Genomic DNA, 72,089 nt, shown 5'->3' with positions numbered 1-72,089 from the left:
GCTGCCGGAATAGCCTGCAGCGCAGCGACGCTTATATGCGTTTCCTACATATATATATTGTCGCCGAGCGACGGTGCTGGAGGAGGGGTGCTATAGGCACACATATTAGCGGTCAGCGCTTGGCCAGCGCGAGTACTGCTGATCATGCAAAATAGGTACGTTGCCCTTAACATACGCTTGGGCTGAACTGTTTATGTACACATTGCAACAGAGTGATACAATGTGATTGTGTATTATGAATACAGTGGTTAACCGATATGTGTGCATACTACATCTCCCTCCTTTTGAAAATAACGTAATATTATGAAGTTATTTTAAAGGTAGTTTATACATTATTAAAAATTGTGTTATGATTGTTTTTAAGTACATTTATGTAGTGAGAATTTTTAAGTAAAACCTCAAAAAGAAAAATATATTTTTTTTATTATTATTATTATTTTTATTTTTATGCCTATTTTAATCTGTCTTTATGAACAGTTTGCTTTTTATTTTATTATTAGTTATTATAATGTTATTATTTTCTCCTATTTCCGTTACTTTATACGGACCTGTATATTTGGAGTCTAACTTATGACCTGTTTCGTTCTTTAATAGAACTTTATCTCCTACTAATATATCTAAGTTCCTTGCTTCCTGATCATAAAGTTTCTTATTTTTCTCTTTATGTTCATCTATCATAATTCTAGCTCTTTTATAGGCTACTTCTAATCTATATTTACTTTCCTTAGCATAATCATCTACATTATATATGGGTTCTATACTAGTTATGCTATTAAATTGATTTGGCAAGTTACTAGTTTTACCAAAGACAAGTTCGTATGGACAATAGTTATGTGCTATTGATGGGGTCGTGTTAAAACAGTATACGAAATATTTAAGCCATACGTCCCAATCAGTTTTATCAACCGATATGTATGAACGTATATATTCATTGAAAGTTCGGTGACTTCTTTCGACTGTTCCAACTGTCTGGTGATGGTGTGCAGTTGATGTTATATTTTTTATTTTTAGATATTTGCACAAGTCATTTATAACTGAATTCTTATATTCTGTTCCCATGTCCGTAATGAACGTCTTCATTGGACCGTACTTTAGAATAAAAGATTCATAAATTGCTTTAGTGACAGTATTTGCGTTTTTGTTTGCAACTGGTATGGCAACTAGATATTTCGTTAAATCACATATTAGTGTGATTGCATATTCATTGCCATTTCCTGATTTTGGTAGCGGACCTATAGTGTCACTTTTGATTTTTGGCATTTCTGACATTTTTTAATGTACTCAGTTATATCTTTAGACATACCTTTCCAGTAATAGTATCTTTTGACCTTGGCCAAGGTTTTTGTGATGCCTGCGTGACCTCCTTGTACATACGTTGGGCTTTGAAGCTTTTTCTATAGATTGCTTAGGCAATTCTATTTCTTTATCTCCTGCGCAGGATTTTTGTCTACTTTGATATCTTGTAGTGACTTTCTTTATATTTCTAGTCATTTCTTTTGGTTCTTTGATGGTTATTCTTGATAACGCATCAGCTACATAGTTGTCTTTTCCCTTAAGATACTCAACTGTAAAATTATACTCCTCTAATTCAAGTCTCATACGAGTTAGTTTAGAGCTCGGATTTATCATAGAGAACAGGTATGTAAGTGGTCTGTGGTCTGTTTTGACAGTGAAATGTCTACCATAAATATATGGTCTGAAATGAGTTATTGCCCAATGAATTGCTGCCAATTCTTGTTCTGTTGTGCTTTTATTACTTTCACCCTTTGTAAACGCTCTTGATGCATATGCCACTGGAAGTTGGAGACCTTTTTTGCATTGAGTTAACACTGCTCCACAAGCTTGCTTACTTGCATCCGTTATTATGCAAAACTCTTTGCTGAAATTTGGGTATTGTAATAAGTTGGGATTAATTAATGCCGATTTGAGATGTTCGAAGGCATGCTGGCATTCAGCTGTCCATTCGAATTTTACATCTTTTTTACATAATCTTGTTATGTGACAAGAATATTCGGCAAAATTTTGGATAAAACGTCTATAGTAATTGCAAAATGCAATAAATCGTCTAGCACTGTCCGCATCGTGTGGGACTGGATAATTTTTGATGACGTCATACTTTTTGTCATCTGGAAAGATTCCTTTATCTGTGCATTTGTGTCCCAAAAATGTGACTTCATGCATGAAAAATGAACATTTTTCTGGATGTAGCTTTAGGTTGTATATCCTGCATTTCTCAAAAACATTAGTCAAGTTTTTAAACATATGTTTTTCGGAACAACCAATAACTATTAAATCATCCATATACAGGAATGCTTGAGAAGGTTCAAGTCCAGAGAAAGCTATAGTCATCATTCTCTGAAAAGAATTTGGTGCTATTTTTAGACCGAATGGTAATCGCGTGAAGCGATATGAGCCATTGCTCGTTGAAAAAGACGTTACATCTCTTGAACTTTCTTCGAGTTCAATTTGATGAAAACCTGACATTAAGTCTAGGCATGAAAAATATTTTGCTCTACCCAGTTGATCTAAAATATCATCAATTCTAGGTAGTGGGAATTTATCGGACAACAATTTTTTTTTAATTTGACGATAGTCAATTACTAATCTCCATTTTTTCTTGTCAGAACCAGGAAGAGATTTCTTTGGAACTAACAAAAGTGGGCTGTTATATGGGGACACAGACGGTTCGACTATCTTGTTATTAATTAATTTTTCTACCTGTACTTGAATTTCGTCAAGTTGACTATGAGGATTTCTATAATTTTTAATATATACTGTTTCATCATCTGTCAATCTTAGCTTTTGTTTGTAGAAATTATTTGTTGTGATCTATTCGGTTTCGAGTCCGAATACATCGCTATACTTGGTGCATAAATCTGTTAGTGTAGATTTGAATTGTGGTGGAAAATTTTGTGTTAATTGAGACATGACAGTTTTTTCTCTTGCTTCAGGATTGGTTTGAACTATGTCATAGTTCGAAAGTGATTCATATTGTAGATCTTTTATATTTACTATTTGATCTTTATTATTTGTATTTAGCAATCGGACAAATGCATTTTTGGTTGTTGCAACTGTGTTTGCAACATAAATGCCTTTTTGAATTTCCTGGTTTTTTATTAAAACACTATCTTCATTTGAGGGTAGTTGTATTTTTCGGACAACTTGGGATCTTGCTGGTAGAAGTATTGAGTTATTACCAGAGCTGTATGTTATTGGAACGTATATTGGGAAATTCAAATTAGTTGGTCTCATCTTGAGCCAATCTTCTATTTGATTAAAATCTAATTGACAATTGAATTTCTTTATGAAATCAATTCCTATAGAATCACATTCTTGTCCTATTCCTTGAATATTAATTTTATTGTTGCCTTTTATATCATTAAAGATATCAGAATTTTCTTTTAGAAGAGAAATATCTGCACCTGTGTCTATTAAAAAGACAAGTTTTTTATTTGTTTCTACATTGACAAAATTAACAAATATGTTTTGGCTAAGATTAATTGTGTGAACCTTGTATCTATTTATTGATGGGCAGCTAAAGGGTGTTCGGAGTTTCCCGAGTTATTTTGGGCTACTCTTACATATCCCTGATTATTGTTGTTTTGGCCTCGGTTCGAGTTGCCACGGCCTCTTAAGTTTCCTCTATTATTATTATTATTGGTATTGTTATAACGATGACCGCCTCTGTAATAAGGGCGGCCCCTTGTGTTATAACGACCGCGGTATGTGCCGCGCTGAGTCTGATTCTGGTAGAACAGAACAGCGTTGGAATGTCCAGTTGCTTCTGTGCAACTGTCTATAAATTTAGATATGGTATCGTTCATGCTGTTGAACGTGCCTGCTTGCATGATAACCTTTACTTTATCAATCGAGCAATTCCTCGTCATTGCTTTGACGGCTTGTGTCGTGCTATATTTGTTTGCAAGTTCTGGTTTCAAACCATCACTAATATAAGCACCTTCTAGAGCTTTTGTTAATTGCTCCACCTCTTGCGTGTAATGGTTGGCTCAGAGCGTCTTTGAAACTCTGTAGGTTTTCTGCTTTGCCGTCGTACTCAAATAATAAAGACGAGGCTGTTTTTAGGAAATCTACTACTGATTGTGCCATCTTGTTTACTATTTTACTTTCTATTGGCTTATTTCTTTCCTCAGCAATTACGTCTAGTAATAGTTCAGCTGGGAAATTTAGTGTATTTGGAACAAGTACTTGTAACTTGTGCCTTTGTGACACATATAATATGTTCTCTTTTAATCGAGATATTATATCTTTTACTTGTGTCTGTTGTAACGAAGAAAATTTCGTATTGTGGTCAAGTATTATGACACGAACCTCGTTATATTTTCCTAATAGTGTCTCTAAATGTTTTATCTTTGTATCGTTACTTATTGGTGCACTCTTATTGAGGCACTTAAACGGTCTATCAAAGTCTTCCCGCAGTTTCTTGATTTTAGCTATTATATTTAGCTAATCCATCAAGTTAGGAACTGGGGTGTTAATAAAAAGATTTATTTAATAAATTTAATAAAAAGATTTATTTAATTATATTTTATATTTCATTTTATATTTTCATATTTATTTATATGTTCATAGCTAGGCTTGTTTTTTTTTTTCTTTCCTTTTTGAAGCTTTTGACATGGCAGTTTTATTCTTGCTTACTTGGGTTAAATTTGTTTCTTTTTTTTTCTTTATTTATTTCCTTTCAGCTATCAAACCCTGTCCAAGTCATTAGCTCTGCTTACATATCTTTTCTTAAGGCATTTACTATGCATTTTGTATATTTTATAACATGTATTTATTAACATAATTATTGTTATAATAATTAAACAAATTATTATGTAATCCAGGTTTAAAGGAACAACTTCGACCTTGTTGATTACATTGGCAGTGGAGTCCACTGTTAAATAAGTTAGATTTTAATCAAATAGAAGATTGGCTCAAGATGAGACCAACTAATTTGAATTTCCCAATATACGTTCCAATAACATACAGCTCTGGTAATAACTCAATACTTCTACCAGCAAGATCCCAAGTTGTCCGAAAAATACAACTACCCTCAAATGAAGATAGTGTTTTAATAAAAAACCAGGAAATTCAAAAAGGCATTTATGTTGCAAACACAGTTGCAACAACCAAAAATGCATTTGTCCGATTGCTAAATACAAATAATAAAGATCAAATAGTAAATATAAAAGATCTACAATATGAATCACTTTCGAACTATGACATAGTTCAAACCAATCCTGAAGCAAGAGAAAAAACTGTCATGTCTCAATTAACACAAAATTTTCCACCACAATTCAAATCTACACTAACAGATTTATGCACCAAGTATAGCGATGTATTCGGACTCGAAACCGAATAAATCACAACAAATAATTTCTACAAACAAAAGCTAAGATTGACAGATGATGAAACAGTATATATTAAAAATTATAGAAATCCTCATAGTCAACTTGACGAAATTCAAGTACAGGTAGAAAAATTAATTAATAACATGATAGTCGAACCGTCTGTGTCCCCATATAACAGCCCACTTTTGTTAGTTCCAAAGAAATCTCTTCCTGGTTCTGACAAGAAAAAATGGCGATTAGTAATTGACTATCGTCAAATTAAAAAAAAATTGTTGTCCGATAAATTCCCACTACCTAGAATTGATGATATTTTAGATCAACTGGGTAGAGCAAAATATTTTTCATGCCTAGACTTAATGTCAGGTTTTCATCAAATTGAACTCGAAGAAAGTTCAAGAGATGTAACGTCTTTTTCAACGAGCAATGGCTCATATCGCTTCACGCGATTACCATTCGGTCTAAAAATAGCACCAAATTCTTTTCAGAGAATGATGACTATAGCTTTCTCTGGACTTGAACCTTCTCAAGCATTCCTGTATATGGATGATTTAATAGTTATTGGTTGTTCCGAAAAACATATGTTTAAAAACTTGACTAATGTTTTTGAGAAATGCAGGATATACAACCTAAAGCTACATCCAGAAAAATGTTCATTTTTCATGCATGAAGTCACATTTTTGGGACACAAATGCACAGATAAAGGAATCTTTCCAGATGACAAAAAGTATGACGTCATCAAAAATTATCCAGTCCCACACGATGCGGACAGTGCTAGACGATTTATTGCATTTTGCAATTACTATAGACGTTTTATCCAAAATTTTGCCGAATATTCTCGTCACATAACAAGATTATGTAAAAAAGATGTAAAATTCGAATGGACAGCTGAATGCCAGCATGCCTTCGAACATCTCAAATCGGCATTAATTAATCCCAACTTATTACAATACCCAAATTTCAGCAAAGAGTTTTGCATAATAACGGATGCAAGTAAGCAAGCTTGTGGAGCAGTGTTAACTCAATGCAAAAAAGGTCTCCAACTTCCAGTGGCATATGCATCAAGAGCGTTTACAAAGGGTGAAAGTAATAAAAGCACAACAGAACAAGAATTGGCAGCAATTCATTGGGCAATAACTCATTTCAGACCATATATTTATGGTAGACATTTCACTGTCAAAACAGACCACAGACCACTTACATACCTGTTCTCTATGATAAATCCGAGCTCTAAACTAACTCGTATGAGACTTGAATTAGAGGAGTATAATTTTACAGTTGAATATCTTAAGGGAAAAGACAACTATGTAGCTGATGCGTTATCAAGAATAACCATCAAAGAACCAAAAGAAATGACTAGAAATATAAAGAAAGTCACTACAAGATATCAAAGTAGACAAAAATCCTGCGCAGGAGATAAAGAAATAGAATTGCCTAAGCAATCTATAGAAAAAGCTTCAAAGCCCAACGTATGTACAAGGAGGTCACGCAGGCATCACAAAAACCTTGGCCAAGGTCAAAAGATACTATTACTGGAAAGGTATGTCTAAAGATATAACTGAGTACATTAAAAAATGTCAGAAATGCCAAAAATCAAAAGTGACACTATAGGTCCGCTACCAAAATCAGGAAATGGCAATGAATATGCAATCACACTAATATGTGATTTAACGAAATATCTAGTTGCCATACCAGTTGCAAACAAAAACGCAAATACTGTCACTAAAGCAATTTATGAATCTTTTATTCTAAAGTACGGTCCAATGAAGACGTTCATTACGGACATGGGAACAGAATATAAGAATTCAGTTATAAATGACTTGTGCAAATATCTAAAAATAAAAAATATAACATCAACTGCACACCATCACCAGACAGTTGGAACAGTCGAAAGAAGTCACCGAACTTTCAATGAATATATACGTTCATACATATCGGTTGATAAAACTGATTGGGACGTATGGCTTAAATATTTCGTATACTGTTTTAACACGACCCCATCAATAGCACATAACTATTGTCCATACGAACTTGTCTTTGGTAAAACTAGTAACTTGCCAAATCAATTTAATAGCATAACTAGTATAGAACCCATATATAATGTAGATGATTATGCTAAGGAAAGTAAATATAGATTAGAAGTAGCCTATAAAAGAGCTAGAATTATGATAGATGAACATAAAGAGAAAAATAAGAAACTTTATGATCAGAAAGCAAGGAACTTAGATATATTAGTAGGAGATAAAGTTCTATTAAAGAACGAAACAGGTCATAAGTTAGACTCCAAATATACAGGTCCGTATAAAGTAACGGAAATAGGAGAAAATAATAACATTATAATAACTAATAATAAAAATAAAAAGCAAACTGTTCATAAAGACAGATTAAAATAGGCATAAAAATAAAAATAATAATAATAATAAAAAAAAAATATATTTTTCTTTTTGAGGTTTTACTTAAAAATTCTCACTACATAAATGTACTTAAAAACAATCATAACACAATTTTTAATAATGTATAAACTACCTTTAAAATAACTTCATAATATTACGTTATTTTTCAAAAGGAGGGAGATGTAGTATGCACACATATCGGTTAACCACTGTATTCATAATACACAATCACATTGTATCACTCTGTTGCAATGTGTACATAAACAGTTCAGCCCAAGCGTATGTTAAGGGCAACGTACCTATTTTGCATGATCAGCAGTACTCGCGCTGGCCAAGCGCTGACCGCTAATATGTGTGCCTATAGCACCCCTCCTCCAGCACCGTCGCTCGGCGACAATATATATATGTAGGAAACGCATATAAGCGTCGCTGCGCTGCAGGCTATTCCGGCAGCGCTGCTCCTCGACTTAGGCTAAGAAACCATTGTATGTAGATCGCCAAGACATTGACGAATTAACTTCGAACGGAGCGGGACCTTCCCTGCTCCGCCAAATTAAATAATTAATAAAATATAACATCAACATTAAACAAATCTTTTCTACGTGGGGCGTAACTACGCTGGGATTTAATTACAGTAGAGAGCAAGCCGGAGCGCCCTGGTCGGGATGCCATCGGGTCCGGGGGCCTTGCCGTCCTTCAGCAGTTTTGCCAGCTCCAGGATCTCATCACTGCTGACCGTGGCGTCGGATTCGACGTGGTCCCCTGTGGCTGGGTCGGCTGGGCGTAACCCATCCATCACAGGGAACAGATGTTCCGCTACACTGCGGAGCATCGCTGGGTCCAGTAGCTTAGGAGTCCTTGTGTACGCCTTCTTGACCACCACCTTGTAGGCACTTCCCCATGGGTCGCTGTCGGCAGAATCGCATAGGTCGAGGAAGCATTTGCGCTTGCTCTCCCTTATGGCTATCTTAAGCGTTTTTCTGCGGGCTCTGTACTCGGATTGACGTTCGGCAAAGGACTCCGCACCTCTCGCGCGTTGGTAGCGACGTCTGGCGGAGAGGCACTCTCGACGAGCCGTCTCTATCTCCTGGTTCCACCAGTAGACAAAGAGTAGACTCTTTGTCGGCTATGCGACCTGCTCGATTGCATGCTGGCGTCGCACGCGGCCTTCAGCCGCCTCATCAGCTCCACTGCCGTCAGCTCGGCTCCTTGTCTGCTCGCCATGGGTAGGAACTGCTCTCGAAACACCTGCGTGTCCAGAGAGTCCGTCTTGTATTTAATCCTGGCCTGGGCTGGTGTCTGGGCTTGGGATGAGGGTGGGCATCCCAGGTCACAGATGATGGCCAAGTGGTCACTGGCAGTGTAGTCCTCGCTGAGTCTCCACCTCGCTAGCCTGTACGACGAGCCGCTAGTGAAGGTGAGGTCCACCACAGAGCCCAGTCCGGCGCGCCTGAACGTGTGCCGGTTTCCATGGTTAAGAAGAGCCAGGTCCAGCGTCGCGAATCCTGCACCATCCTGCCCCTCGCGTTGGTGGTAGAGCTGCCCCAGCTCTCTGACCATGCGTTGAAGTCGCCCGCTATGAGAACCTGAGTGCGGCCTCTAGCATCCGCTGCCAGTCTGTCCAGTGCCCGGCTGAATGCGATTAGGGTCAGGCTGGGAGCTAGGTATACGCTGTACACCCACCATCTGCCTACCCTAGCCCTAACAAATCCGGTGTCCGAAAGAACATCGGTTATTTGCTGGGTTTCTCTGCTGCACCTCCAGATCGCTGCTTTCTTGGTGCGGTCGAAAGCCCAGTTTGGGCTATCCGCCGTTCGGTAGGGCTCGCTAAGTAGCGCGAGCTCCACTCTGCGTTCACGCACCGTCTGCACCAGCAGGTCTTGGGCTGCCGTGCAGTGATTCAGATTTAGCTGAATCAGCCGCATCATTGTAGTGCCTTTGGAGCTCCTTTACCCGCCAATGGGCACTTCCGGGTGCCTATTTGGTGGTTGGTCGCTTGGCTTCCTCTGCTTGCGCACAAGAAGCACTTAGCTTCGTTAGGGCACTCGGCGGCTTTGTGTCCCGCGGTCCCGCATCTGAAGCAGCACTGGCTTCTGTCAACGGTGCTTCTACAGTGGGCCGCTATGTGGCCTTCTTCCAGGCATCTGAAGCATCTATGGCGTGGCTCCAGCTCCTTGATCAAGCATTGGGACCATCCTACCCTCAGCTTGCCACGCTTGATCAGCGGGTCCGTCAGGTTGGCTGGAACTGCTATTACCGCAGTCTTCCCTCCGTACTGCGTTTGCCGGAGGCTCTTGATAGCCACCACTGCTGCAGGGATCTCTGCCTGGGCCTCCAAGGCACTCTTCAACTCGTCTTCCGAAGTGAGCTCGTCGAGGTCGCGAATCACGAATACCTTGGATTGTGTTAACACGCGAAGGCTGGCGCGGTCTCCTAACACCGCTCCCATGTCCATCTTGAGCTTCTGCGTCTGGTCTTGGGCTGATGCACGTAGCTCGAGGAGCAGTTCGCCTTTGGCCGTCCTCTTCACCCTTGCTACGTTCTCCCCTATTGCCCTGAGCCTAGCGTCCTGCCCTCTTGTGACCAGGGACAGCACTTCGCTGTAAGGTAAGCCAGCTGAGGGGGTGATAACCAGCGCATCTGGTCTCTCCCTCGGCGGTCTCTTCTTGCGCGGTCCGGGCGGTTGCTGCAAGCTTGGTTGCGGCTTCTTTCCCGCTACAGTGGCTTGGGGCGGAGCCCTTGGTAGGCGCTTGGGTCCCACAGCCTTCTGGTGGTCGGGTCGCTGGGCTCTCTTCGCAGACAGCGCTGTGCGATCCTTTGGCTTAGGGCTGCCTTTAGCGTTGCACGGTTCTTCGAGGTCGGATGGGAGCTTGGGGGTGGTCTGTTGACTAGCATCTGCTTTTGCCGTACGTCCGACCTGCGTTTTCTCCGCTTCCGGCAGCTTAGTGCGCAGCTTTAATTGGAGCTCCTTCAATCTGGCGAATGAGTTCTTCATTGCCAGATTAATGCTCCTCACCCCGTTATGGTTGACCTTCGTCAGACCTTCCCATCTCCTCGATTTCTAGCTGGGGGGTCTTGACCCGCTTTGCTAGTTGAGCTCTGGTAGGGGGTGATGTCACTTCCAATGGTCTCTTGGGGGTGCCATCGCTCAGGTTTTGGGGTGGGGTCCTTAGTACCTTTGACCTTTTACCAAACGCCAGGCTTTCTTCCTCTTTGCTTGCACTTGTTGCATTGCTTGGTCCGACAGCCAAGTGTGCCGCCGTCGGGGCGGGGATGGGGGGAATGTTGGGTAGGGCCTCCAGAATCCGTGCCCTAGCCTCGGGATTAGCCGAGGGTGGATTTCCACATATGTGGCTGCCACCTGGAGTAATAAAGTTATTTCCAGACATTCTTTTTACTTGTTGCATTTTATTCCTACTGCCAGGTTTGCGGCTTTATACCTATCGCCAGGTTTTAGATTCACTGCCGGCCGATGCGGCGCAGACGCAGACCATTCTGCCGGCCAACTTGGCTCAGACGCAGAATGGGTTTTAGCTGTGCTGATGCCCGGCTGACGAGAGTACAGGCACAGGCCACGTAGCCGCCCATTTTGGGTCAGACGCGGCGTGGGCTTTGGGTGGGGGGTGGGGGGCTGTGGTGTTGTGAGCAGGGCAAAAAAAAAAGTTGCTGCGGTGGGAGATATACCGCTCCAGCTCGGTCGCCAGAGCCCCGAGTTTATAGTGTGCCGCCTACGCGGGTGGGGTTGGCTATTGGTCTGCTCCTTGACTTTTTACACTCATCTACTGCCTCTCCTGCTCGTTTCATGGGTCTGTCTCCGGGATTCCATGGGGTATTGCCAATGATAACCGTTGGCGGCCCATATATGTATGCTACGCCCGGAGGACAGATCGTTTGGTGACTTCCGTAGCTGCTAGCTTTAGTCAGTGTGTGCCCTGAATAGAAAGCGCCACCTATGCCAGGGGGCTCGTGCAGCCGACCAGCGCTGCCAGACCTGGGAGCTTTTGCCGTTTACCAGCACTGCTATCCCAGCTGACTGCGTGATCAGCTGGCGTGACTGGCACTTGGCAGCCACCACAACAACACGGAAGGAAGACAAAATAGTGAAGAGAAAGTTGTTTCCTGCTCTCACCCTGACCTGCCCCATGGCCCTGAAGATCGTCGACGGCGGGCGATCCCTGGACCCTTGGAGCTGAGCCTACTGCTGGTGAGTACGGCCCAACCTTCATGCGTTGGGGACAGCCGCTCCTGTCACTGACGGGCCGGCGCGACCCGGAAAATTTCGAGATTTTCCAGGAGCGCCAATTCAATGCACTTCGCGCGCGCACAGCTTTACCCACTCCTCCGTGTATGTGTTTATATATGTGTGTATGTATATGCGTTTTTCAAATAAATGTGTATGTGGGTATAACTATATTCGTATAGTATTTATTTTATTTGTGTGTATTATAGTATGTTGTTTGGATTGAATAGTGTATGTGTTTAGTGTACTATGCTTAATATAATATTTGTATCTATATATGTGCGTTAAATTTATATGTATGTATGTGTATACATGTGGATATATATATATGAGTATATTTAGGGATTTATATATATGGGATTATATATATATATATATAGTGATGTATTTGGGTGGTCCAAACCAGCCACTTCTATTATTTCAAAGAAATCAGTAATGCACTCTAGTAATTTTCCATAATGTATCCCAGCTGCGCAGCATTCGTTTATCTTTGGCAGCGCAGCTGTTCTTGTAAACATCCTAAAGCCTGACCTAAGCAGATTTGACTGCCCTCTTTCAACGCTACCTAATCTTAAAAACCCAAGAGCGAGGCTCTCCCGAAATACAAATATTGTTCAAATACTGAGGCTTCTCCTCAATCCAATTTGCATTTGATTTTTAGTCTTAAGCTGAGATCCAAAGAATAAAGTCGTGAAACTATTTCTCCTAAAAACTATTTTTTATTTCTTGGCGTTGCCCTTAGTCAACTGACGGGACATTAGTTCGACTCAAAAATAAAACAACAATTTTACTGGCGCAGTCGGTAAGATACAAAAGTATCCGAAAAAAGAACCTTCGAGTGGAAAATAAGTTAAATTTTAAGTCCGGTGCTCGAAACATCTCCCAAAATAAATTCGTGAAAACTCTTCAACTTGGATTATAATTCCAATTCGGTTATCCAATAATAAGTGGAAGTGAAATACGAAACAAAAACATTAAGTCCAAAGGCAACTAAGTTTTAAAACCAAAATATAAAAATAAAAAATAAAAACAATATAGAATTTTAATAATACGACACAAAAATTTACAAAAAAAAAAAAAACAAGTGAAACTAGAAAGCTTAAAAATAATAATAACATTGAATCCGAAACAAAACAAAAAAATAAAACACAAAATTTAAAAATTTTACAATAAAAATGTCACAACCAATTATTGCCGCACCCCAAATTGTTGCGCTGAGCGACATCAACCTTGCCGAAGCCCGTCGGCAGCTTAAAGACATTATGCCATTCAAGGGTGATCCAGAAACCCTTCACACCTTTATCAGCAGAGTGGATTACGTAATTTCGCTCTACCAAACAAATGATGTCCGACAACAGAGGATTCTACTGGGAGCCATCGAAAGGAACTTGGACGGACAGATTACACGATCTTTGGGACTTCCGAACATCGAAGATTAGCCTACCCTTAAAGCAAGACTCATCGCGGAATTTAAAATTCAAACACCAAACTACAAACTTCTGGAGAACTTCAGGGAGACACCATACAGAGGAAGCCTAAGAGCATTCTGCGAAGAAGCGGAAAGACGACTGTTGAGCTATTGAGCTTTTTCAATAGCTGTTGCGAATAATAAAAAACCGAAGAACGTTTGTTTTAGTACGACAGTTTTATTTTGTGAAATAGCGATAATTTACGATAGCGACAATAAGTAGGTAAGCTTGGTCTCTTCCGAAGCACGACGAAAAGGCAATTGGTGGGCAGGCAGCCGAAATGCAGCGCCCAAGCTTAGCGTAGGTAGCTAACAACAACAAAGGAATGAGCGCCGTCCAGATAAATGCGCGCGAGAGCAGCGCAGCTTGTTCACTGCCCGTCTTATTACTCCAGACGCGGTCCTCAATTCTGCAACTCCAGCGACGCCGTCTCTGCCAGGAATCAACTGCATGACTCTCGCCAAAGGCCATCTCATTGGGGGTAGATTCTCGTCCTTAACAAGAACGACGTTGTCCACGGCTACGCCAGGCTTTGGGGTGCGCCACTTGGAGCGCTGCAGAAGTGAATCAAGATCAACATCAATGCTGTTTCCCTTGCTGGCTGACCTACTTATACCTACTTATTGTCGCTATCGTAAATTATCGCTATTTCACAAAATAAAACTGTCGTACTAAAACAAACGTTCTTCGGTTTTTTATTATTCGCAACAGCTATTGAAAAAGCTCAATAGCTCAACATTTGGTGACCCCGACGTGATCGTGTTAAGTTGCATGCAGTAATTAATGCACTTATCCCGTTCATAAATAAATATAAATACATTAAATCCCAATCGGTTGGACAAGTGAGTGGAGATTTCAGTGATAGTGGCTGTGTTTAAGCGAGCTAGCATTGCATATATACATACATTGCTACATATATCGTTGCGTGCATTGACCCCGCTTGCATTTTCGGCATCTATTTTGTGCTTATCTTCCCGCTGAACCGAATCAAATGCGATTTGTTGCGATGCCCGCTGAAGGTGAAAAAAACAGGGTGACCTTTTTGAAGCGCAAAGCCAATGCGCTGTTCAGCAGGTTGCAGAGGCTACAAACGTCGCTGTCTAATGAGACGCTAAGCGTATACGACGAAGCTAAGCTTCCCCTTGAGGACTCTGTTGGAACACAAGCTTCCAACGGGGGGAGGATGTTTGGTCATGCAGCCGCCAAAACTGTGCAGTAGACTAATTTCATACTTGTTAATATTTAAGCCAAATTAGCAGTAGCATGCCCATAGTGCAAACCGCTGCTCTCGCGCGCATTTATCTGGACGGCGCTCATTCCTTTGTTGTTTTTAGCTACCTACGCTAAGCTTGGGCGCTGCATTTCGGCTGCCTGCCCACCAATTGCCTTTTCGTCGTGCTTCGGAAGAGACCAAGCTTACCTACTTATTGTCGCTATCGTAAATTATCGCTATTTCACAAAATAAAACTGTCGTACTAAAACAAACGTTCTTCGGTTTTTTATTATTCGCAACAGCTATTGAAAAAGCTCAATAGCTCAACAGTCGTCTTTCCGCTTCTTCGCAGAATGCTCTTAGGCTTCCTCTGTATGGTGTCTCCCTGAAGTTCTCCAGAAGTTTGTAGTTTGGTGTTTGAATTTTAAATTCCGCGATGAGTCTTGCTTTAAGGGTAGGCCAATCTTCGATGTTCGGAAGTCCCAAAGATCGTGTAATCTGTCCGTCCAAGTTCCTTTCGATGGCTCCCAGTAGAATCCTCTGTTGTCGGACATCATTTGTTTGGTAGAGCGAAATTACGTAATCCACTCTGCTGATAAAGGTGTGAAGGGTTTCTGGATCACCCTTGAATGGCATAATGTCTTTAAGCTGCCGACGGGCTTCGGCAAGGTTGATGTCGCTCAGCGCAACAATTTGGGGTGCGGCAATAATTGGTTGTGACATTTTTATTGTAAAATTTTTAAATTTTGTGTTTTATTTTTTTGTTTTGTTTCGGATTCAATGTTATTATTATTTTTAAGCTTTCTAGTTTCACTTGTTTTTTTTTTTTTTTTTGTAAATTTTTGTGTCGTATTATTAAAATTCTATATTGTTTTTATTTTTTATTTTTATATGTTGGTTTTAAAACTTAGTTGCCTTTGGACTTAATGTTTTTGTTTCGTATTTCACTTCCACTTATTATTGGATAACCGAATTGGAATTATAATCCAAGTTGAAGAGTTTTCACGAATTTATTTTGGGAGATGTTTCGAGCACCGGACTTAAAATTTAACTTATTTTCCACTCGAAGGTTCTTTTTTCGGATACTTTTGTATCTTACCGACTGCGCCAGTAAAATTGTTGTTTTATTTTTGAGTCGAACTAATGTCCCGTCAGTTGACTAAGGGCAACGCCAAGAAATAAAAAATAGTTTTTAGGAGAAATAGTTTCACGACTTTATTCTTTGGATCTCAGCTTAAGACTAAAAATCAAATGCAAATTGGATTGAGGAGAAGCCTCAGTATTTGAACAATATTTGTATTTCGGGAGAGCCTCGCTCTTGGGTTTTTAAGATTAGGTAGCGTTGAAAGAGGGCAGTCAAATCTGCTTAGGTCAGGCTTTAGGATGTTTACAAGAACAGCTGCGCTGACAAAGATAAACGAATGCTGCGCAGCTGGGATACATTATGGAAAATTACTAGAGTGCATTACTGATTTCTTTGAAATAATAGAAGTGGCTGGTTTGGACCACCCAAATACGTCACTATATATATATATATATAATCCCATATATATAAATCCCTAAATATACTCATATATATATATCCACATGTATACACATACATACATATAAATTTAACGCACATATATAGATACAAATATTATATTAAGCATAGTACACTAAACACATACACTATTCAATCCAAACAACATACTATAATACACACAAATAAAATAAATACTATACGAATATAGTTATACCCACATACACATTTATTTGAAAAACGCATATACATACACACATATATAAACACATACACAGAGGAGTGGGTAAAGCTGTGCGCGCGCGAAGTGCATTGAATTGGCGCTCCTGGAAAATCTCGAAATTTTCCGGGTCGCGCCGGCCCGTCAGTGACAGGAGCGGCTGTCCCCAACGCATGAAGGTTGGGCCGTACTCACCAGCAGTAGGCTCAGCTCCAAGGGTCCAGGGATCGCCCGCCGTCGACGATCTTCAGGGCCATGGGGCAGGTCAGGGTGAGAGCAGGAAACAACTTTCTCTTCACTATTTTGTCTTCCTTCCGTGTTGTTGTGGTGGCTGCCAAGTGCCAGTCACGCCAGCTGATCACGCAGTCAGCTGGGATAGCAGTGCTGGTAAACGGCAAAAGCTTCCAGGCGGCCAACGGTTATCATTGGCAATACCCCATGGAATCCCGGAGACAGACCCATGAAACGAGCAGGAGAGGCAGTAGATGAGTGTAAAAAGTCAAGGAGCAGACCAATAGCCAACCCCACCCGCGTAGGCGGCACACTATAAACTCGGGGCTCTGGCGACCGAGCTGGAGCGGTATATCTCCCACCGCAGCAACTTTTTTTTTTGCCCTGCTCACAACACCACAGCCCCCCACCCCCCACCCAAAGCCCACGGCGCGTCTGACCCAAAATGGGCGGCTACGTGGCCTGTGCCTGTACTCTCGTCAGCCGGGCATCAGCACAGCTAAAACCCATTCTGCGTCTGAGCCAAGTTGGCCGGCAGAATGGTCTGCGTCTGCGCCGCATCGGCCGGCAGTGAATCTAAAACCTGGCGATAGGTATAAAGCCGCAAACCTGGCAGTAGGAATAAAATGCAACAAGTAAAAAGAATGTCTGGAAATAACTTTATTACTCCAGGTGGCAGCCACATATGTGGAAATCCACCCTCGGCTAATCCCGAGGCTAGGGCACGGATTCTGGAGGCCCTACCCAACATTCCCCCCATCCCCGCCCCGACGGCGGCACACTTGGCTGTCGGACCAAGCAATGCAACAAGTGCAAGCAAAGAGGAAGAAAGCCTGGCGTTTGGGAAAAGGTCAAAGGTACTAAGGACCCCACCCCAAAACCTGAGCGATGGCACCCCCAAGAGACCATTGGAAGTGACATCACCCCCTACCAGAGCTCAACTAGCAAAGCGGGTCAAGACCCCCCAGCTAGAAATCGAGGAGATGGGAAGGTCTGACGAAGGTCAACACTAACGGGGTGAGGAGCATTAATCTGGCAATGAAGAACTCATTCGCCAGATTGAAGGAGCTCCAATTAAAGCTGCGCACTAAGCTGCCGGAAGCGGAGAAAACGCAGGTCGGACGTACGGCAAAAGCAGATGCTAGTCAACAGACCACCCCCAAGCTCCCATCCGACCTCGAAGAACCGTGCAACGCTAAAGGCAGCCCTAAGCCAAAGGATCGCACAGCGCTGTCTGCGAAGAGAGCCCAGCGACCCGACCACCAGAAGGCTGTGGGACCCAAGCGCCTACCAAGGGCTCCGCCCCAAGCCACTGTAGCGGGAAAGAAGCCGCAACCAAGCTTGCAGCAACCGCCCGGACCGCGCAAGAAGAGACCGCCGAGGGAGAGACCAGATGCGCTGGTTATCACCCCCTCAGCTGGCTTACCTTACAGCGAAGTGCTGTCCCTGGTCACAAGAGGGCAGGACGCTAGGCTCAGGGCAATAGGGGAGAACGTAGCAAGGGTGAAGAGGACGGCCAAAGGCGAACTGCTCCTCGAGCTACGTGCATCAGCCCAAGACCAGACGCAGAAGCTCAAGATGGACATGGGAGCGGTGCTAGGAGACCGCGCCAGCCTTCGCGTGTTAACACAATCCAAGGTATTCGTGATTCGCGACCTCGACGAGCTCACTTCGGAAGACGAGTTGAAGAGTGCCTTGGAGGCCCAGGCAGAGATCCCTGCAGCAGTGGTGGCTATCAAGAGCCTCCGGCAAACGCAGTACGGAGGGAAGACTGCGGTAATAGCAGTTCCAGCCAACCTGACGGACCCGCTGATCAAGCGTGGCAAGCTGAGGGTAGGATGGTCCCAATGCTTGATCAAGGAGCTGGAGCCACGCCATATATGCTTCAGATGCCTGGAAGAAGGCCACATAGCGGCCCACTGTAGAAGCACCGTTGACAGAAGCCAGTGCTGCTTCAGATGCGGGACCGCGGGACACAAAGCCGCCGAGTGCCCTAACGAAGCTAAGTGCTTCTTGTGCGCAAGCAGAGGTTCTCATAGCGGGCGACTTCAACGCATGGTCAGAGAGCTGGGGCAGCTCTACCACCAACGCGAGGGGCAGGATGGTGCAGGATTCGCGACGCTGGACCTGGCTCTTCTTAACCATGGAAACCGGCACACGTTCAGGCGCGCCGCACTGGGCTCTGTGGTGGACCTCACCTTCACTAGCGGCTCGTCGTACAGGCTAGCGAGGTGGAGACTCAGCGAGGACTACACTGCCAGTGACCACTTGGCCATCATCTGTGACCTGGGATGCCCACCCTCGTCCCAAGCGCAGACACCAGCCCAGGCCAGGATTAAATACAAGACGGACTCTCTGGACACGCAGGTGTTTCGAGAGCAGTTCCTACCCATGGCGAGCAGACAAGGAGCCGAGCTGACGGCAGTGGAGCTGATGAGGCGGCTGAAGGCCGCGTGCGACGCCAGCATGCAATCGAGCAGGTCGCATAGCCGACAAAGAGTCTACTCTTTGTCTACTGGTGGAACCAGGAGATAGAGACGGCTCGTCGAGAGTGCCTCTCCGCCAGACGTCGCTACCAACGCGCGAGAGGTGCGGAGTCCTTTGCCGAACGTGAATCCGAGTACAGAGCCCGCAGAAAAACGCTTAAGATAGCCATAAGGGAGAGCAAGCGCAAATGCTTCCTCGACCTATGCGATTCTGCCGACAGCGACCCATGGGGAAGTGCCTACAAGGTGGTGGTCAAGAAGGCGTACACAAGGACTCCTAAGCTACTGGACCCAGCGATGCTCCGCAGTGTAGCGGAACATCTGTTCCCTGTGATGGATGGGTTACGCCCAGCCGACCCAGCCACAGGGGACCACGTCGAATCCGACGCCACGGTCAGCAGTGATGAGATCCTGGAGCTGGCAAAACTGCTGAAGGACGGCAAGGCCCCCGGACCCGATGGCATCCCGACCAGGGCGCTCCGGCTTGCTCTCTACTGTAATTAAATCCCAGCGTAGTTACGCCCCACGTAGAAAAGATTTGTTTAATGTTGATGTTATATTTTATTAATTATTTAATTTGGCGGAGCAGGGAAGGTCCCGCTCCGTTCGAAGTTAATTCGTCAATGTCTTGGCGATCTACATACAATGGTTTCTTAGCCTAAGTCGAGGAGCAGCGCTGCCGGAATAGCCTGCAGCGCAGCGACGCTTATATGCGTTTCCTACATATATATATTGTCGCCGAGCGACGGTGCTGGAGGAGGGGTGCTATAGGCACACATATTAGCGGTCAGCGCTTGGCCAGCGCGAGTACTGCTGATCATGCAAAATAGGTACGTTGCCCTTAACATACGCTTGGGCTGAACTGTTTATGTACACATTGCAACAGAGTGATACAATGTGATTGTGTATTATGAATACAGTGGTTAACCGATATGTGTGCATACTACATCTCCCTCCTTTTGAAAAATAACGTAATATTATGAAGTTATTTTAAAGGTAGTTTATACATTATTAAAAATTGTGTTATGATTGTTTTTAAGTACATTTATGTAGTGAGAATTTTTAAGTAAAACCTCAAAAAGAAAAATATATTTTTTTTTATTATTATTATTATTTTTATTTTTATGCCTATTTTAATCTGTCTTTATGAACAGTTTGCTTTTTATTTTTATTATTAGTTATTATAATGTTATTATTTTCTCCTATTTCCGTTACTTTATACGGACCTGTATATTTGGAGTCTAACTTATGACCTGTTTCGTTCTTTAATAGAACTTTATCTCCTACTAATATATCTAAGTTCCTTGCTTCCTGATCATAAAGTTTCTTATTTTTCTCTTTATGTTCATCTATCATAATTCTAGCTCTTTTATAGGCTACTTCTAATCTATATTTACTTTCCTTAGCATAATCATCTACATTATATATGGGTTCTATACTAGTTATGCTATTAAATTGATTTGGCAAGTTACTAGTTTTACCAAAGACAAGTTCGTATGGACAATAGTTATGTGCTATTGATGGGGTCGTGTTAAAACAGTATACGAAATATTTAAGCCATACGTCCCAATCAGTTTTATCAACCGATATGTATGAACGTATATATTCATTGAAAGTTCGGTGACTTCTTTCGACTGTTCCAACTGTCTGGTGATGGTGTGCAGTTGATGTTATATTTTTTATTTTTAGATATTTGCACAAGTCATTTATAACTGAATTCTTATATTCTGTTCCCATGTCCGTAATGAACGTCTTCATTGGACCGTACTTTAGAATAAAATATTCATAAATTGCTTTAGTGACAGTATTTGCGTTTTTGTTTGCAACTGGTATGGCAACTAGATATTTCGTTAAATCACATATTAGTGTGATTGCATATTCATTGCCATTTCCTGATTTTGGTAGCGGACCTATAGTGTCACTTTTGATTTTTGGCATTTCTGACATTTTTTAATGTACTCAGTTATATCTTTAGACATACCTTTCCAGTAATAGTATCTTTTGACCTTGGCCAAGGTTTTTGTGATGCCTGCGTGACCTCCTTGTACATACGTTGGGCTTTGAAGCTTTTTCTATAGATTGCTTAGGCAATTCTATTTCTTTATCTCCTGCGCAGGATTTTTGTCTACTTTGATATCTTGTAGTGACTTTCTTTATATTTCTAGTCATTTCTTTTGGTTCTTTGATGGTTATTCTTGATAACGCATCAGCTACATAGTTGTCTTTTCCCTTAAGATACTCAACTGTAAAATTATACTCCTCTAATTCAAGTCTCATACGAGTTAGTTTAGAGCTCGGATTTATCATAGAGAACAGGTATGTAAGTGGTCTGTGGTCTGTTTTGACAGTGAAATGTCTACCATAAATATATGGTCTGAAATGAGTTATTGCCCAATGAATTGCTGCCAATTCTTGTTCTGTTGTGCTTTTATTACTTTCACCCTTTGTAAACGCTCTTGATGCATATGCCACTGGAAGTTGGAGACCTTTTTTGCATTGAGTTAACACTGCTCCACAAGCTTGCTTACTTGCATCCGTTATTATGCAAAACTCTTTGCTGAAATTTGGGTATTGTAATAAGTTGGGATTAATTAATGCCGATTTGAGATGTTCGAAGGCATGCTGGCATTCAGCTGTCCATTCGAATTTTACATCTTTTTTACATAATCTTGTTATGTGACAAGAATATTCGGCAAAATTTTGGATAAAACGTCTATAGTAATTGCAAAATGCAATAAATCGTCTAGCACTGTCCGCATCGTGTGGGACTGGATAATTTTTGATGACGTCATACTTTTTGTCATCTGGAAAGATTCCTTTATCTGTGCATTTGTGTCCCAAAAATGTGACTTCATGCATGAAAAATGAACATTTTTCTGGATGTAGCTTTAGGTTGTATATCCTGCATTTCTCAAAAACATTAGTCAAGTTTTTAAACATATGTTTTTCGGAACAACCAATAACTATTAAATCATACATATACAGGAATGCTTGAGAAGGTTCAAGTCCAGAGAAAGCTATAGTCATCATTCTCTGAAAAGAATTTGGTGCTATTTTTAGACCGAATGGTAATCGCGTGAAGCGATATGAGCCATTGCTCGTTGAAAAAGACGTTACATCTCTTGAACTTTCTTCGAGTTCAATTTGATGAAAACCTGACATTAAGTCTAGGCATGAAAAATATTTTGCTCTACCCAGTTGATCTAAAATATCATCAATTCTAGGTAGTGGGAATTTATCGGACAACAATTTTTTTTTAATTTGACGATAGTCAATTACTAATCGCCATTTTTTCTTGTCAGAACCAGGAAGAGATTTCTTTGGAACTAACAAAAGTGGGCTGTTATATGGGGACACAGACGGTTCGACTATCATGTTATTAATTAATTTTTCTACCTGTACTTGAATTTCGTCAAGTTGACTATGAGGATTTCTATAATTTTTAATATATACTGTTTCATCATCTGTCAATCTTAGCTTTTGTTTGTAGAAATTATTTGTTGTGATTTATTCGGTTTCGAGTCCGAATACATCGCTATACTTGGTGCATAAATCTGTTAGTGTAGATTTGAATTGTGGTGGAAAATTTTGTGTTAATTGAGACATGACAGTTTTTTCTCTTGCTTCAGGATTGGTTTGAACTATGTCATAGTTCGAAAGTGATTCATATTGTAGATCTTTTATATTTACTATTTGATCTTTATTATTTGTATTTAGCAATCGGACAAATGCATTTTTGGTTGTTGCAACTGTGTTTGCAACATAAATGCCTTTTTGAATTTCCTGGTTTTTTATTAAAACACTATCTTCATTTGAGGGTAGTTGTATTTTTCGGACAACTTGGGATCTTGCTGGTATTGAGTTATTACCAGAGCTGTATGTTATTGGAACGTATATTGGGAAATTCAAATTAGTTGGTCTCATCTTGAGCCAATCTTCTATTTGATTAAAATCTAATTGACAATTGAATTTCTTTATGAAATCAATTCCTATAGAATCACATGGGATTAAGAAATGTGAATCTACTATATGAAAATCGTGTGGAATTATGTAATTGCCTGTCTGTATCTCAATTGAAGTTAATCCTTTGGGTTGAATTAATTCTTGTCCTATTCCTTGAATATTAATTTTATTGTTGCCTTTTATATCATTAAAGATATCAGAATTTTCTTTTAGAAGAGAAATATCTGCACCTGTGTCTATTAAAAAGACAAGTTTTTTATTTGTTTCTACATTGACAAAATTAACAAATATGTTTTGTCTAAGATTAATTGTGTGAACCTTGTATCTATTTATTGATGGGCAGCTAAAGGGTGTTCGGAGTTTCCCGAGTTATTTTGGGCTACTCTTACATATCCCTGATTATTGTTGTTTTGGCCTCGGTTCGAGTTGCCACGGCCTCTTAAGTTTCCTCTATTATTATTATTATTGGTATTGTTATAACGATGACCGCCTCTGTAATAAGGGCGGCCCCTTGTGTTATAACGACCGCGGTATGTGCCGCGCTGAGTCTGATTCTGGTAGAACAGAACAGCGTTGGAATGTCCAGTTGCTTCTGTGCAACTGTCTATAAATTTAGATATGGTATCGTTCATGCTGTTGAACGTGCCTGCTTGCATGATAACCTTTACTTTATCAATCGAGCAATTCCTCGTCATTGCTTTGACGGCTTGTGTCGTGCTATATTTGTTTGCAAGTTCTGGTTTCAAACCATCACTAATATAAGCACCTTCTAGAGCTTTTGTTAATTGCTCCACCTCTTGCGTGTAATGGTTGGCTCAGAGCGTCTTTGAAACTCTGTAGGTTTTCTGCTTTGCCGTCGTACTCAAATAATAAAGACGAGGCTGTTTTTAGGAAATCTACTACTGATTGTGCCATCTTGTTTACTATTTTACTTTCTATTGGCTTATTTCTTTCCTCAGCAATTACGTCTAGTAATAGTTCAGCTGGGAAATTTAGTGTATTTGGAACAAGTACTTGTAACTTGTGCCTTTGTGACACATATAATATGTTCTCTTTTAATCGAGATATTATATCTTTTACTTGTGTCTGTTGTAACGAAGAAAATTTCGTATTGTGGTCAAGTATTATGACACGAACCTCGTTATATTTTCCTAATAGTGTCTCTAAATGTTTTATCTTTGTATCGTTACTTATTGGTGCACTCTTATTGAGGCACTTAAACGGTCTATCAAAGTCTTCCCGCAGTTTCTAGATTTTAGCTATTATATTTAGCCAATCCATCAAGTTAGGAACTGGGGTGTTAATAAAAAGATTTATTTAATAAATTTAATAAAAAGATTTATTTAAATATATTTTATATTTCATTTTATATTTTCATATTTATTTATATGTTCATAGCTAGGCTTGTTTTTTTTTTTCTTTCCTTTTTGAAGCTTTTGACATGGCAGTTTTATTCTTGCTTACTTGGGTTAAATTTGTTTCTTTTTTTTCTTTATTTATTTCCTTTCAGCTATCAAACCCTGTCCAAGTCATTAGCTCTGCTTACATATCTTTTCTTAAGGCATTTACTATGCATTTTGTATATTTTATAACATGTATTTATTAACATAATTATTGTTATAATAATTAAACAAATTATTATGTAATCCAGGTTTAAAGGAACAACTTCGACCTTGTTGATTACATTGGCAGTGGAGTCCACTGACTTAACATCTACTAGACCCATTTTTGAAAAGAGTTTTTCTCCTAATACAGTATTTTCTGAATATATTGGGTCTGGGTAAAATTTGCTTATAGAGTTGTCAAATGACATTTACTTATTTTTTATTTATTGATTTTTTTTTTAAATTTTAAAATATCTATTTTTTGTTAAGACGCCTTGCGGCGGTGAGAAATTTAAAATTAATTCATCCGTATGAATTTACAGGTTTCCTACCTAAGTCGAGGAGCAGCGCTGCCGGCATAGCCTGCAGCGCAGCGACGCTTCTATGCGTTTCCTACATATATATATTGTCGCCGAGCGACGGTGCTGGAGGAGGGGTGCTATAGGCACACATATTAGCGGTCAGCGCTTGGCCAGCGCGAGTACTGCTGATCATGCAAAATAGGTACATTGCCCTTAACACACGCTTGGGCTGAACTGTTTATGTACACATTGCAACAGAGTGATACAATGTGATTGTGTATTATGAATACAGTGGTTAATCGATATGTGTGCATACTACACTACCTCCAGCCAGACTCGTTTGCGAAGGCATTCACCAAGTGCCTGGAGGACGGAGTTTTCCCGAGTTGCTGGAAAATCCAAAAGCTGCTTCTCCTCCCAAAACCAGGGAAACCACCCGAGGAGCCTTCATCGTTCCGGCCAATATGCCTCATTGATGGAACTGGCAAGCTCCTGGAGAAACTGGTGTGCATTCGGCTAGAGAGGGCCATCGCCGACGCTGGTGACCTCTCACGGTCCCAGTTTGGATTCAGGAAAGCGCGGTCAACAGAGTGGTCGAAGTTGCGGCCCAAGCAATCGACGGCACCAGATGGAAGGGTGGTAGCAAAGAGTACTGCCTCATGGTCACTCTAGACATCAGGAACGCCTTCAACACAGCGAGATGGGACCGGATCCTAGAAGCAGTAAATGGTTTCAGCGTCCCAGCCTACCTAGTCAGGATCATCCGCAACTATTTTTCTGATAGGGTCCTAATGTGCGAGTCGTCGGAAGGCGTCTTCAGGCACCAGGTCACCGGTGGAGTCCCGCAAGGCTCGGTCCTCGGCCCGCTTCTGTGGAACATCATGTACGACGGGATACTTCGCCTACCGCTGGTCGGGAGGAGCGAGATCGTAGGATTCGCGGACGACGTGGCCTTGCTCGTTGTCGACAAGTATCCCGGCAAGGCCGAAGAAAGCTGTAACCAAAACATCAGAGCCATTGAACATTGGCTCAGTCCAATGGGGCTAGAGCTGGCGCCGGCGAAGACTGAGGCTGTCCTGATTAGCTCAAGGAAAGCGGTAGAGACGGCCACTGTCGAAGTAGGCTGTACCAAGGTGTCCTCCCCTCGGGCAATCAAGTACCTGGGAGTCATGATTGACACCAGGCTTTCGTTCCGAGAACACCTTGCCTACGCTAGCTCGAAAGCAGCAGGAGTAAATCGGGCGCTATCAAACATAATGTTGAACACCCGAGGCCCAAAACAGGCGAGCAGAAGGCTCCTGACGAGCGTCACCCGAGCGACCATGCTATATGCCGCCCCGGTGTGGGCAAAAGCGCTTGGTACCGAAAGCTACGCCCAGGGCCTAAATGCTACCCACAGACTCTCGGCCCTACGTGTCTGCTGCGCCTTCAGAACAGTGTCCAACGCGGCGGCATTGGTGATCGCAGGGATACCGCGTGGGTTTAACCAAACCCACGGCCGAAGACTCTCCCCCGGCGCCAAGAAAGCAATACGAGCTGAAGCAAGGCAGCACACCCTGGAGACATGGCAGCACAGGTGGACCAACGAGCCTAAGGGTCGCTGGACGCAGAAGCTGATACCCAACCTCAAGCCGTGGCTAGAGCGGAAGCATGGCAATATCACGTTCCATCTAACGCAGCTGATCAGCGGGCACGGTTGCTTTCGCAGCTACCTGAAGCGCTTTGGACACGAGGATGCGAATGACTGTCCATGGTGCGGTGGTGGTCGGAGCGAAACAGCTGAGCACGTTCTCTTCTCGTGCGTTAAACACGCTAGGAACGGAGCTCTCTGGAAGCCGTACTTGGCGGCAGACTGAATGCGGACAACCTAGTCCCATTCATGCTGCAGGGGGAGGCAGAATGGCAAGCGGTCAACAGCTTCGCCGCAGCGATAACCACCGAGCTCAGAAGAGCCGAGAGAGCCAGGAGGGTCCACGAGTGAGCATATCCTGAACGTCCTCGCGAAGCAATGCTTCACGGCCATACCGCGGGGAGTCCGGGATTTGCCCTCCTAAATGTTTTTAAATGTTTTTATTGTATATAGTTTAACATAAGTATTCAATAAACGAATTAAAAAAAAAATATATAAACACATATATAAACACATATATTCATACATATACATACATATATATAGTAAAATTGTTGTTTTATTTTTGAGTCGAACTAATGTCCCGTCAGTTGACTAAGGACAACGCCAAGAAATAAAAAATAGTTTTAAGGAGAAATAGTTTCACGACTTTATTCTTTGGATCTCAGCTTAAGACTAAAAATCAAATGCAAATTGGATTGAGGAGAAGCCTCAGTATTTGAACAATATTTGTATTTCGGGAGAGCCTCGCTCTTGGGTTCTTAAGATTAGGTAGCGTTGAAAGAGGGCAGTCAAATCCGCTTAGGTCAGGCTTTAGGATGTTTACAAGAACGGCTGCGCTGCCAAAGATAAACGAATGCTGCGCAGCTGGGATACATTATGGAAAATTACTAGAGTGCATTACTGTTTTCTTTGAAATAATAGAAGTGGCTGGTTTGGACCACCCAAATACGTCACTCCCCTTCCCTTAAAAAGAAGCCTATACTTGGGCTGGGATTGATGGATATAGTGTGGGAAATGGAGTTTCTTCTATTTCTGTTTGTTGTGGTGTGTTTTGATTTTGATTTTTTCTTATTTTAAGTTTTGCATACAGCATCATAAATGGTTTAAATGATACATATCTTGAATATAAGTACAACAAAATTAGTGCGATTATTACAATGATCATTTGTATGTAAAGTGTAATATTGTTCTCTGAAATCATCTCAACAATGTCGTTGTGTTTTACAATTTTTATTTTTGTTATATTAAATGGTGTGTATAGTGGTGTCAAATCTACTTCTGGTTTTAACAGATTTTCACTTAAAATTATACTGTTGATTTCTATTTTGCATTGCGTTACTCTTATCATTTTATTTCCTTCTATTTTTATTTTATTAATTGAATTTTGGCAATTTTGGTTAAGAATTGTTTGGGTTAAGTTCCAGGTTACAATTGTGTTTGGTTCTATCTATTTTATTATTTCGTTCGTGTGTACTGGCTTAAAATTACAAATTGGATTTAAGTGTTTAATAATATTGGTGACACATTCATTTTTTACTTCTTTATTTTCGGTATTATAAACTTTATTTTCTTTTTCAAAATATGATTGTGTGTCTGTGTAATCTAGCTGATAGCCGTTGGAGTCTGGGTAAGGAATTATTTTAATTGTGCTTATTAGTGAAAGGTAAATGGGTATGTGGGATATGATTAATACTTGGTTATCATTGTAGTTAATCCAAGTGTATGTTTTAATGTTCAAAATGTTTTGGCTGTTCACATTTTCAAGTTTGTCGTAGTTTAGTAATTTTGGGTTAAACAGTCCAAGTCTGGAAAGCTGCATAGCCATTTCCAAATCTTCTATGTGTTCCGTAAACTGCATTAGTTCGAACAAAAGACTGTCAATGATGTGTGGTTATTTTCATAATTCTGTATTTTTCGCATTCCGTCATTTATCAATCGTATGGCGATTTCTGTATTTTTCGCATTCCGTCATTTATCAATCGTATGGGTCGTTGAGTTCATGTAATTTTACTGAGTTATGGACATTGATTTCAAGTTTTTTCTGTATTTCGACTCGATCATTTTCATCTAGTGTTCCAAATAGGTATTTAAAACCTGAACCCACAATGTTAATAAGACCCCGTTTGTTTCTATGTTTCAGGGTTATTCCGGCTAGTTCTCTTTTTATTTTATTGTATAAAAATTTGATCTGGGGTGCATGGTAATCGGTTCGTAGTCTTTGCTCAAAATAGTCAACCACGATGTCTATTTCAGTTAAATTGATTTTTAAGGAGTGATGTTCAAAGGAGGATGGTATCTGGACTGGCTTATCAGAAAAAAGGAGATATCCGTGGTTGGTGTCAATATTATTAATTTGAATTTGTTGTCCATGAACAGCTGTGATCAGTATAAACAATAATGTTATCGGGTAACAGGTGCCTGTGAAATTGAGAGGTTATTATTTTTCTTTTGTTTTTTGAATTGTGTGCGTAACTCTATTTCTATTAGTGATTTTGTAATGGTCAGGGTCTGTCTGTTCTACATTTTTGGTTGGTTTAAATGGGTTTTCTAATTTGCCTTTCTGTAGTGGACCTTTTCTGTAATTAGTGTCAATATTAAATTCCTGTCTGTCTTCATTTATTTTGTCTATTTTATTCTCTTTAATTTTTTGAGTGTCTAATATTGGATGCCCAGCGTATAAGAAAATTTGAGCAGGTGTCTGTCCAGTAGTGTCATGTTTAATTTTATGGTTGTATGTGTAGAGGATTGTTTCTATCTTGCTTAATTTTACTTCTTCATCATCAGATGAATTGATTATACGAATTTTTTCATTTATTGTTTTGTGTAATCTTTCGACGTCTGCTACCCCGTTTTTTGCTGTATTGAGCTGTAATTCGGCTTTTTCTTCTTCAAGCCGTCGCTTCAAAGCTAAACTGGAGAAAGCTCCGTCTCTGTCTGCCTTTAGTAATTTGGGTTTACCTAGTTGATTAAAAATGCGCATTAATGCGTTTCTGCATTCTATCCAATCCTTAGTTTTAATTTGCTCAAGTGTAGCGAATTTAGAATAAATATCAATGCAACTGATGTAATGTTTTCCCTCAGATGAATAAATATCTACTACAAATTTTTCTCGGCAATGTTCCGGGTTGGGTGTGATTTTTAAAGGCATTTTGGTGTTTCTATGTTCTGTTTTGGCCAAATTGCATATGTTGCATTCGTTTATTATATTCTGAATTAATAGTTGGCTATTTGGAAAGAAGTGATTTTCTTTAAATAATTTTGTCATTTTCTGTATACCAGGGTGTAAAAGTTTTTCATGTGATTGAAGTATGATTTCTTTGAATTCGGCGTATGAACCAACGTTCTTTAATAGGAAAAGACTGCGAATTACTTTTGTGTAGGTGGTATTAACAATTTCTATGTGTGCTCTTTGAATAATTTCAAAATCTACATCGCTCTCAATATAAATGGTAATGTTTCTATGGATAAAGTGATCGAGTAAAATTTGTTTGGCCTTTTTAAGTGTCATTACATCATATTGAATTGTGGTAATGGAGTTACCGAATATTTTTGAATGCTCTACTTTATTTTTATCGGATTTAATAAAAATTATTTGTTTTTTGAAATAATTTATTGGTTTTTCTGTTAAATGAATAAGGTTGCTATTGTCCTCTTCTGCACTATGTTGAGTAGCTTCACTATGATGATTTTCTTCAATTTTAATTCTTGATAATGCATCGGCAACTGAATTTTCTTTCCCTTTAATATAATCTATTTTAAATTGGTATTCGCTTAATCTAACTCTCCATCTTTCTAACTTAGCATTCGGTTCCTTTAAGTTATGAAGCCATCTAAGAGGTTGATGGTCACTGGCAATGAGGAATTGTCGTCCTAGTAAATAATGTCGAAAAGTTTTTGTGGCCCAAACTATGTCGAGTAATTCTTTTTCGATAGCACTGTAATTTAATTCGTGATCATTAAGTGTTCTACTAATAAAAGATATAGGATGACCGTTTTGAGAAAGGACAGCCCCGAGGGCCAAGTTACTTGCATCTGTGGTTAAAACAAATTTCTTTTCAAAATCAGGTAATTGTAAAATTGGGTCACGAATTATCAAAGCCTTAAGTTTTTCGAATGCCTCTATGTACTCAAGTTTTTGTGTATCTATCTTTGCTCCTTTTTTTAAGCAGCTGGTCATGGGTTTTGCTATGTCTGCGTAATTTGGAATAAATTTGCGATAATAACCTGTTAATCCAAGGAAAGCTCTTATCTCTTTTACTTTTGTCGGAATTGGGTATGAAACTATGGCTTTAACTTTAATAGTATTTGGTTTAATACCATCAGGGGTAACTATGTGACCAAGAAAGTTAGCTTCTTTTTTAAGAACTCACATTTGTCTAGTTGCAATTTTAAATTTGCATCTGCAAGCTTTGTAAAAACTAATTGTATTGAATTTAAATGTTCTGTAAGGGATGTTGAAAAAATTATAATATCATCAAGATACACCAAACAGTGTTTGTTAAGCAACGGTCGAAGGATATTATTCATGCACCTTTGAAAAGTAGCGGGTGCATTCCTAAGGCCAAATGGCATTCGAAGGTATTCGTAATGACCGCTTTTTGTGGAGAATGCAGTTTTAGAAATTCATTCTTCGTCCATTTCTATTTGATGAAATCCCTTTGCCAGATCGATCGTTGTAAAATATTGGCATTTACACAGTTTGCCAAGAATTTCGTCCATATTTGGAATTGGATATCTGTCAGGTATGGTTATTTCATTTAGCTTTCTATAATCAATTACTACCCTGTACTTATTTACGCCAGAAGCATCCGGTTTCTTTGGTACGACCCAAGTAGGACTATTGTATGGCGAATTACTTTCCCTAATTAATCCCTGATTCAGCATTTCCTGTACTTGGTTTTCTACTTCGATTTCGTGTGTTTGCGCAAGTGGGTATTGTTTCGAATAAATCGGGGAGTTATGTGTCGTATTTAGTACGTGTTTAATTGTATTTGTAAATGTTAATTTTTCTCCGTCCTTATATTCAAGATTTCTAAATTTATTTAATAAGCCTTTTAACTTAAAAGTTTCCTCCTGATTTAGGTAATCTAATCGAAACTGTGAAAAATATAATTTTTTTATTGATTCCTGATCTGAGCTTGCAATTGATTCTGGTGTCCTTTGGATATACAAATTTTGGTTTCTTTCGGATTCTGAAGTAATTAGTTTGTATGTTTGATCAAAAAGGGTAACTGTATCATTTTTGTAATTAATAACTGATTGAGCATTTTTCAACAATTTTCTGCCAATTAGCATATCGTAATTATTAGAAAATCTGTGCACATAAAATGGTTCGGTTTTTTTGAAAATACTATTTCTGGGTAACACAATAAAGTCGTTCAAGGTAATAGGGCCATTTGATGTTAAAACTTCACATCTACTATTTTGAATGGGAAGAAAAAATATATTTTCATTGATCATATTAATTGTTGATCCTGTGTCTAGAAGGCATTTGTATGAGCGCCCTTTGTATACTATTTTTATGTATTCGTATTTTTCCGGGGCTGTTAACCGAAAATTTTCGTTTAGTTCAGAATTATTTTGCTTTTGTTTGTTATTAATTTGTACGGATTGGACTTGTTGTTGCCCTTCATTAATGAAGCTATGATTTTGATACGGATTGTATTGATTTTGGTTATAATACTGTTGCTCGTAATAATTAGGTTGGACTTGTTCGAATTCATGCCCGTCTTGGAATCTAATTTCGTCAATAGACATTTTAGTTTGTTCACTGTCCGATGGTCTTAGTCGTTTAGTAATCGGGAAGTTAGTATTTTTATATGTAGAGGGTTGTTGTAGTCGAGGGTATGTATTTCCTCTAAAATGCGTTGTTTGGGTTTTGTTGGGATATTGTTGGAAATGATTTTTTTGAATAATGGGTTGTGGGTTTATGTATTGGTTGGGTCTGAAATAATTAGGTGCGTGCCACATGGGTGGGTTGTTAGTCATCTGCTGTGTATAGCTAGGTCTAAATGGTTGAATGTATTGATTAAAATTAGGTTGGAAGGGTTGGGAATATTGTGAGTAACTTGGTCGATTTTGAGTTTGAACATTTGTATTGAATTTTTGTGCTTTCGAATTCTGATTAGAATTTGAATTTTTATTACGATATTCTGGGTTTTCATAAAATTCAAAATTAATGTGTTCTTCATAAATTCCCTCATTTTGTGCAATGGTAATTAAGGATCTTAAGTCTGTAATATCGTGATGGGCTAAAATAGTGAATAATTGGATTGGTAGTTTCCTTATCAGTATCTTAATAGATTCTTTAATAGCCTGAATATAAATAAGAAAATCCGATTGGTTACCTTCCAGGTGTAGTTTCGAAATTAGTAATTGACGTCGTCTTTCCGCTTCTTCGCAGAATGCTCTTAGGCTTCCTCTGTATGGTGTCTCCCTGAAGTTCTCCAGAAGTTTGTAGTTTGGTGTTTGAATTTTAAATTCCGCGATGAGTCTTGCTTTAAGGGTAGGCCAATCTTCGATGTTCGGAAGTCCCAAAGATCGTGTAATCTGTCCGTCCAAGTTCCTTTCGATGGCTCCCAGTAGAATCCTCTGTTGTCGGACATCATTTGTTTGGTAGAGCGAAATTACGTAATCCACTCTGCTGATAAAGGTGTGAAGGGTTTCTGGATCACCCTTGAATGGCATAATGTCTTTAATCTGCCGACGGGCTTCGGCAAGGTTGATGTCGCTCAGCGCAACAATTTGGGGTGCGGCAATAATTGGTTGTGACATTTTTATTGTAAAATTTTTAAATTTTGTGTTTTATTTTTTTGTTTTGTTTCGGATTCAATGTTATTATTATTTTTAAGCTTTCTAGTTTCACTTGTTTTTTTTTTTTTTTGTAAATTTTTGTGTTGTATTATTAAAATTCTATATTGTTTTTATTTTTTATTTTTATATGTTGGTTTTAAAACTTAGTTGCCTTTGGACTTAATGTTTTTGTTTCGTATTTTACTTCCACTTATTATTGGATAACCGAATTGGAATTATAATCCAAGTTGAAGAGTTTTCACGAATTTATTTTGGGAGATGTTTCGAGCACTGGACTATAAAATTTAACTTATTTTCCACTCGAAGGTTCTTTTTTCGGATACTTTTGTATCCTACCGACTGCGCCAGTAAAATTGTTGTTTTATTTTTGAGTCGAACTAATGTCCCGTCAGTTGACTAAGGACAACGCCAAGAAGTAAAAAATAGTTTTTAGGAGAAATAGTTTCACGACTTTATTCTTTGGATCTCAGCTTAAGACTAAAAATCAAATGCAAATTGGATTGAGGAGAAGCCTCAGTATTTGAACAATATTTGTATTTCGGGAGAGCCTCGCTCTTGTGTTCTTAAGATTAGGTAGCGTTGAAAGAGGGCAGTCAAATCTGCTTAGGTCAGGCTTTAGGATGTTTACAAGAACGGCTGCGCTGCCAAAGATAAATGCTGCGCAGCTGGGATACATTATAGAAAATTACTAGAGTGCATTACTGTTTTCTTTGAAATAATAGAAGTGGCTGGTTTGGACCACTCAAATACGTCACTATATATATATATATATATATATATAAATAAATATATATTCACACGTACACATAGTTTAAAAAAAAAAAAAAAAAACATACATACACACATATATATCCACACACATACACATATATAATATTTCACTACATCCGCATTACGATATCTACTTTTATCAATCTCATATAGTAATACATGTCAGCTAAACAAGGAAGAACCATACCTTTAACGAGAAACCTAATTAGGGCAGCAGAAAGAGAAAGAGCAATTAGAAACTTGCAACTTACAGAACAAGAGGAAGAAGAAAACAATTTATCCCTAATAAACCAAACCACTATGACACAAAGAACCAATAGAGACGTGATGGACGAACTACAAATACCCGACGCAATAAAACTATTACCCACTTATGACGGAGACAAAGAATTACTAAACAAATTCATTACAAGTGTAGAACGAGTATTGAAGCTGATCACGAATATAGACAAGACATCATATGAGGAATTACTATTAGAAGTAATTAGAGACAAAGTTATTGGACATGCAGACAAAATATTAATTCGAGAGAGAGTGCCGTTAAACTGGGATGACATTAAACAAGCCTTAACGGATAATTTTGGGGAATCGAGAAGCGAGGAAAATTTAATGGATGATCTCCGCGAGATTCCTTATAAAAAACTAGCTATTAAGAATCTATATCAGGAGATTGCAGGAATAAGAGTCGCAATGTTAGAAGTTTTAGAGAGAGATGAAACTAATATTGAAATAAGAAAAATAAAAGAAAGTTCATATGAAAATACTAACATACAAAAATTCATCGCAGGCTTAAAGAATCCTTTGAGATGGACAGTAAAGGCACAAAACCCTAAGACTCTCAGACAGGCTAACGAAATAGCAAAGGAGTTGAGAGATGACTACATAAGAGACAGAAATAGAGATGAGTACCACAACCCTGGAGGACGGGGACGTGGACGAGGACAATATAATATTAGTAATAGATATAATTCAGAACAACAACAATACAATAACACAACTAATAACGATGAACAACGAAACAATAATTACAAGAGAGGACGGGACAGGTCAAATGACGATAGTAATAGTAACAGAGGACAACACCAAAAGAGAGGAAGGTTTTCAGGTTCTTCGGACAGAGGACGGAATTATCAAGGATCAACTAGATCTGGAAATGGTACTAATTCTGACAGGAGCCAACAATCTGGCAGTAGTGGACAGAACAATATGTTTCACACAGAAGCTAGCAACACTAATCAAACTGAAAATTTTTCAGTAAATGCCTCGGGACCACAGACTATACCGAACAATCAAGATTCGGAAAGGAACTCCTTTATGTCCAGATAAATTCACCATTTGGTAGACAGGTGAGATTCTTGATTGATACGGGATCCACTATATCTATAATTAGCCCCGAATTCGTTCAGAAAGGTACTCAACAATCACTTAGAAACCCAGTACAAATTCGAACAGTTCTGAATACACACGACATTCATAATAAAATTACGTATAAGATTTTTAATGAATTTAAACAAGAGGGAGACTTTACATTTCTTATATTTAAATTTCATCCATTTTTTGACGGAATATTAGGAATGGATTTCCTAACGAAAGTAGGAGCTAAAATCGATATTGAGGAAGAAAAGTTAGAAACGATAAACGCAACGATTAAGTTATTTAAAAAGGAGAAGAAATCACAAACGTCGACGTTAATACAGGGTCAAACAAAAACCTTGATAGAAATACCAGTAATAAATAAAGAAGGAGATATATACATAAACGAAATATATATACAAGACGTATTGTCCATTACGGAAGGAATTTATAGAGCAGAAAACTATCAGGCAAAAGTCGAAATAATTAACGCATCCGAACAAGATTTGACAATCACAATTAATAAACCAATAGTTGCACAGCGGTATGGCAGTGAAAACTTCTGTGAGTTTTTACTTATAAATAAGATAACTGAAAAGGAAGTGAATACAGAAAAAGCAACCAAGTTAAAATTAAGAATAGAACACCTAAATAAAGAAGAAAAATTCGCGGTGATAAAACTATGCAAACAATATAGGAATTTATTTTACCAAAAAGGGGACAAATTAACAGTAACAAAGGGCGCCAACCATACAATAAAACTAACGGACGAAAACCCAATTTATGTAAGACCCTTTAGATATTCGCTGAAAGAAAATCCAGAAATCAAAAGACAGATTACAGACCTATTAGACGAGGATATTATAAAAATTAGTTATTCACCATGGAGTGCACCTGTATGGCTAGTGCCTAAAATGGAAGACGCTTCCGGAGAAAGAAAATGTAGATTAGTTGTAGACTTCAGAAAAATTAATGAGAAAACTATTAAGGATAAGTATCCCTTACCACTTATCAGTGAGGTATTAGATTCTTTAGGCAAAGCTAAATACTTTTTCATTAGACTTAAAGAGCGGGTATCACCAGATAAAAATTAACCCGGGAGATATTCCAAAAACAGCGTTCACAGCGGTAGGGGGGCACTATGAGTTTATAAGAATGCCTTTCGGACTAACCAATGCCCCAGCCACCTTCAAAAGATTCATGAACAAGTTATTAGGCGAAATCATAGGAAAACGTTGCTTAGTATATATGGACGATATAATCGTTTATTCAGCATCGTTGCAGCAACATATGCAGGATTTAAAAGTTGTGTTCAATAAATTAAAATCAGCTAATCTTAAAATACAACAAGATAAATCAGAGTTTTTAAAGAAAGAGTTAGAATTCTTGGGACACATAGTGACACCCGAGGGTACAAAACCTAATCCAAAAAAAATAGAGGCAATACAAAATTTTGTCTTACCGACAACTAGGAGACAAATAAAATCATTTATAGGGCTGTTGAGTTATTATAGGAAATTTATAAAAGACTTAGCAAAAATAATAAAACCTTTGACAGTACAACTAAAAAAAAAAAAAAGCGGTGGAGATAACCCAAGAATTTAGAGAAGCTTTTCAGTACGCAAAAACAGTACTATGCAACGACCCGATTTTACAATATCCAGATTATGACAAACCGTTCTTACTAACGACAGACGCTAGTAACTACGCACTAGGAGCAGTGTTGTCACAAGGAAAAGTAGGAAATGACAAACCAGTAGCATATGCAAGTCGGACGCTAAATAGGGCTGAAGTTAATTATTCCGCTTCAGAAAAAGAAATGCTAGCCATAGTCTGGGCGGTTAAACAATTTCGACAATACTTATACGGGACAAAGTTTACGATTTATACAGATCACCAGCCCTTAATTTATTTAATTAATATAAAAAATAACGCTAAACTAATAAGGTGGAGACTACAGTTAACGGAGTACGAATATGATATCGTTTATAAGAAAGGCAAATTTAATACTAACGCAGATGCATTAAGCAGAATGCAAGTCGAAACATTTGTAAATGAAAGTGAGTCAGTAGTCAACGGGGATGACCCTGGGGATTCAGGAGAAATCGCGAAAATAACGGAAAAACCAATAAACGATTTTAAGATGCAATTAATTTTGAAAATAGGAGAAATTGTAGACAAGATAACTGAAACACCTTTTAAAAACAAAATAAGGATAACATTCGTACAGCCACAATATACGGACGACAATATATTAAAAATACTTAAGGACACCTTAAAATCAGGAAGGCTTTGTGCGATTATGACAAGCAACGATATATTCAACAGAATATTTATGATATATAAGGATAACTTTGAAAAAAAGGGTTGTAAAATTATTCGTGCGACACTGTTCCTCAAAGAGGTGTTAAACCCTGAAGAACAAAATTCCATATTAATAAAAGATCACGAAAATAGTAATCACAGGGGAATAGATGAGACCATATTGCATCTAAGAAGATTGTATTATTTCCCAAGATTAAAAGAAGTTGTAACAAAAATAAATAATAATTGTGACATTTGTCAGACTATGAAATACGACAGAAACCCTTAGAAACTTAAATTTCAAGTACCTCAAATACCAGCATTACCGCTACAGATAGTTCACATAGATTTGTATTTTATTAACAGCGCAATTATGTTAACAATCATAGACAAGTTTTCTAAGTTTGCAGCAGCATACACAATCCAGAAGAGAAATACAATTACTATTATTACGGAATTGAAAAAATTCGTTTTAAATTATGGGTTACCTCAACTAATTATTTGTGATCAGGGGGCAGAATTTAACTCTAAACTATTCAAAGATTTTTGTAAACAATATAAAATGCAACTTCATTTTACTTCATTCCAGCAGTCTAGTAGTAATTCCACAGTAGAAAGACTACATTCCACTCTGACGGAAACGAATAATTTATAAAGTAAAAAAAGACCATAAAATAAACTGTGACCACGAAGAAATACTAACCGAAACCTTAATAACCTACAACAATGCAATACATTCGGCAACAAAATTGACACCATTCGAATTATTTACAGGAAAGACCCATGTATTCAATAGAACAGTAGAGTATTCAGATGAACACGATTATTTACAGAAACTTAACGAATTTAAGACAAAATTATACACCCAAGTTCAAACAGAAATGACAGCAAAGGCCATAGAGAGAAATCAGAAACAGAATGAAACAAGGACAGACCCACTACCACTAACAGCAGAAGATATAGTATTTAGAAAAGAAAATAGAAGAAATAAGATAACACCAAGATTTTCTAAGCATATAGTTAGAACAGACCACGGAATAACTTTTGAAACGAAAAAAGGACAAAAAGTTCATAAAGAAAAAATAAAAAGAAAATTTAAAGATAGACAAACAGTTTAGAACAAAAATAAAATAAATAAAATAAAGATATAAAATACAAACAAAAGAATAATAAATAAAAAAAAAAAAAAACACATCACCCTGTTGCAAGAAGCAAATAGAACACACAACACGATAAGCATTATTAATAATAATAATATTTATTACAAAAAACACACACGAACATATATACATATAAGCACTACAATATTAATGTTAATTATAAGTACACTAGCTACACCGCAAGTCGTTCCGTCAAGCATTCCATCTCGCTGGCCGTCACGACATTCTAGGGGGGGAGGAGTTACCACTTTCAGTGTTCCCCTGCAGACTTCCCGTACTACGCCTATGCCATCAACCGGGACTCTGAGCAGCACCAACACACACAACTTACAGAAGTATGCGAGACAGGGACAGAGCGATCTACTTGCGGAACTATGTAGCAAAACACACACACAGCTGCCTGTGAGCAGCACAATTACCACTATCAAAAAACATTCGCTTTGTTCACTTCAACCAACGAAGACATGTTTAATTAGAACAGTTTAAACATTCCATAACCAATACTACTATGAAACATAGTTACCCTAACCCACGACCGGTAACTCGCGCAGCCTCCAGACACGACCCAGCCCAGACGAGTTTTTTGAAGCAGGGGCAGTCCTGGCAACAACTTTATCTGACCTACGCTCAGCAGCTCATAAAACAGGCTAGCTCCTATTAACAGGTCAACACGCTGAGCTTTATGAAATTCCGGGTCGGCGAGCTGCAGGTTTTCTGGAATCTTCCAGTCCCCAATGTCCACATTAATCCTTGGCTAGCGATCCGTGATATTGGGAGCGATAACTGCTATTATGCTCCTTGAGAAATCCGAAGTGACAGACCGAATCGAAATTCCTACCGAGAATCCATCAGTCGCGAAATTGGAATCCCCGATTCCAGTGACGGAGCCGGACGACCTCGACCTCTTAAGTTGCAGTTGATTTGCAAACCGAGAGGTGATCAAGTGCCGTTGAGAGCCAGAATCTAACAAGGCCCTGCAGGGAACGAACAGTCCCGACCGATTCTGCACTAGAACGGTTGCAGTGGCTAGTAGCACAGGGTCACTACCGAGATCCTGGGCAATTAGAACAGAAGAAGTCGAAAGCGGGGCAGAAGGCTCAGTGTGGGAGCTTGAAGACACCGGAACATGTGGCTGCGAGGAAGGCGGATCATCTAGATGGAGCAGCGTATGATTCCACAGGTGCGGCAGCGGCTCGAGCTGCATTGCCGTAGCTGATGACCTGTCTTTAGGCAATTTAGGCAAAGTGCTAGTCTCTTTGCCTCGCGCAGCCGATCTACTAGCGCTAAGTCTCTAAATTGCGGGCAATAATATATGGCATGCTCTGCACTATGGCAAAGCATGCAACCAAGAGAAATTTGGGTGGTAGCAACTAGTGTCGAACGATCTCTGCCCACCTGAACGCCTGGCGCATAGGTTGCCATGGCGCAATCCACGGCCTCCAAAGTCCTACATCGCTGCTCCAGGAATGCAGCCATCGATTCCCACGACGGAATAAGGTTGGCAAAGACCGGATCCTCCAGGCGCTCCTCCCACTTAGCTTGGCTCGCCGCATCCAGCTTTTGCAGCAGCACTTGCACTATGATGCAGCCAGCGATTTGCTCAGTAGTGCCCAAACCCTTCAACGCACGAATGTGAGCGTTAAACTTGTCCGACAATTCCCGAAGCGATGCCACTGACCCATTCCGTACTACCTTTAAGCCCAGAATCTCGGTGATGTGCGCCTGAAAAACGAGACGCCGGTTATCAAACCTTTTTTGAAGCAACTCTAAAGCCGCTTCGTAATTGCTGTTTGAAATCTCCAATGATCGGATAGTTTCCAGCGCTGAATCCCTCAAACATGACCGCAGATGTTGAAATTTCTCAATGTTGGAGAGGTCCGGATGGCTGTCGATTGTGCTCGTGAACACGGAGTAAAAATCCGCCCAGTTTGCGTAGCCTCCGCCAAACGTTGGCAGCTGCACGGGCGGCAACGGCATCGGCCGCGGCTGCGTTTGAGGACCACTACACTGGTGGGGCACAACACCTTCCGCAAGCGTTGAGTGCGTCGCGAAATGCACATTGCGTTTGGCTATTTCCGCGCGCACACTAGCCTTGAATTCAACGATGAATTCATCAAAAGACTCGCTCATTTCACTGCCAATTTCGTCGAAATCCAATTCCTCCAGTTCTGTATGCAGAACATTGAAGGCACTTTGCAGCTCATCAATCTGCTCCAGCCTCACCGTAAGAGTGGATTCGTCGTATCCGCTTAGCGTCTCATTAGACAGCGACGTTTGTAGCCTCTGCAACCTGCTGAACAGCGCATTGGTTTTGCGCATTAAAAAGGTCACCCTGTTTTTTTCACCTTCAGCGGGCATAGCAACAAATCGCCTTTGATTCGGTTCAGCGGGAAGATGAGCACAAAATAGTTGCCGAAAATGCAAGCGGGGTCAATGCACGCAACGATATATGTAGCAATGTATGTATATATGCAATGCTAGCTCGCCTAAACACAGCCACTATCACCGAAATCTCCACTCACTTTTCCAACCGATTGCGATTTAATGTATTTATATTTATTTATAAACGGGATAAGTGCATTAATTAATGCATGCAAATTAACACGATCACGTCGGGGTTTAGCTATTAAGCTTTTTCAATAGCTGTTGCGAATAATAAAAAACCGAAGAAAGTTTGTTTTTATGACGACAGTTTTTATTTAGCGAATTGTTTAAGGCAGCTAAGGCCTAAGCTAAGTCTTTTCCGAAACACGACGAAATGGAAATTGGCGGGCAGGCAGCCGAAATGCAGCGCCCAAGCTTAACGTAGGTAGCTAACAACAACAAACAAGGGATGAGAGCCGTACAGATAAATGCGTGCGAGAGCAGCGGTTTGCACTATGGGCATCGCAACTGCTACCACTGACTAATTTGGATTAAATATTAACAAGTATGAGATTATTCTACTGCACAGTTTTGGCGGCTGCATGACCCAACATAACGTATAAGTAACGTATATATTGGTATGCCTATGCTGTAGATTCCAATTAATAAAATTTACAAACAAAAAAACTTATATTTGATAGGAGCTGCTAGTGTTTACAAAATATAAAACAGGCCTTGTAATAAACGTGAAGTTCATATACATTGTCAGTAGAATATTTGGAGCTTCCAAATGCCAATCTACTGATTCTGGCACCATACCATACCTTTCAGCCCTTTGTGTTGTAATATAGAAGTAGCCCCGTGAAAACGCACTCAACTGCATTCGCTGTCGTATTTTAATTGAATTTAAGCGGAGAGCAGCTCTCGCGTTCGTCTAGTCGCGCTTGGTCAGTCGTGAGGTGACAGTGTTGCAACTAAAATGGATTATGAGCCATCCGAAAAGATCATTGGTAATTTAATTTCCCTAAGTGGTACTGCGCTACTCTTCCCAAACCGTTGAACTTTGTTCCTTTTCGAGAAGATCAGCAGATTAATGCAAATTTTTTTCGGCAGGTCGCTACCATGTCATCCGTAAATTGAGCTGGGGCGACTACTCTACTGTTTGGCTGTGCTGGGACTTGCAGGCAATGAGATATGTGGCAATTAAAATTTTCAAGTCGGCACCGGACTTGGCCAAGACGATAAGGGACGAAATAAAGATACTCAAGACGGTGCGCGAGACCGATCCATCGAATCCACGCCGTCGCAAAACCGTCCAGATGTTGGACGACTTCAAGATCACCGGCCTTAATGGCACCCATATTTGTATTGTGTTCGAGATGCTGGGTGACAATCTCCTGAAACTCATACGGAAGTCCCCATTACGCGGTATTCTACTGGCCAACGTCAAAGCTATTACCCGCCAGGTGCTGGAGGGTCTTGACTATCTTCACACGTGCTGCCAGATCATCCACACGGACATAAAGCCCGAGAATGTCTTCCTGTGCGTGGACGAGCCTCATGTGCGCTCACGCTCCGTGGAGAATACATCTTCGGCTACGAATGGACCGCATTCGAATCTAACCCTGCCAACACTTCCTCCGACGCCGCAAGCAAAACACAAGGCTAAACAGGATCCGGCGTTAGAGGAATGCAATGTCAACGTAAAGATCGCCGATCTGAGCAAATCTTGTTGGGTTAATCATCACTTGACTGAGGACATTCAAACGCGCCAATATCGGTCACTAGAAGTTATTATCGGTGCGGGCTATAACACCTCTGCGGATATCTGGAGCACTGCATGCATGGTATTCGAACTGGCCACCGGTGACTATCTTTTTGAGCCACACTCCGGCGAATCGTACACCCGCGACGAGGACCAATTGGCCCACATCATCGAGCTGCTGGGTCCAATACCGCGGTACATTTTGTTAAACGGCACCTATGCGGCGAAGTCGTTTACCCGTTCCTGCGAGCTACGAAATATCTCGGGCCTTAAGCCCTGGGCCCTAATGGACGTTCTTCTGGAGAAGTACGAGTGGTCGCAAAAGGATGCGGCGTCATTCGCTTCGTTCCTTAAGCCCATGCTCGAGCTCGATCCGAACAAGCGTGCCACCGCTGCGGAGTGTCTGCAGCACCCGTGGCTTAGATAAGATACGATGCAACCTGGTTGTTGGCTGCGCGCCACCCAGCCAGCAACAGCAGATGGAGGGGGAGCTCTAGCAGGAACCGGAACAGGAAAAGGAACAAGAGCAATATCACTAAAAGGTGGATCACCGGCAGTAACAGCAGACGGAGGAGTTGGCAGGGGCTAAATAGAATCTTCGGCATCGGTGGCTACTTTGGCTTCCATCTCATCAATTGCTTCCATATCGGCTGCAGCAATGGCGGCACTGAAGGACCGACCTTATTTGGTTGCACCCTTCGTAACCACAGCCTCAGCACCACCCACTCCACATCCCCACGCATCCATTTCGACAAACACGGCCAGCACAGTGCCAGCTACACCTACACGTCGTCGCATCGCTCCCAAAAACGATTTGGACTTGGTTGAGGACTTGGGTGTGGCACTTGTGTGTGACGGCGTCGACGGCTGGCGAACCCTGGCAACATACGCAACAACAACTTTTACTTCAGCAACCACCAAAGCATCAGCAGCCAGCAAGCATTACAGCAGTCTCAGTTAACTCAATTAAATTGAAATTATAATATTGTATTACCGCCTACACGAACACGTCCCCACGAATCCTGTACATAGGCTCGACAGTTCTCGATACCATTATTCATTTTTATTTAAAGCGACGCATAAGAGTGCGATGGTAGAGCATGAGCAAGTGCCGCATACAAACCATATATGTGTTAGTGTACATTTACCCGAGATGCCACCCGAGGCAAATCTACATTTATAAGCGTAGTAGTTAAGTGAAATGGAGCCGATCCATCGATGGGTGTCTCACACGCGCCATCGTCGATTCGATGGAATAGGGCAGTAGGGCAGCGCGTCTGAATTTTTATAAGCATATGTATATGTACATGGATGCAGAAACTTGAGCTGAACATAACAATAATGAGAACGTAGTTAATTAGTTTATCCTCGGCTTAGTAATCGACATGAACAATTTGAAATGGCATTAGTTAAACTTTTAAAAACGTAACCTGAAATAGAAAAGCGAATGCTTTTCTATAAAGTAACAACCACAAGTGAAAGTATCCTTAATTAAAGCATCCGCCTCAAAAAATCGTATTGTTCAACATTAAATAGTATTGCAGCGTTATCAAACAGATAAATGTTCAAGACACAGACACACCAAATTTAGCACTTTATCAAGACTAGAGCCACACCAAATTTATGAAATTTTTCTGCCCTATCATGTATATATAATTAAATGTTTGCAATACTCATATGTGAAAAAAAAATAAAATTTTATTTCACTGAATGATTACAATTTTTATTTTTGTTGAAGAACACCGACCGATTACAATTAGGTCTCAAACTGAACTCATCTAATTATTCTGATTTGATTGACGTTCAAGCCTCGGTATCGAGCTTTTCTGATATGGACTTTGGACTTAAGGGATCTGATCAAGTGAAGAGAAAGAGCTTAGAATTTGCTGACTTTAATTGTCGTTGGATTTCTTTTGGATTCAAGTGCATTCGCTCTTGGATACAAGTGCTCTTAGATTCTTATACAAGTTTTGTATATTGAAATCTAATACTTTTGTTTTAGGAACTGCAAGTCCGAGCTTTGAACGTGGGAACATGACGATGGGGTAAGGGCTTAGGCAAGGAATCTTAGGGGACGGATGTTTAATCTACCAGTGGGTGACTTATTTGGAGTTGGGAATTTTCCACTCAACCCGGTCTTGAGGATCGGGCCTAAAACACTGCCTTGGGGTACGCCTGCTGAGATTGTAAGCGTAGACGATTTGTCGCCATCGACAACCACACTGAACTGTCTGTTCGATAGAAAGCTTTTGATAAGAAGAAATAGCTGTGGCGTCAAAATGGTGTTAAGCTTACTTAGAAGACCATCATGCCACACACATTTATATCACCAACCAACAAGTTGGCGTTTGTTGCACGATAATGCGCCGTCTCATCGATCGACGCTTGTGACCGATTATTTGACCAAAAATCACATTTTAACGATCAACCACTCCCCGTATTCACCTGATATGGCACCGTGCGACTTCTACCTTTTCGGAAAAATGCATTTGCCGATGAAAGGAAAGCGTTATGCAGACGTGGAGGCCATTCAAAAGGCTTGCACTTGCATACTGGCGGCCATACCGGGCAACGAGCTAAAACACTCGTTCGACAAACTTTTGGGCCGTGCAAAAAGCTGTATTGAAGCAGGAGGAGACTATTTTGAATAAAATTAATTGATTTTGCCGATAAAACCATTTGTTCTGTTTTTTTTTTAAAAGTCCTGTTTACTTTGGAACGCACCTTGTACATTGTCAGTAGAATATTTGGAGCTTCCAAATGCCAATCTACTGATTCTGGCACCATACCATACCTTTCAGCCCTTTGTGTTGTAATATAGAAGTAGCCCCGTGAAAACGCACTCAACTGCATTCGCTGTCGTATTTTAATTGAATTTAAGCGGAGAGCAGCTCTCGCGTTCGTCTAGTCGCGCTTGGTCAGTCGTGAGGTGACAGTGTTGCAACTAAAATGGATTATGAGCCATCCGAAAAGATCATTGGTAATTTAATTTCCCTAAGTGGTACTGCGCTACTCTTCCCAAACCGTTGAACTTTGTTCCTTTTCGAGAAGATCAGCAGATTAATGCAAATTTTTTTCGGCAGGTCGCTACCATGTCATCCGTAAATTGAGCTGGGGCGACTACTCTACTGTTTGGCTGTGCTGGGACTTGCAGGCAATGAGATATGTGGCAATTAAAATTTTCAAGTCGGCACCGGACTTGGCCAAGACGATAAGGGACGAAATAAAGATACTCAAGACGGTGCGCGAGACCGATCCATCGAATCCACGCCGTCGCAAAACCGTCCAGATGCTGGACGACTTCAAGATCACCGGCCTTAATGGCACCCATATTTGTATTGTGTTCGAGATGCTGGGTGACAATCTCCTGAAACTCATACGGAAGTCCCCATTACGCGGTATTCTACTGGCCAACGTCAAAGCTATTACCCGCCAGGTGCTGGAGGGTCTTGACTATCTTCACACGTGCTGCCAGATCATCCACACGGACATAAAGCCCGAGAATGTCTTCCTGTGCGTGGACGAGCCTCATGTGCGCTCACGCTCCGTGGAGAATACATCTTCGGCTACGAATGGACCGCATTCGAATCTAACCCTGCCAACACTTCCTCCGACGCCGCAAGCAAAGCACAAGGCTAAACAGGATCCGGCGTTAGAGGAATGCAATGTCAACGTAAAGATCGCCGATCTGAGCAAATCTTGTTGGGTTAATCATCACTTGACTGAGGACATTCAAACGCGCCAATATCGGTCACTAGAAGTTATTATCGGTGCGGGCTATAACACCTCTGCGGATATCTGGAGCACTGCATGCATGGAATTCGAACTGGCCACCGGTGACTATCTTTTTGAGCCACACTCCGGCGAATCGTACACCCGCGACGAGGACCAATTGGCACACATCATCGAGCTGCTGGGTCCAATACCGCGGTACATTTTGTTAAACGGCACCTATGCGGCGAAGTCGTTTACCCGTTCCTGCGAGCTACGAAATATCTCGGGCCTTAAGCCCTGGGGCCTAATGGACGTTCTTCTGGAGAAGTACGAGTGGTCGCAAAAGGATGCGGCGTCATTCGCTTCGTTCCTTAAGCCCATGCTCGAGCTCGATCCGAACAAGCGTGCCACCGCTGCGGAGTGTCTGCAGCACCCGTGGCTTAGATAAGATACGATGCAACCTGGTTGTTGGCTGCGCGCCACCCAGCCAGCAACAGCAGATGGAGGGGGAGCTCTAGCAGGAACCGGAACAGGAAAAGGAACAAGAGCAATATCACTAAAAGGTGGATCACCGGCAGTAACAGCAGACGGAGGAGTTGGCAGGGGCTAAATAGAATCTTCGGCATCGGTGGCTACTTTGGCTTCCATCTCATCAATTGCTTCCATATCGGCTGCAGCAATGGCGGCACTGAAGGACCGACCTTATTTGGTTGCACCCTTCGTAACCACAGCCTCAGCACCACCCACTCCACATCCCCACGCATCCATTTCGACAAACACGGCCAGCACAGTGCCAGCTACACCTACACGTCGTCGCATCGCTCCCAAAAACGATTTGGACTTGGTTGAGGACTTGGGTGTGGCACTTGTGTGTGACGGCGTCGACGGCTGGCGAACCCTGGCAACATACGCAACAACAACTTTTACTTCAGCAACCACCAAAGCATCAGCAGCCAGCAAGCATTACAGCAGTCTCAGTTAACTCAATTAAATTGAAATTATAATATTGTATTACCGCCTACACGAACACGTCCCCACGAATCCTGTACATAGGCTCGACAGTTCTCGATACCATTATTCATTTTTATTTAAAGCGACGCATAAGAGTGCGATGGTAGAGCATGAGCAAGTGCCGCATACAAACCATATATGTGTTAGTGTACATTTACCCGAGATGCCACCCGAGGCAAATCTACATTTATAAGCGTAGTAGTTAAGTGAAATGGAGCCGATCCATCGATGGGTGTCTCACACGCGCCATCGTCGATTCGATGGAATAGGGCAGTAGGGCAGCGCGTCTGAATTTTTATAAGCATATGTATATGTACATGGATGCAGAAACTTGAGCTGAACATAACAATAATGAGAACGTAGTTAATTAGTTTATCCTCGGCTTAGTAATCGACATGAACAATTTGAAATGGCATTAGTTAAACTTTTAAAAACGTAACCTGAAATAGAAAAGCGAATGCTTTTCTATAAAGTAACAACCACAAGTGAAAGTATCCTTAATTAAAGCATCCGCCTCAAAAAATCGTATTGTTCAACATTAAATAGTATTGCAGCGTTATCAAACAGATAAATGTTCAAGACACAGACACACCAAATTTAGCACTTTATCAAGACTAGAGCCACACCAAATTTATGAAATTTTTCTGCCCTATCATGTATATATAATTAAATGTTTGCAATACTCATATGTGAAAAAAAATAAAATTTTATTTCACTGAATGATTACAATTTTTATTTTTGTTGAAGAACACCGACCGATTACAATTAGGTCTCAAACTGAACTCATCTAATTATTCTGATTTGATTGACGTTCAAGCCTCGGTATCGAGCTTTTCTGATATGGACTTTGGACTTAAGGGATCTGATCAAGTGAAGAGAAAGAGCTTAGAATTTGCTGACTTTAATTGTCGTTGGATTTCTTTTGGATTCAAGTGCATTCGCTCTTGGATACAAGTGCTCTTAGATTCTTATACAAGTTTTGTATATTGAAATCTAATACTTTTGTTTTAGGAACTGCAAGTCCGAGCTTTGAACGTGGGAACATGACGATGGGGTAAGGGCTTAGGCAAGGAATCTTAGGGGACGGATGTTTAATCTACCAGTGGGTGACTTATTTGGAGTTGGGAATTTTCCACTCAACCCGGTCTTGAGGATCGGGCCTAAAACACTGCCTTGGGGTACGCCTGCTGAGATTGTAAGCGTAGACGATTTGTCGCCATCGACAACCACACTGAACTGTCTGTTCGATAGAAAGCTTTTGATAAGAAGAAATAGCTGTGGCGTCAAAATGGTGTTAAGCTTACTTAGAAGACCATCATGCCACACTCATTTATATCACCAACCAACAAGTTGGCGTTTGTTGCACGATAATGCGCCGTCTCATCGATCGACGCTTGTGACCGATTATTTGACCAAAAATCACATTTTAACGATCAACCACTCCCCGTATTCACCTGATATGGCACCGTGCGACTTCTACCTTTTCGGAAAAATGCATTTGCCGATGAAAGGAAAGCGTTATGCAGACGTGGAGGCCATTCAAAAGGCTTGCACTTGCATACTGGCGGCCATACCGGGCAACGAGCTAAAACACTCGTTCGACAAACTTTTGGACCGTGCAAAAAGCTGTATTGAAGCAGGAGGAGACTATTTTGAATAAAATTAATTGATTTTGCCGATAAAACCATTTGTTCTGTTTTTTTTTTTAAAAGTCCTGTTTACTTTGGAACGCACCTTGTACATTGTCAGTAGAATATTTGGAGCTTCTAAATGCCAATCTACTGATTCTGGCACCATACCATACCTTTCAGCCCTTTGTGTTGTAATATAGAAGTAGCCCCGTGAAAACGCACTCAACTGCATTCGCTGTCGTATTTTAATTGAATTTAAGCGGAGAGCAGCTCTCGCGTTCGTCTAGTCGCGCTTGGTCAGTCGTGAGGTGACAGTGTTGCAACTAAAATGGATTATGAGCCATCCGAAAAGATCATTGGTAATTTAATTTCCCTAAGTGGTACTGCGCTACTCTTCCCAAACCGTTGAACTTTGTTCCTTTTCGAGAAGATCAGCAGATTAATGCAAATTTTTTTCGGCAGGTCGCTACCATGTCATCCGTAAATTGAGCTGGGGCGACTACTCTACTGTTTGGCTGTGCTGGGACTTGCAGGCAATGAGATATGTGGCAATTAAAATTTTCAAGTCGGCACCGGACTTGGCCAAGACGATAAGGGACGAAATAAAGATACTCAAGACGGTGCGCGAGACCGATCCATCGAATCCACGCCGTCGCAAAACCGTCCAGATGCTGGACGACTTCAAGATCACCGGCCTTAATGGCACCCATATTTGTATTGTGTTCGAGATGCTGGGTGACAATCTCCTGAAACTCATACGGAAGTCCCCATTACGCGGTATTCTACTGGCCAACGTCAAAGCTATTACCCGCCAGGTGCTGGAGGGTCTTGACTATCTTCACACGTGCTGCCAGATCATCCACACGGACATAAAGCCCGAGAATGTCTTCCTGTGCGTGGACGAGCCTCATGTGCGCTCACGCTCCGTGGAGAATACATCTTCGGCTACGAATGGACCGCATTCGAATCTAACCCTGCCAACACTTCCTCCGACGCCGCAAGCAAAGCACAAGGCTAAACAGGATCCGGCGTTAGAGGAATGCAATGTCAACGTAAAGATCGCCGATCTGAGCAAATCTTGTTGGGTTAATCATCACTTGACTGAGGACATTCAAACGCGCCAATATCGGTCACTAGAAGTTATTATCGGTGCGGGCTATAACACCTCTGCGGATATCTGGAGCACTGCATGCATGGAATTCGAACTGGCCACCGGTGACTATCTTTTTGAGCCACACTCCGGCGAATCGTACACCCGCGACGAGGACCAATTGGCACACATCATCGAGCTGCTGGGTCCAATACCGCGGTACATTTTGTTAAACGGCACCTATGCGGCGAAGTGGTTTACCCGTTCCTGCGAGCTACGAAATATCTCGGGCCTTAAGCCCTGGGGCCTAATGGACGTTCTTCTGGAGAAGTACGAGTGGTCGCAAAAGGATGCGGCGTCATTCGCTTCGTTCCTTAAGCCCATGCTCGAGCTCGATCCGAACAAGCGTGCCACCGCTGCGGAGTGTCTGCAGCACCCGTGGCTTAGATAAGATACGATGCAACCTGGTTGTTGGCTGCGCGCCACCCAGCCAGCAACAGCAGATGGAGGGGGAGCTCTAGCAGGAACCGGAACAGGAAAAGGAACAAGAGCAATATCACTAAAAGGTGGATCACCGGCAGTAACAGCAGACGGAGGAGTTGGCAGGGGCTAAATAGAATCTTCGGCATCGGTGGCTACTTTGGCTTCCATCTCATCAATTGCTTCCATATCGGCTGCAGCAATGGCGGCACTGAAGGACCGACCTTATTTGGTTGCACCCTTCGTAACCACAGCCTCAGCACCACCCACTCCACATCCCCACGCATCCATTTCGACAAACACGGCCAGCACAGTGCCAGCTACACCTACACGTCGTCGCATCGCTCCCAAAAACGATTTGGACTTGGTTGAGGACTTGGGTGTGGCACTTGTGTGTGACGGCGTCGACGGCTGGCGAACCCTGGCAACATACGCAACAACAACTTTTACTTCAGCAACCACCAAAGCATCAGCAGCCAGCAAGCATTACAGCAGTCTCAGTTAACTCAATTAAATTGAAATTATAATATTGTATTACCGCCTACACGAACACGTCCCCACGAATCCTGTACATAGGCTCGACAGTTCTCGATACCATTATTCATTTTTATTTAAAGCGACGCATAAGAGTGCGATGGTAGAGCATGAGCAAGTGCCGCATACAAACCATATATGTGTTAGTGTACATTTACCCGAGATGCCACCCGAGGCAAATCTACATTTATAAGCGTAGTAGTTAAGTGAAATGGAGCCGATCCATCGATGGGTGTCTCACACGCGCCATCGTCGATTCGATGGAATAGGGCAGTAGGGCAGCGCGTCTGAATTTTTATAAGCATATGTATATGTACATGGATGCAGAAACTTGAGCTGAACATAACAATAATGAGAACGTAGTTAATTAGTTTATCCTCGGCTTAGTAATCGACATGAACAATTTGAAATGGCATTAGTTAAACTTTTAAAAACGTAACCTGAAATAGAAAAGCGAATGCTTTTCTATAAAGTAACAACCACAAGTGAAAGTATCCTTAATTAAAGCATCCGCCTCAAAAAATCGTATTGTTCAACATTAAATAGTATTGCAGCGTTATCAAACAGATAAATGTTCAAGACACAGACACACCAAATTTAGCACTTTATCAAGACTAGAGCCACACCAAATTTATGAAATTTTTCTGCCCTATCATGTATATATATGTAAGATTGTTTATTATTATTAATTTAATTATTAGTTTAATTCTAAATGCGGTAATTATATAAAGTATTCTTAGTTTGTGACCGAACGACTGCTGCTGAGAACTCGACTGACTGCTACGCTGACTTCCACCCAACTCCACTGCTGCCTTGCGATCGTTCCTTCGATGACTGATTGTCGATAACTTCCATTTCCGACAATCATGTTGCTGCTCAACAGCGCTGCCAACCGGGTTGTTGCCAGCCTTCAGCCTTACTCCATGTTACATTCGGCCCTCCTGATCATCATCATCCGACCCGGATGACAATAGGTCTGCATTTTCGGCTATGTACTTCCACAACTTCATGTTGTCACAGCTGGTGGATGTGACATTGGGTCCTTCGACGTTTGCTGCTTTTTTAACGTCATATCTGCCATTGTCTTTGACTCCTGTGACTTCGTATGGACCTAAATACCCGCTTGCCATCTTGCGGCCAGCTACAAATTGGGTCCTTTTAATTGCAACCAGATCACCTGCTTTGTATTTGTATTCAGCTCGGCGCTTTTTGTCGTAATTGCGCTTGTAGTCCTTCTGCGCCTGCTCGATGTTGCGTTTTACCAGCTGTCTCATCTCATAGCGGTCCTCGTTGAATTGACAGACCACTTCTTCTTGGAGCAGTTCCAGTAACCGATCCTCAACTCGGGTGTACATCTTGGTGCCAAACATGACCTCAAATGGTGACAGCTTCAGTGATGAATGCACGTGACAGTTGATCGCCTTTTGTACCTCAGGCACATATTTGTACCACTTCGACGGTTCGTCTGAAGACAGCTTTGATATTATTGCCAAAATTAAACGATTTACTCGTTCTATCTGGCCGTTGCCTCTGGCCACTCCAGTAGTTGTGCAGACGTGTTCCACGTTATGGCTGCTCATAAATTGTTCGAACGCACCACTCGTAAAGGCCGTTCCTTTGTCGCTAACAATTCGCTTAGGGAAACCAAAAATGTTTGACCAGTCGGTCAGCCTCTTGACCACTTCTTCCTGTCCGGTTGATTTGGTTGGGAATAACCAGACAAACTTTGAAAACGCATCGACTGTTGCCAGAATGTATTTATACTGTTTGGCCGATGAATCCATTGGCCCCAAATGATCGATGTGTAGTGTGTGCAACGGTGCGTCTCCTTTATCTATGCAATTTAGATATCCCTCCTGCTTTCCCAACTTTTTGCTGTGGATGATACATTTTATACAGTTAGAAATTAGCTTTTTTACCTTGTATTCCAAATGAGGAATAAAAAATTGCTGCTGTATGCTATGCATCGTCTTTTGCAACGACGAATGGCCCACTTCATGTGCGCTTTGAATCACCTCCCTCTCCATTAGTGCAGGGACAACCAGTAGTTCATTGCCATTGACCATACTATACAACAGGCCACCTTTTAGCTTGTAGGGTTGGAATAGACGATCTTTTAGAATTTCCAGGATTGCTCTAATTGAATCATCGTTCTGCTGCGACTTTTTAATACGTGCTGTCAACTCGGATGTTATCATCATGCATGCTTGGGGATGGCGGCTTAAAAAATCAACGTGTCTCATTCTTTCTCCTGCACGATGTTCGGGTTGAAAATTAAAATCCTGCATATAGAGAATCCATGGGCCAACTTCTCTTGGGACGTCTGCTTTTTTTGTTGTCTGTTTAAATGCGACACAGTCCGTGACGAGCTTGAAAGGGACTCCCAATAAATAGTGTCTGAACTTTTTCAGAGCTAAGTATGCGGCTTTTACTTCAAGGTAATAACTATGACGATTTGATTCGGCTTTTGTAGTTTTTCTGCTCCAAAAGCAGACTGGGTGAAAACTGCCTTCGAACTTCTGCAATAAAACGGCTCCTAACCCGTCCTTAGAGGCATCTGTATGAAGTTCGGTTTCTGCTTCTCGTGAGTAGATCCTCAATACTGGTTCGTTTACCAGAATCTCTTTCAGCTTATTCACCGACTGCTGCTCTACTGGTCCAATGTTGAAAATGGCATCTTTTTTTAATAGGTCCGTCAGTGGTCTCGCAATTTGGGCGTATCCAGGTATGAATTTTCTGAAGAATCCTGTGAGACCCAGAAATCCTTGAACGGCTTTTACATTCTGAGGTGTTCCAAAGGAATTCACTGCTGATGTTTTCTCTTTTCCAGGGCATATTTGTCCACCTTCGATAATATGTCCCAGGAAATGAATTCGCCTCTGCATAAAGTTGCACTTCTTCCATTTTATTTTTAGACCAAATTCTGCAGCTCTCTTAAGTACCATTTCCGTCTTTTCCATGCATTCTTCTGGGGTAGCGGCATATACAATTATGTCATCCATATATAGCTGCATTATATTGGAATTAATTAGTTCTTGAAAAATAAATTGAACGAACCGTATAAACGCTGCTGGGGAATTCTTAAAACCAAAGGGCGCTTTGTTAAACTCGAATAAGCCTTCTCGGGTAACAAATGCTGTGTACGGCTTGCTGGCTTCTTCTACGGCCACATGAAAAAATCCGTTCTGTAAGTCCATGGTTGTAAACCATTTGGCACTCTGCAGTTTTTCAAGCACCTCCTCCATTATGGGTACCGGAAAACAATCCATCAGAACCATGGTGTTCAATTTTCTATAGTCCACGCAAACGCGTAGGGTACCATCCTTTTTCTTGACAACGACTATGCGACTGGCAACATTTGATGTAGATTTACGGACGATTGACTGCTCGACCCATTCCTCTACCTGCTTCTTTACAGCTATAGCTTCTTCTTCAGATAGTCGGGTGTGTCCATGGCGAAAGGGTTTAATCACGCCATCAGGAATAATTTTGAGTTCGACTGGACATTGCTTTATCTGCTTGGGTGGTGTTTCGTATGTTCTCTCTATCATGCGTTCAACGTCTTCTCGGTATTGTGGTGCAACTGTAAAAGAAGATTCTTCACAAATATTAAACATTTGGGAATACTCAACCGCTTGTTTTTTATCTGCTTCCAGGTCAAGAAAAGTATAGCCTTCTGCACTACAGATAAGACGAAACTTGCTGATAAAATCGTGTCCCACTATTCCATCGCAACTGAATTTAGAATCGTGGACGACTAAAACGTTGTGGCTTGCTTCCACCTGGTCGGTCTTGATTAATGCTCTGAAGCATCCAATCGGCTGTGTTGAGGCATTTCCCAAACCTCGCAATACTGTTGCAGTGCGGTTTAAATCAACATCTTTCATCTTCTTGAATATAGCTTCTTTAATTATGGTCACATCTGATCCTGTGTCCACCAGACAGTTGATGATAATCCCATTTATGATTACTGGCTTTGTTCGTGCACTATCAACGTGAATGCGCATGCTGTTTACTTTTTCCGGACACTTGCTTGAGATATGGCCCTCTTGATTACAGCTGAAACATTTGGTAGGAAGTGTACAATCCTTTCGTTTGTGTTCCCTCGAACCACAGTTGAAGCAGTGATCTGCTTTTACACCTTGTGTAATTTGCTTTGGTTTTGGTTGAATATTCGGCTTGTCAACAATATTCAGACTCTCGTAGATTTCGAATTCTTGCTTTAATTCCTTAAGAGTTTTACAACGGAGCATAGCACCCTTATACTCCTTTTTAATGTCGAGGCCGTTTACGATATGAGTTATCAAAGCAACTGTTTCAACTTCACCTAAGGCTGCTATTTTCTTCATTTGTAACAAATAGTCGTGTAGAGTCTCCTCCCTCTTCTTCTTCCTGTCTTGCAACTTTTTGTGAATAACGGCGCTATTATAGCTGCCTGAAAATTCTTCAATTAGTAACTCTTTGAGTTCAGTGTATCCACTGACACATTCAGATTCTAAGAAAAGTTCTGCTGATCCAATCATCTTACTTCTGGCTTGAACATATTTTTGTTTCTCCGAAAGTTCATATGCCTCGGCATTTTTCTCAAAAATTTCAAACCATTTTTTAATAGGAATTGATTTGCCATCACAGTCACTTACAACTTTTTCAAATTTTTCTGCAGCGATAATTACTTGCCCCTCTTGTTTAGATTTTGCCAACATGCTCTGGGTTAGAGTATTCATCATTTGTTCAAATTTCTCTTCGACTTTAGCACTAGCGTCTTTATTCTGCTTCTTTGCCTCTGCTTCTCCTACAGGCGCCAACTTTTGATCTTCTTCGTTCATTTTTTCTTTTCTGCTTTCGTCCTCGCTTTCGTTCTCTAGAATTGCTTGTATTTGGTCGGTGTTAAGTTTTTTATTTGTAGGTGGTGTACGTGTGAACATTCCGCGACAAGGCACTAACACCAGCAAACAACGACAATGTTCTAACGGCGCGACGGTAGTCGATTTTGCAGACGGCGCCACCGGTTAAAAGACAAATTTTGATTTTCGTTAGAAACGAATTTCACCACCTTTGCAATTTAATTGTTTTAAATTCCACAACAGCAAAACGACTTGAGTCTGTATGAGTTCAACCGATTTTTTCAACTTTCAATGCAGTAGACGTAGCCATAACTTTACAACTTTAAAGACTAAATCCACGCACACGACAATTTCAACTTTATCAGTTCTCTCTAGCAGCTTTCCCGACTTTTACCGACTTGTGTTCAAACAAAATCTGTACAACTGATTTTTCCAACTTTAAATGCAATAGATATAGCCACAACTTTACAACTTTTAAAGACTATACCCACGCACACAACAATGTCTTTTTTCTTTAAACAACTGCACCTTCATATAACCGATTTAGGACTGGACGAGCCCCCATGTAAGATTGTTTATTATTATTAATTTAATTATTAGTTTAATTCTAAATGCGGTAATTATATAAAGTATTCTTAGTTTGTGACCGAACGACTGCTGCTGAGAACTCGACTGACTGCTACGCTGACTTCCACCCAACTCCACTGCTGCCTTGCGATCGTTCCTTCGATGACTGATTGTCGATAACTTCCATTTCCGACAATCATGTTGCTGCTCAACAGCGCTGCCAACCGGGTTGTTGCCAGCCTTCAGCCTTACTCCATGTTACATATAATTAAATGTTTGCAATACTCATATGTGAAAAAAAAAATAAAATTTTATTTCACTGAATGATTACAATTTTTATTTTTGTTGAAGAACACCGACCGATTACAATTAGGTCTCAAACTGAACTCATCTAATTATTCTGATTTGATTGACGTTCAAGCCTCGGTATCGAGCTTTTCTGATATGGACTTTGGACTTAAGGGATCTGATCAAGTGAAGAGAAAGAGCTTAGAATTTGCTGACTTTAATTGTCGTTGGATTTCTTTTGGATTCAAGTGCATTCGCTCTTGGATACAAGTGCTCTTAGATTCTTATACAAGTTTTGTATATTGAAATCTAATACTTTTGTTTTAGGAACTGCAAGTCCGAGCTTTGAACGTGGGAACATGACGATGGGGTAAGGGCTTAGGCAAGGAATCTTAGGGGACGGATGTTTAATCTACCAGTGGGTGACTTATTTGGAGTTGGGAATTTTCCACTCAACCCGGTCTTGAGGATCGGGCCTAAAACACTGCCTTGGGGTACGCCTGCTGAGATTGTAAGCGTAGACGATTTGTCGCCATCGACAACCACACTGAACTGTCTGTTCGATAGAAAGCTTTTGATAAGAAGAAATAGCTGTGGCGTCAAAATGGTGTTAAGCTTACTTAGAAGACCATCATGCCACACTCATTTATATCACCAACAATGTTACACGTTTTGAACCAATAAATCACTTACAAACAAGAGAAATTATAAAATTCCATTCCACTATAACTTTTTTCAAATTATATGCATTACAACATTTGTCATCATGATAATTAGTTTGACTCTGTATTTAGCATATATGCTTAAAAATATACCTTAGAAAATTATTGTCAAATATTGTAAACAAAAAGAAGAACATCCGCACCTAGAAACGAATGTACCTAATGGATTCCAGATAAGAATAAGAATAAGATAAGATGCAACCAGGGGCCTACAGGAATATGTGACGGCCTTCGAGAAGTGGGCAACGGAATGGAATATCGGCATTAATTGCAAGCACATTTGCTTGCGTCACATTCACAAAAAGGCCTTTGAACTGCTCTGGAATTTCCATGCTCGGCTCCACCTTCTACAAATACCTCGAGGTGATTTTGGACAGAGACTAACGTTTCAAAGGCATACGACTATGATCAAGAAAGCAGTACTTTCAAAGGCTGAAAAAATGTCGTGGCTTTTATCACCGAGAAACAAACTTTCATTGGCAAATAAAGTTCGCCTGTATAAATCCATCCTGACCCCAATTTGGAAGTATGCGTGGCAAGTATACGGAATTACGGCCGGAACTAATCTGAATAAAATAAGAGTTGCTCAACGTAAAGTAGTTAGATCACTATGTAACTCCCCCAGGTACATGTGAACCAGAGATATAGAAAGAGATCTTAATATTCCAAAGATAGGCGATGTATTGAGGACCCATGCGGAGGTCTCTTCCCAAACCGTTGAACTTTGTTCCTTTTCGAGAAGATCAGCAGATTAATGCAATTTTTTTTCGCCAGATCGCTACCATGTCATCCGTAAATTGAGCTGGGGCGACTACTCTACTGTTTGGCTGTGCTGGGACTTGCAGGCAATGAGATATGTGGGAATTAAAATTTTCAAGTCGGCACCGGACTTGGCCAAGACGATAAGGAACGAAATAAAGATACTCAAGACGGTGCGCGAGACCGATCCATCGAATCCACGCCGTCGCAAAACCGTCCAGATGCTGGACGACTTCAAGATCACCGGCCTTAATGGCACCCATATTTGTATTGTGTTCGAGATGCTGGGTGACAATCTCCTGAAACTCATACGGAAGTCCCCATTACGCGGTATTCCACTGGCCAACGTCAAAGCTATTACCCGCCAGGTGCTGAAGGGTCTTGACTATCTTCACACGTGCTGCCAGACCATCCACACGGACATAAAGCCCGAGAATGTCTTCCTGTGCGTGGACGAGCCTCATGTGCGCTCAAGCTCCGTGGAGAATACATCTTCGGCTACGAATGGACCGCATTCGAATCTAACCCTGCCAACACTTCCTCCTCTACACTAAATGAGTTTGGCATGATGGTCTTATAAGTAAGCTTAACACCATTTTGACGCCACAGCTATTTCTTCTTATCAAAAGCTTTCTATCGAACAGACAGTTCAGTGTGGTTGTCGATGGCGACAAATCGTCTACGCGTACAATCTCAGCAGGCGTACCCCATGGCAGTGTTTTAGGCCCGACTCTTTATTCGCTGTATACTTCTGATATGCCGGATTCCTGGTGCTGTACAGAAGTTGAAGACGAAAACGTTCTTATTGCAACCTACGCGGATGACACCGCGGTAATGGTCAGGAGTACAAGCATAAGTGATGCAACCAGGGGCCTACAGGAATATGTGACGGCCTTCGAGAAGTGGGCAACGGAATGGAATATCGGCATTAATTGCAAACACATTTGCTTGCGTCACATTCACAAAAAGGCCTTTGAACTGCCCTGGAATTTCCATGCTCAGCTTCACCTTCTACAATACCACGAGGTGATTTTGGACAGAGACTAACGTTTCAAAGGCATACGACTATGATCAAGAAAGCAGTACTTTCAAAGGCTGCAAAAATGTCGTGGCTTTTATCACCGAGAAACAAACTTTCATTGGCAAATAAAGTTCGCCTGTATAAATCCATCCTGACACCAATTTGGAATAATGCGTGGCAAGTATACGGAATTACGGCCGGAACTAATCTGAATAAAATAAGAGTTGCTCAACGTAAAGTAGTTAGATCACTATGTAACTCCCCCAGGTACATGTGAACCAGAGATATAGAAAGAGATCTTAATATTCCAAAGATAGGCGATGTATTGAGGACCCATGCGGAAAGTTATATGCGGCGACTAGGTTCCCACCCCAACACCCTGGCGAGAAGGCTTATCCACCCCCCGAGAAAAAGAAGGCTCTCCCATCGAGAAATAAAAAAAAAAAACAATTAAATATTGTTAAAGTAGTTTAAATTGTAAAGTAACGTATAAGTAATGTATATATTGGTATGCCTATGCTGTAGATTCCAATTAATAAAATTTACAAAAAAAAAACTTATATTTGATAGAAGCTGCTAGTGTTTACAAAATATAAAACAGGCCTTGTAATAAACGTCAAGTTCATATACATTGTCAGTAGAATATTTGGAGCTTCCAAATGCCAATCTACTGATTCTGGCACCATACCATACCTTTCAGCCCTTTGTGCTGTAATATAGAAGTGAAAACGCACTCAACTACATTCGCTGTCGTATTTTAATTGAATTTAAGCGGAGAGAAGCTCTCGCGTTCGTCTAGTCGCGCTTGGTCAGTCGTGAGGTGACAGTGTTGCAACTAAAATGGATTATGAGCCATCCGAAAAGATCATTGGTAATTTAATTTCCCTAAGTGGTACTGCGCTACTCTTCCCAAACCGTTGAACTTTGTTCCTTTTCGAGAAGATCAGCAGATTAATGCAAATTTTTTTCGGCAGGTCGCTACCATGTCATCCGTAAATTGAGCTGGGGCGACTACTCTACTGTTTGGCTGTGCTGGGACTTGCAGGCAATGAGATATGTGGCAATTAAAATTTTCAAGTCGGCACCGGACTTGGCCAAGACGATAAGGGACGAAATAAAGATACTCAAGACGGTGCGCGAGACCGATCCATCGAATCCACGCCGTCGCAAAACCGTCCAGATGCTGGACGACTTCAAGATCACCGGCCTTAATGGCACCCATATTTGTATTGTGTTCGAGATGCTGGGTGACAATCTCCTGAAACTCATAGGGAAGTCCCCATTACTCGGTATTCCACTGGCCAACGTCAAAGCTATTACCCGCCAGGTGCTGGAGGGTCTTGACTATCTTCACACGTGCTGCCAGATCATCCACACGGACATAAAGCCCGAGAATGTCTTCCTGTGCGTGGACGAGCCTCATGTGCGCTCACGCTCCGTGGAGAATACATCTTCGGCTACGAATGGACCGCATTCGAATCTAACCCTGCCAACACTTCCTCCGCCGCCGCATGCAAAGCACAAGGCTAAACAGGATCCGACGTTAGAGGAATGCAATGTCAACGTAAAGATCGCCGATCTGAGCAAATCTTGTTCAGTTAATCATCACTTGACTGAGGACATTCAAACGCGCCAATATCGGTCACTAGAAGTTATTATCGGTGCGGGCTATAACACCTCTGCGGATATCTGGAGCACTGCATGCATGGTATTCGAACTGGCCACCGGTGACTATCTTTTTGAGCCACACTCCGGCGAATCGTACACCCGCGACGAGGACCAATTGGCACACATCATCGAGCTGCTGGGTCCAATACCGCGTTACATTTTGTTAAACGGCACCTATGCGGCGAAGTCGTTTACCCGTTCCTGCGAGCTACGAAATATCTCGGGCTTTAAGCCCTGGGGCCTAATGGACGTTCTTCTAGAGAAGTACGGATGCGGCGACATTCGCTTCGTTCCTTAAGCCCATGCTCGAGCTCGATCCGAACAAGCGTGCCACCGCTGCGGAGTGTCTGCAGCACCCGTGGCTTAGATAAGATACGATGCAACCTGGTTGTTGGCTGCGTGCCACCCAGCCAGCAACAGCAGATGGAGGGGGAGCTCTAGCAGGAACCGGAACAAGAAAAGGAACAAGAGCAATATCACTAAAAGGTGGATCACCGGCAGTAACAGCAGACGGAGAAGTTGGCAGGGGCTATATAGAATCTTCGGCATCGGTGGCTACTTTGGCTTCCATCTCATCAATTGCTTCCATATCGGCTGCAGCAATGGCGGCACTGAAGGACCGACCTTATTTGGTTGCACCCTTCGTAACCACAGCCTTAGCACCACCCACTCCACATCCCCACGCATCCATTTCGACAAACACGGCCAGCACAGTGCCAGCTACACCTACACGTCGTCGCATCGCTCCCGAAAACGATTTGGACTTGGTTGAGGACTTGGGTGTGGCACTTGTGTGTGACGGCGTCGCCGGCTGGCGAACCCTGGCAACATACGCAACAACAACTTTTACTTCAGCAACCACCAAAGCATCAGCAGCCAGCCAGCATTACAGCAGTCTCAGTTAACTCAATTAAATTGAAATTATAATATTGTATTACCGCCTACACGAACACGTCCCCACGAATCCTGTACATAGGCTCGACAGTTCTCGATACCATTATTCATTTTTATTTAAAGCGACGCATAAGAGTGCGATGGTAGAGCATGAGCAAGTGCCGCATAGAAACCATATATGTGTTAGTGTACATTTACCCGAGATGCGAATCGGCAAATCTACATTTATAAGAGTACGTAGTTAAATGAAATGGAGTCGATCCATCGATGGGTGTCTCACACGCGCCATCGTCTATTCGATGGAATAGGGTAGTAGGGCAGCGCGTCTGAATTTTTATAAGCATATGTATATGTACATGGATGCAGAAACTTGAGCTGAACATAACAATAATGAGCACGTAGTTAATTAGTTTATCCTCGGCTTAGTGATCGACATGATCAATTTGAAATGGCATTAGTAACTCTTAAACACGTAACCTGAAATAGAAAAGCGAATGCTTTTCTATAAAGTAAGAACCACAAGTGAAAGTATCCTTAATTAAAGCATCCGCCTCAAAAAAATCGTATTGTTCAACATTAAATAGTAGAGCAAGCGCAAAATAATTGCAGCTTTATCAAATAGATAAATGTTCAAGACACAGACACACCAAATTTGGCACTTTATCAAGACTAGAGCCACACAAAATTTATGAAATTTTTCTGCCCTATCACGTATATATAATTAAATGTTTGCAATACTCATATGTGAAAAAAAATATAATTTTATTTCACTGAATGATTACAATTTTTTATTTTTGTTGAAGAACACCGACCGATTACAATTAGGTCTTAAACTGAAATCATCTGTTTATTCTGATTTGATTGACGTTCAAGCCTCGGTATCGAGCTTTTCTGATATGAACTTTGGACTTAAGGGATCTGATCAAGTGAAGAAAAAGAGCTTTGGAGTTGCTGACTTTAATTGTCTTTGGATTTCTCTTGGATTCAAGTGCATTCGCTCTTGGGTACAAGTGCTCTTAGATTCTACACTCTTACACAAGTTTTGTTTATTGAAATCTAATACTTTTGTTTTAGGAACTGCGAGTCCGAGCTTTGAACGTGGGAACATGACCATGGGGTAAGGGCTTAGGCAAGGAATGTTTAAATTAGGGGACGGATCTACCAGTGGGTGACTTTTTTGGAGTTGGGAATTTTCCACTCAACCCGGTCTTTAGGATCATATGACAATCTTATTCTTATCTGGAATCCAATAGGTACATCCGGAGAAGTGTAGGGTGTATTTGGGTGTGCATGTTGTATGTGTGTTAGTTTGTAGGCATGTGCTTAAGTCTTAGGGACTTATGGATATGTCACTTAAATTTGGATATAGCATAATATTGTTTCCTAGTTGAATATATTCATTGACATTAGTTTCTAGGTGCGGATGTTCTTCTTTTTGTTTACAATATATACAGAGTCAAACTAATTATCATTACATTCCTAGACTAGTAATTGCATACCTAACTCTATATCTTCTATGTATTCTGTGAACTGTTGTAGGTTGAATATAAGTATTGCAATTTGTTGGTTTTGTTCTTTTTCTAACTTGAGCCTATTTATTATGTCAATACCTCTGTTGATTATGTTGACAATCATATTTAGATCATGGGTTTTTACGGAGTCTTCTGACATGTTATTAATTTTTTCTTCAAGCTCTTCCCTGTCGTCTTCATCTAATGTACCGAATAAGTATTTATAAGCTTTCCCTACTACGTTTAAAAGACCTCTTTGGCTTCGCTGAATAATTCTTAAACCATTTACTTCCCAATTTAGTTTATCGCCTAAATATTGTATCTGTGGTACATTGGGATAGTCATTTGCTTCGGTTACTAGGTTTTCGAACATTAGCATTGTCTTTGTTATGTTTATACTCAAATAATGGTATTCGTAGGTGGTTGGAATTTCCATTGTTCCTGTTTTGAATTGCTGCAATTAACGATGTTGATAAATGATAATATGCAACTAAGCATTATTAGGAATGTGCTGTGTGTCTTGCTCTTCATTGGTCTGGAATTATCGTATTTACTCTTATTAAACTTTTTCTGTTTCTTAAACTTTGATTTATAATGAACGATTTTCCTGCCGCGGTTTGTCTCTTTAAAATGTTTACTGTCCACTTGTTCAATTTTTCCTGTCTTTTTTAATGGATTAGTGATTTTACTCTTTACAAGTGGAGCCTGTCTATATTTTATGTCAACTTCAAAATCATGCTTATTCTTATTAAGATATTCGATCTTATCGATTTTGTTTTGTTGTACGTCTGGTCTACCTGCATATAGAAAAATGTCCGCTGGATATCGTTTAGTCATATTTTGTTTGGTTTTGTGATTGTATAAATTAAGAAGATTATAATGGAAGGGGGACTACCCTTCTTAACTGCTGGCCTAGGGACTCAGTCAGTTTTATTTTAATAAAAGAATAACGGCTATTGCCGGAGTTGTTCTCATATGAGCTTGTGCTCTTTATTCAATGAGGCTTCAAAACGAACTGAAATATAAAATGATTCTTAAAGCTAACAAAAGAATCGCAGCGGCCACACAAATATGCTGTGATTGCCGTCCGCGCACAAGTTTCCGGCCCAATGCTGGGTCAGCACTTTTGACGTTTTTATATCATATTTCGCACACTGAGCCAACTGTTCTAGTACGTTGGCTTGTGTTAACTTATACGTATAATATTTTTTCGAATTTTGTACACCTTTCTTAAATATTTTGTTCGTTTCCAATGATTCTTAGTTTTTCGCTTACGGTCTTGTGAAATCTTTCTATGTCGGATACACCATTTTTACTAGTTGTTACAGAAATTTCAACACCTTCGGATCTTAACCAGTTTTGCAAAGCTATGCACATAAAAGCGGAATCTTTGTCCGCTTTAATTTCCTGTGGCTTTCCCATGTCATTGAATATTTTGGTAATGGCTCTTTTCGCTTCTAGGCAATCTCTACTTTTTACTTCTACTAAATTTCGAATAAATATCAATACAAGATAGGAAGATTTGTTTTCCCGGAAGATAAAAATCTATCACGTACTTTTCCCTTGTGTTAAATATTTCGGAAGTTGTTTCGTATGTCAATTTTGTGTCTTGATGTTCTGTTTTTGCCAGATTACATATTTCACATTCATTGATAATACTGTTCAATAGCGCTCTAAGGTTGGGACACTTTCCAAGCAAATGGAAATCAGCAATCATAACGATGATTCCGAAGCCTGGAAAGCAACCCACTGAAGTAGATGCATATAGGCCCATTAGTCTTCTACCCGCGCTAGGGAAAATGTTGGAAAGGGTAATATTAGAACGCATCCTCAAACTTCCAAGCGTGAGCCAAGCTATTCCAAAGTGGCAGTTCGGTTTCCAAAAAAAGTCATGGCACTCCAGAACAGCTTCACCGAGTGACAAACTTTGCTTTGGAGGCAATGGAGGACAAGATGTATACAACAGCTGTATTCATGGATATACAACCAGTCTTTGATAGAGTTTGGCATGATGGTCTTCTAAGTAAGCTTAACACCATTTTGACGCCACAGCTATTTCTTCTTATCAAAAGCTTTCTATCGAACAGACAGTTCAGTGTGGTTGTCGATGGCGACAAATCGTCTACGCGTACAATCTCAGCAGGCGTACCCCATGGCAGTGTTTTAGGCCCGACTCTTTATTCGCTGTATACTTCTGATATGCCGGATTCCTGGTGCTGTACAGAAGTTGAAGACGAAAACGTTCTTATTGCAACCTAAGCGGATGACACCGCGGTAACGGTCAGGAGTACAAGCATAAGTGATGCAACCAGGGGCCTACAGGAATATGTGACGGCCTTCGAGAAGTGGGCAACGGAATGGAATATCGGCATTAATTGCAAGCACATTTGCTTGCGTCACATTCACAAAAAGGCCTTTGAACTGCTCTGGAATTTCCATGCTCGGCTCCACCTTCTACAAATACCTCGAGGTGATTTTGGACAGAGACTAACGTTTCAAAGGCATACGACTATGATCAAGAAAGCAGTACTTTCAAAGGCTGCAAAAATGTCGTGGCTTTTATCACCGAGAAACAAACTTTCATTGGCAAATAAAGTTCGCCTGTATAAATCCATCCTGACCTCAATTTGGAAGTATGCGTGGCAAGTATACGGAATTACGGCCGGAACTAATCTGAATAAAATAAGAGCTGCTCAACGTAAAGTAGTTAGATCACTATGTAACTCCCCCTGGTACATGTGAACCAGAGATATAGAAAGAGATCTTAATATTCCAAAGATAGGCGATGTATTGAGGACCCATGCGGAAAGTTATATGCGGCGACTAGGTTCCCACCCCAACACCCTGGCGAGAAGGCTTATCCACCCCCCGAGAAAAAGAAGGCTCTCCCATCGAGATTATTATAATTATTTTTTCATAAAATAAAAAAAAAAACAATTAAATATTGTTAAAGTAGTTTAAATTGTAAAGTAACGTATAAGTAATGTATATATTGGTATGCCTATGCTGTAGATTCCAATTATTAAAATTTACAAAATAAAAAACTTTATATTTGATTTGATAGGAGCTGCTAGTGTTTACAAAATATAAAACAGGCCTTGTAATAAACGTCAAGTTCATATACATTGTCAGTAGAATATTTGGAGCTTCCAAAAGCCAATCTACTGATTCTGGCACCATACCATACCTTTCAGGCCTTTGTGCTGTAATATAGAAGTAGCCCCGTGAAAACGCACTCAACTGCATTCGCTGTCGTAATTTAATTGAATTTAAGCGGAGAGCAGCTCTCGCGTTCGTCTAGTCGCGCTTGGTCAGTCGTGAAGTGACAGTGTTTGCAACTAAAATGGATTATGAGCCATCCGAAAAGATCATTGGTAATTTAATTTCCCTAAGTGGTACTGCGCTACTCTTCCCAAACCGTTGAACTTTGTTCCTTTTCGAGAAGATCAGCATATTAATGCAAATTTTTTTCGTCAGGTCGCTACCATGTCATCCGTAAATTGAGCTGGGGCGACTACTCTACTGTTTGGCTGTGCTGGGACTTGCATGCAATGAGATATGTGGCAATTAAAATTTTCAAGTCGGCACCGGACTTGGCCAAGACGATAAGGGACGAAATAAAGATACTCAAGACGGTGCGCGAGACCGATCCATCGAATCCACGCCGTCGCAAAACCGTCCAGATGCTGGACGACTTCAAGATCACCGGCCTTAATGGCACCCATATTTGTATTGTGTTCGAGATGCTGGGTGACAATCTCCTGAAACTCATACGGAAGTCCCCATTACGCGGTATTCCACTGGCCAACGTCAAAGCTAGTACCCGCCAGGTGCTAGATGGTCTTGACTATCTTGACAGCATGAGCTGAACATAACAATAATGAGCACGTAGTTAATTAGTTTATCCTCGTCTTAGTGATCGACATGATCAATTTGAAATGGCATTAGTAACTCTTAAACACGTAACCTGAAATAGAAAAGCGAATGCTTTTCTATAACGTAACAACCACAAGTGAAAGTATCCTTAAGGATAATTAATTAAAGCAGCTTTATCAAATAGATAAATGTTCATGACACAGACACACCAAATTTGGCACTTTATCAAGATTAGAGCCACACAAAATTTATGAAATTTTTCTGCCCTATCACGTATATATAATTAAATGTTTGCAATACTCATATGTGAAAAAAAATATAATTTTATTTCACTGAATGATTACAATTTTTTATTTTTGTTGAAGAACACCGACCGATTACAATTAGGTCTTAAACTGAAATCATCTAATTATTCTGATTTGATTGACGTTCAAGCCTCGGTATCGAGCTTTTCTGATATGAACTTTGGACTTAAGGGATCTGATCAAGTGAAGAGAAAGAGCTTTGGAGTTGCTGACTTTAATTGTCTTTGGATGTCTCTTGGATTCAAGTGCATTCGCTCTTGGATACAAGTGCTCTTAGATTCTTACACAAGTTTTGTTTATTGAAATCTAATACTTTTGTTTTAGGAACTGCGAGTCCGAGCTTTGAACGTGGGAACATGACGATGGGGTAAGGGCTTAGGCAAGGAATGTTTAAATTAGGGGACGGATGTTTAGTCTACCAGTGGGTGACTTATTTGGAGTTGCGAATTTTCCACTCAACCCGGTCTTGAGGATCATATGACAATCTTATTCTTATCTGGAATCCATTAGGTACATCCGGAGTAGTGTAGGGTGTATTTGGGTGTGCATGTTGTATGTGTGTTAGTGTGTAGGCATGTGCTTAAGTCTTAGGGACTTATGGATATGTCACTTAAATTTGGATATAGCATAATATTGTTTCCTAGTTGAATATTTTCATTGACATTAGTTTCTAGGTGCGGATGTTCTTCTCTTTGTTTACAATATTTGACAATAATTTTCTAAGGTATATTTTTAAGCTTATATGCTAAATACAGAGTCAAACTAATTATCATTACATTTCTAGTCTAGTAATTGCATACCTAACTCTATATCTTCTATGTATTCTGTGAACTGTTGTAGGTTGAATATAAGTATTGCAATTTGTTGGTTTTGTTCTTTTTCTAACTTGAGCCTATTTATTATGTCAATACCTCTGTTGATTATGTCGACAATCATATTTAGATCATGGGTTTTTACGGAGTCTTCTGACATGTTATTAATTTTTTCTTCTAGCTCTTCCCTGTCGTCTTCATCTAATGTACCGAATAAGTATTTATAAGCTTTCCCTACTACGTTTAAAAGACCTCTTTGGCTTCGCTGAATAATTCTTAAACCATTTAATTCCCAATTTACTTTATCGCCTAAATATTGTATCTGTGGTACATTGGGATAGTCATTTGCTTCAGTAACTAGGTTTTCGAACATTAGCATTGTCTTTGTTATGTTTATACTCAAATAATGGTATTCGTAGGTGGTTGGAATTTCCATTGTTCCAGTTTGGAATTGCTGCAATTAACGATGTTGATAAATGATAATATGCAACTAAGCATTATTAGGAATGTGCTGTGTATCTTGCTCTTCATTGGTCTGGAATTATCGTATTTACTCTTATTAAACTTTTTCTGTTTCTTAAACTTTGATTTATAATGAACGATTTTCCTGCCGCGGTTTGTCTCTTCAAAATGTTTACTGTCCACTTGTTCAATTTTTCCTGTCTTTTTTAATGGATTAGTGATTTTACTCTTTACAAAGTGGAGCCTGTCTATATTTTATGTCAACTTCAAAATCATGCTTATTCTTATTAAGATATTCGATCTTATCGATTTTTTTTGTTGTACGTCTGGTACCTGCATATAGAAAAATGTCCGCTGGATATCGTTTAGTGCTATTATGTTTGGTTTTTTGATTGTATACGTATAATATTTTTTCGAATTTGGTACACCTTTCTTCAATATTTTGTTCGTTTCCAATGATTCTTAGTCTTGTGAAATCTTTCTATGTCGGATACACCATTTTTACTAGTTGTTACAGAAATTTCAACACCTTCGGATCTTAACCAGTTTTGCAAAGCTATGCACATAAAAGCTGAATCTTTGTCCGCTTTAATTTGCTGTGGCTTTCCCATGTCATTGAATATTTTGGTAATGGCTCTTTTCGCTTCTAGGCAATCTCTACTTTTTACTTCTACTAAATTTCGAATAAATATCAATACAAGATAGGAAGATTTGGTTTCCCGGAAGATAAAAATCTATCACGTACTTTTCCCTTGTGTTAAATATTTCGGAAGTTGTTTCGTATGTCAATTTTGTGTCTTGATGTTCTGTTTTTGCCAGATTACATATTTCACATTTATTGATAATACTGTTCAATAGCGCTCTAAGGTTGGGACACTTTCCAAGCAAATGGAAATCAGCAATCATAACGATGATTCCGAAGCCTGGAAAGCAACCCACTGAAGTAGATGCATATAGGCCCATTAGTCTTCTACCCGCGCTAGGAAAAATGTTGGAAAGGGTAATATTAGAACGCATCCTCAAACTTCCAAGCGTGAGCCAAGCTATTCCAAAGTGGCAGTTCGGTTTCCGAAAAAGTCATGGCACTCCAGAACAGCTTCACCGAGTGACAAACTTTGCTTTGGAGGCAATGGAGGACAAGATGTATACAACAGCTGTATTCATGGATATACAACCAGCCTTTGATAGAGTTTGGCATGATGGTCTTCTAAGTAAGCTTAACACCATTTTGACGCCACAGCTATTTCTTCTTATAAAAAGCTTTCTATCGAACAGACAGTTCAGTGTGGTTGTCGATGGCGACAAATCGTCTACGCGTACAATCTCAGCAGGCGTACCCCAAGGCAGTGTTTTAGGCCCGACTCTTTATTCGCTGTATACTACTATACTGGTACTTCTGATATGCCGGATTCCTGGTGCTGTACAGAAGTTGAAGACGAAAACGTTCTTATTGAAACCTAAGCGGATGACACCGCGGTAACGGTCAGGAGTACAAGCATAAGTGATGCAACCAGGGGCCTACAGGAATATGTGACGGCCTTCGAGAAGTGGGCAACGGAATGGAATATCGGCATTAATTGCAAGCACATTTGCTTGCGTCACATTCACAAAAAGGCCTTTGAACTGCTCTGGAATTTCCATGCTCGGCTCCACCTTCTACAAATACCTCGAGGTGATTTTAAACAGAGGACTAACGTTTCAAATGCATACGACTATGTTATATGCGGCGACTAGGTTCCCACCCCAACACCCTGGCGAGAAGGCTTATCCACCCCCGAGAAAACGAAGGCTCTCCTATCGAGATTATTATAATTATTTTTTCATAAAATAAAAAAAAAAACAATTAAATATTGTTAAAGTAGTTTAAATTGTAAAGTAACGTATAAGTAATGTATATATTGGTATGCCTATGCTGTAGATTCTAATTAATAAAATTTACAAAGAAATAAACTTTATATTTGATAGGAGCTGCTAGAGTTTACAAAATATAAAACAGGCCTTGTAATAAACGTCAAGTTCATATACATTGTCAGTAGAATATTTGGAGCTTCCAAATGCCAATCTACTGATTCTGGCACCATACCATAACTTTCAGCCCTTTGTGTTGTAATATAGAAGTAGCCCCGTGAAAACGCACTCAACTGCATTCGCTGTCGTATTTTAATTGAATTTAAGCGGAGAGCAGCTCTTGCGTTCGTCTAGTCGCGCTTGATCAGTCGTGAGGTGACAGTGTTGCAACTAAAATGGATTATGAGCCATCCGAAAAGATCATTGGTAATTTAATTTCCCTAAGTGGTACTGCGCTACTCTTCCCAAACCGTTGAACTTTGTTCCTTTTCGAGAAGATCAGCAGATTAATGCAAATTTTTTTCGGCAGGTCGCTACCATGTCATCCGTAAATTGAGCTGGGGCGACTACTCTACTGTTTAGCTGTGCTGGGACTTGCAGGCAATGAGATATGTGGCAATTAAAATTTTCAAGTCGGCACCGGACTTGGCCAAGACGATAAGGGACGAAATAAAGATACTCAAGACGGTGCGCGAGACCGATCCATCGAATCCACGCCGTCGCAAAACCGTCCAGATGCTGGACGACTTCAAGATCACCGGCCTTAATGGCACCCATATTTGTATTGTGTTCGAGATGCTGGGTGACAATCTCCTGAAACTCATAGGGAAGTCCCCATTACTCGGTATTCCACTGGCCAACGTCAAAGCTATTACCCGCCAGGTGCTGGAGGGTCTTG

At 40.8% G+C, this 72,089-nt stretch overlaps 1 protein-coding gene and 5 pseudogenes across 1 annotated transcript; all 6 read left to right on the top strand.

Annotated features, from left to right (window-relative positions):
- Positions 1-42,256: 42,256 nt before the first annotated feature.
- On the top strand, positions 42,257-44,287 carry LOC116803442 (annotated as a pseudogene).
- Positions 44,288-45,991: 1,704 nt separating this feature from the next.
- On the top strand, positions 45,992-48,011 carry LOC6621328 (annotated as a pseudogene).
- Positions 48,012-49,726: 1,715 nt separating this feature from the next.
- LOC6621446 lies at positions 49,727-51,748 on the top strand (annotated as a pseudogene).
- Positions 51,749-58,883: 7,135 nt separating this feature from the next.
- LOC116803446 (SRSF protein kinase 3-like) lies at positions 58,884-59,348 on the top strand. Its single transcript, XM_032727161.1, has one exon. The coding sequence runs from the start codon at positions 58,884-58,886 to the stop codon at positions 59,346-59,348; it is 465 nt and encodes a 154-aa protein (XP_032583052.1).
- Positions 59,349-60,599: 1,251 nt separating this feature from the next.
- LOC116803445 lies at positions 60,600-62,253 on the top strand (annotated as a pseudogene).
- A 4,805-nt stretch (positions 62,254-67,058) lies between these two features.
- The window catches only part of LOC6620920, a 6,301-nt pseudogene continuing 1,270 nt past the window's right edge, over positions 67,059-72,089 (top strand).

This window comes from Drosophila sechellia, unplaced genomic scaffold (genome assembly GCF_004382195.2).
Source record: "Drosophila sechellia strain sech25 unplaced genomic scaffold, ASM438219v1 Y_28, whole genome shotgun sequence".
Taxonomy (NCBI): Eukaryota; Metazoa; Arthropoda; class Insecta; order Diptera; family Drosophilidae; genus Drosophila; species Drosophila sechellia.
Note: the sequence above shows the minus strand (reverse complement) of the source record. Positions and strands in the feature narration are given on the sequence as shown.

What these genes read in the sequence shown, in the direction of transcription:
- LOC116803446 (XM_032727161.1), top strand. Translation starts at nt 58,884, where the DNA reads ATGAGATATGTGGGAATTAAAATTTTCAAGTCGGCACCGGACTTGGCC.